Raw genomic sequence first — 72089 nt, 5'->3', positions numbered from 1 at the left:
TATTTCACATTTTAGTCTCTCAAGAATTTAATTTCACAATTTAGCCCTATTTACTCAATTTCACTAAAAATTCCAATACAAAACATATTAATCTATCACATATCTTTCATTTTTCATCATCAACTATCACAAAGTCCAAGCATTCATCAATGGAACATTTCAAAATCATCAACAATTCACAAAATTAAAACATGGGTTTTGAAGAACACAAAGCAACGATCTCAAAAACGTAAAAATTATTAAAAACCGAACAAAGAACTAACCTCAATCAAGCTTTTATATGACCAAATCTAGCTAGGTTTTCTTTCTTTTTCTTTTGTTTACTTTCGGCTAGTGAAGAAAATGATAACCTTGAATTTTTCTTTCTTTTTAATTAACATATATTAGTTTGTTTTATTTATTTACCTTATTAACCTTTAATAAATAATTTATATTTCATATAACATAAGGATATAATTGTCCATAGCCACCCACTATCATTTCAAATGGTCTAATTGACATTTAAGACCCCCATTTTTAAAAGACAACATTAATTAGGTATTTTTAGATTTAATCCCTAAATTTTCATTTTACGCAATTCAACCCTTTTTTATCAAATTGAACATTCAAACGATTAAATTTCCACACGAATTTTTCACACCTATAACTTAACATATAATAGACACTAAAACTATTATTAAAATATTTTTTTGATTCGAATTTGTGGTCCCGAAACCACTATTCCGATTAAGGTCAAAACTGGGTTGTTACAACTCTCCCCCCTTTAGGGATTTTCGTCCCCGAAAATTCTTACCGGTGAATAGGTTTGGATAACGCTCTTTCATCGTATCTTCTGACTCCCAAGTTGCTTCTTCAACTCCGTGTTTATGCCACAATACTTTAACTAACGAAATTTTCTTATTTCGTAATTCTTTGATCTCACGAGCCAGAATGCTAATCGGTTCTTCTTCATATGACATATCAGAGTTAATTTCAATCTCCGTCGGATTAATCACATGTGAAGGATCAGATCGGTATCTACGGAGCATCGAAACATGGAATACATTATGAATCTTTTCTAACTCAGGCGGTAACATCAATCTATAAGCAACCGGTCCAACACGCTCTATAATCTTATACGGTCCAATGAATCTCGGACTCAATTTGCCTTTACGATCGAATCTGAGTATTTTCTTTCACGGTGAGACTTTCAAAAACACTTTATCCCCGATCTGAAATTCTATATCATTTCTTTTCAAATCCGCATAAGATTTCTGACGATCCGATGCTGATTTCAGACTATCCCGAATCACTTTCACTTTTTGTTCAGTCTCTTTAATCAAATCAACCCCGTGTATCTTATTTTCATTGAGCTCGGTCCAATACAATGGTGTACGACATTTACGACCGTACAAAGCCTCGTAAGGTGCCATTTTGATACTAGATTGAAAGTTATTATTATAAGCAAATTCAATCAAAGGTAAGTATCATTCCCACGTACCTTCAAACTCGAGAATGCAACATCTCAACATATCCTCAAGTATCTGAATGATTCGTTCGGATTGACCATCTGTCTGCGGATGGAAAGCTGTGCTAAAATGTAGTTTCGTACCTAAAGCATTTTGTAGTTTCTTCCAAAATCGTTATGTGAATCTCGGATCTCTGTCTGAAACAATAGAAATAGGCACACCATACAATCTCACAATTTGAGAAACATACAATTCAGCAAGTTTATCGAGTGGGAAATCCGTGCGAATCGAAATAAAGTGTGCCATTTTTGTCAACCTATCAACAATAACCCAGATTGCATCTTTCTTGCTCGGTGTCAACGGTAAACCGGATACAAAATCCATCGTAACTCGGTCCCATTTCCATTCAGGTATCATGATCAGCTGAAGCAATCCAGATGGTACTTGATGCTTGGTTTTTACTTGCTGACATATTAAACATTTCGAAACAAAGTTAGAAATGTCTCGTTTCATACCATGCCACCAATAGTGCTGTTTCAGATCGTTATACATTTTCGGGCTACCCGGATGAACAGAAAATCGACTATTATGAGCTTCATTCAAAATTATTTGAATTAACTCTGAATTTTTCGGAACACATAATCAGTTTCTGAATCTCAAACAATCCTCAGCATCAACTAGAAACTCTGAATCAACATTTAAGTCACACTGAGCTCGTTTTGCAATTAAATCATCATCGACTTTCTGAGCTTCACAAATCTGTTGAACAATTAACGGTTTTGCTTTCAACTCAGCTACTATCGCACCATCATCAGACATAGCCATATGCGCGTTCATTGCACGCAAAGCAAACAGTGATTTTCGACTTAGGGCATCAGCAACAACATTAGCCTTTCCCAGATGATAGTCAATCACAAGCTCGTAATCTTTTAGCAATTCTAACCATCGGCGCTGTCTCAAATTCAGATCTTTCTGAGTCATCAAATACTTCAGGCTTTTGTGATCTGAATAAACATGACATTTTTCACCAAACAGATAGTGGCGCCATATTTTCAACGCTAAAACAATAGCGGCCAATTCCAGATCGTGTGTTGGATAGTTCTTTTCGTGCGGCTTTAACTGCCTCGAGGCATAGGCTACAACTTTGCCTTCCTGTATCAAAACACAGCCCAAACCATTTAAGGATGCATCACTATAGATAACAAACTCTTTACTCGATTCTGGCTGAACTAAGACTGGAGCTTCGGTCAAAAGAACTTTCAACTGATCAAAGCTTTCTTGACACTTTTCTAACCACTCAAACTTAACGTCTTTTTGTAATATCTTTGTCATCGGGGTCGCAATCATAGAGAACCCTTTCACGAACCGTCTATAATAACCAGCGAGCCCAAGAAAGCTTTGAACTTCTGAGACATTTTTCGGAGGTTTCCAATCAAGTATAGCTGAAATTTTACTCGGATCAACCCGAATACCCGATGCTGATACAACATGGCCCAGAAAACTGACTTCACGTAACCAGAACTCACATTTACTAAACTTTAGATACAACTGTTTATCTCGCAAAGTTTGTAACACAAGTCTCAGATGTTCGGCATGCTCAGTTTCGTCACGAGAGTAGATCAAAATGTCATCTATAAATACTACCACAAACCGATCCAGATACTGTCTAAAGATCTGATTCATCAAATCCATGAAAACAGCAGGTGCATTAGTAAGTCCAAAAGGCATAACAAGAAACTCATAATGTCTGTACCTTGTTCGAAAAGCAGTCTTTGGCACATCAGAGTCTTTAACTCGTAATTGATAGTAGACTGATCTCAAATCTATCTTCGAGAATACAGTAGCCCCTTTCAACTGATCGAACAAATCATCAATCCAGGGTAACGGATACTTATTCTTTATATTCACCTTATTAAGTTGTCGATAATCAATGCACATTCTCATTGTTCCATCTTTCTTTCTCACAAATAGAACTGGTGTCCCCAAGGAGAGAAACTCGGTCGTGCAAAACCTTTATCAGTCAACTCCTGCAACTGTGCTTTCAATTCTTTTAATTCGGTCGGTGCCATACGGTACGGAGCTATAGAAATTGGAGTCGTCCCCGGTACTAACTCAATACTAAACTCTACTTTTCGAATAGGTGCTAAACCCGGTAATTCTTCAGGGAACACATTTGGATACTCACATACAACAGGTACTGATTCAATCTTCTTTTCTATCACTTTACTATCAAGAACATATGCAAGATAAGCTCCACAACCTTTTCTCACATACTTCTGAGCCAACATAGAGGATATCACTGCCGATAAACCATTCAGATCATTAGATTCAATCCGAATAATCTCGTCATTCAGGCATCTTAAATCAATAGTCTTCCTTTTGCAGTTAATCACAGCATCGTGTAAAGTCAACTAGTCCATACCCAAAATTATATCGAACTCGTCAAATGGCAACAACATCAAATCAGCCATAAAACACAAATCTCGAATCATCAACGGACAATTCTTACACACTTTGTCAACCAACACACACCGGCCCAGAGGATTTGATACTTTAATTACAAACTCAGTAGACTCAACAGGTAGAGTCTTACTGAATACTAAGGTCTCACACACATAAGAATGAGTCGAACCAGGATCAATCAGCGCAATAACATTAGTATCATAAAGAGTGAAAGTACCAGTAATAACATCTGGAGAAGAAGCCTCCTCTCGAGCACGGATGGCATATGCTCTGGCAGGTGCACGAGCCTCAGATCGAATTGCCGTGTCTTTTGTCCCTCTCTGACTGCCACTTACATTACCCAAATGCCTTGGCGGTCTACCTCGTACTAACACATTACTCGGTCTGGTATTCTGCATAGTGTTTTGCTCAGCTACCATCGGACACTCTCGAATGAAATGATCCTTTGAACCACACTTAAAGCAAGACTGATCATGTAATCTACAATCTCCAGGATGCCATTTCCCACAATGCTTGCACTCTGATCTGTTTTGTCGAACACTACCAACGCTAGCAACTGAAGTGGCTCGTGAACTCACAAGGGGTAGATCTCGATCATGCTTAGGAAACCCTGCAATAGCTTTAGATCGGCTATGATCCTCTCTAGATTTCCTTGAAGCCGACTGGAACGATTTACTAAATGATCTTTTACAAGAATCTCGAGCTTCATAGTCAGCTTTTCTCTTCTCTTTCCCGAGCTCCTCGGCTTTACAAGCTCGTTCAACAAGTACTACGAACTCTTTTATCTCAAGTATGCCAACTAACTATTTAATATCTTCATTCAGCCCATCTTCAAATCTTTTACACATAATAGCTTCAGTAGAAACACACTCTCGAGCATATCTACTGAGTCTCACAAATTTCCGCTCATATTCTGTCACTGTCATCTGACCCTGTTTCAATTCAAGAAATTCCTTGCGTTTCTGATCAATGAATCTCTGACTGATGTATTTCTTACGGAACTCAGTCTGAAAGAATTCCCAGGTCACTTGCTCTTTCGGAACCACCGATACTAGTGTATTCCACCAGTGATATGCAGTGTCCCGTAGCAAAGATATGGCACATTTCAAGCACTCATCAGGGGTGCAAGATAACTCATCAAATACTCAATAGTATTATCGAGCCAGAATTCAGCTCGCTCAGCATCATCATCATCAGTAGCTCTGAACTCTTCGGCCCCGTGTTTTCGAATTTTATCAACAGGAGGTTTAAGTAATCTTATCGGATCACTTACTTGAGGTATAACAGGAACCAAAGATGGATTAGTCGGGGGTGGAGGTTGTTGTGCAACAGGATTAGTTCAGACATATTGAGTAAACCAATCATTCATCATTTGGTAAAAGGCTTGTTTAGCCTCTCCCTCCTGACTACTCGAGGTCAGTCGAGAGTCCACCGGTTCTGTCCCTTGCACGGGAGCAAGCGCTATACTCTCAACATCATCAGCTACGGCTCGTTCTGGATCCATTACTATATGAAAACAAATTTTTAGATGTCTGCAGTCATCACACTATCTCAGTATAAAAATATGGCATGTATAGCTAGACTCATACACGCTACGTTAGTCCGAGAATCGACTAAACCGTAGCTCTGATACTAATAAAATGTAACACCCCGACCCGAGTCCATCGCCGAATTAGAGTTACGAGGCATTACCAATCAAAATCTGACCCAAAATTATTATTACCAAAATTAGTCAACAATTTATTTACAAAATTGGACCAGATATTAAAACATTAATAGACGCAACAATGCCACTTTTGGACAGCAATAATCCTCCTCCTAACGGCAACATTTAACAACTAAAATACAATAAGTGTCTTAAATCGGACAACCAATGATTCACATCACAACCTTAGCATATTAATTATCTAAATCCCATAATTATGCCCTAATTTGGACAGTCAATGCTTCATAATATAACAACAGCATATTAATTAGCTAATAACTTGTCTTAAGTTCAACTTTATCTCCCTCATGCAGTACAAACTGAACAGCATGTAAGTTAACTTCAATTTTTTTTATATATACATCGAAAGCAATAATGAATGAACATCAAACTAAATAAAATTTTAAAGTATGGAGTTCAGCAAATTAAATAACACTTACTTATCTATCATAGCTTATACTATAATCAAATATGTATAATTAAAATCTCCATTTTAATGACCTTTAAAACTATATGCATAGATCCCAAAATTAAACATATTAACTAGACTATACATGCCATAGGTTCGAATTCAAAGTATATAAAATACCAAAGACGGTCGATAGTGTGATAGACTATGCTGACGATCCCCGAGCTCGTAACGTGACTTCAAAATCTATAAAACAGAGGTAAACAAATACAACACACATTAAGCTATTTAAGCTTAGTAAATCATGAGCAAAAATTCATATATATATATACTTATACTTATTCCATCATTAAGTTAAAATAAACCAAAATCATTTATATATTTATATATATATCAAATGCATATAATCACCTAATTTAACATATTCAGATCACCGGCACTTAGCCTGCTAGGTTTATAACCTGATTCATATCACCGGCATTTAGCCTACTAGGCTTATAGCCTGATTCAGATCACCGGCACTTAGCCTGCTAGGCTTATAGCCTGATTCAGATCACCGGCACTTAGCCTGCTAGGCTTATAGCCTGATTCAGATCACCGATTCCAAACTTGATAATTCAATGATTCAACCGAATACATTTATATATATATATATATATCTTTATATTATAGATTCAACTACTAACATCATAATATTTAACTTCCATTATACTTAAATAATATATATTTCACATTCGAACATATTAAAATAATCTAAGCTAATAACTTCGTTCCTTTGATTCAGATCACCGGCACTTAGCCTGCTAAGCTTATAGCCTGATTCAGATCACCGGCACTTAGCCTGCTAGGCTTATAGCCTGATTCAGATCACAAATTTCAATTTCACATATACAAAATATTTCCTCAAATAATTCTTTATAACAAACACATGTTCATTGTAGTTCATGTCCAATCAATTAAAAGTTTATAAATCATGTCTTCAATTCAATTCAAACACTTATAAATTTATAAACACACATATATATTTATATATTATTACTTAACTAAATTCAATACAAGAACTTAACATATATATATATCCACCTATTCGAAAATAACTTTTACATGTATATTCGTACATATGCAGTACTACCCATATATATATTTATCATTTACACCTTGAAATATGTTCAAAACCTATTCAAACATATATACGTATATGTTTCAACTCACACATATATATATACTTATTCGAAATTATCTATGCAAATGCAATATACATACTTTTAATCAAACTCAAAGATTATACATGAATGTACATATATATTCGAATTTTGTGTTTACATTTATAATCCTCATATCATCAAATATTTTCAATAACATAAACATATTGATACATGTTTAATATTCAAACAATGTATATATATTTTTCTATATACCATTCGTACTTACAATTAATTCAAAGACTTATATAGGCATATATTCATATACTCGAATATGGTATATACATATATACCATTTATATTTCAAACTTATTCAATCAAATTATTTTTAATTATAGATCAACAAAAATAAAATAGATATACATACATATATACTGATTTAAATACGTTAAATAACTAGTAGACTTACTTCGGACGATGGAAAATCGAAGTCGGACGATTATTCGACTAATTTGGCTTTTCCCCGATCTAACTCCGATTTCTTTGGTTCTCGATCTAAATATATTAAAAATAAGATAATTTATTTATTAACACATTCAATTTAGTCCAAAAACACATAATTTGGCAAATTAATATTTTGCCCCTAATATTTACACTTTTTGCAATTTACTCCTTGTTGCATAAAACACAATTTACACAAAATTTGCCCATACCACACAAGGGCCGAATATTCATGGTTCTCATACGAGTCCAAACATTGCATTTATTTCACATTTTAGTCCCTCAAGAATTTAATTTCACAATTTAGCCCTATTTACTCAATTTCACTAAAAATTCCAATACAAAACATATTAATCTATCACATATCTTTCATTTTTCATCATCAACTATCACAAAGTCCAAGAATTCATCAATGGCACATTTCAAAATCATCAACAATTCACAAAATTAAAACATGGGTTTTGAAGAACACAAAGCAACGATCTCAAAAACGTAAAAATTATTAAAAACCGAACAAAGAACTAACCTCAATCAAGCTTTTATATGACCGAATCTAGCTAGGTTTTCTTTCTTTTTCTTTTGTTTACTTTCGGCTAGTGAAGAAGATGATAACCTTGAATTTTTCTTTCTTTTTAATTAACATATATTAGTTTGTTTTATTTATTTACCTTATTAACCTTTAATAAATAATTTATATTTCATATAACATAAGGACATAATTGTCCATAGCCACCCACTATCATTTCAAATGGTCTAATTGACATTTAAGACCCCCATTTTTAAAAGACAACATCAATTAGGTATTTTTAGATTTAACCCCTAAATTTTCATTTTACGCAATTCAACCCTTTTTATCAAATTGAATATTCAAACGATTAAATTTCCACACGAATTTTTTACACCTATAACTTAACATATAATAGACACTAAAAATAATATTAAAATATTTTTTTGATTCGGATTTGTGGTCCCGAAACCACTATTCCGATTAGGGTCAAAATCGGGTTGTTACAAGACCAAAAGTTTAAACTGCAGTCCCCTATTCTTGGCTATGGGGGTTTCAATTTTTGAGTGGAAAAAGATAAAGAAGATGGCCTATTTGGCTTTTGTTTTTACTTTAATTCTTTTATTTATTTAATTACTCTTTTACCCTTTATTATTAACTTAATAATAACTAAATCATGTCCATGTTTGTCCACTAACAATTCATATGGTATATTTACTATTTAAGTTCACCTAATTATCCTTCCATAATCATTTAGCTATAAATTCTAACTTCGACAACCTTTACAATTTAATCCTTCTTAAATAATTAGCTATCTAATCGTCAGGATTTCCTAACCAAATTTTTAATACAATTTTCATATGACCCTATAATCATTAAATAAATAATAAAATTCTGACTTGTTTGACGAAAATGGGATCCCAAAACCATACTTTTTGACTCCACTGAAAACGAGATGTTATAGATATCTGCTTACCCAAGTCTGAAGGAGGACTAGGATTGAAATGTCTTCAGGAATGGAACCAAGCTTGTATATTACAGCTAGTTCATTCATTGCTTTAGAAGGGTCTCTTTGGGTTGCTTGGGTTTAAAATTATGTTTTAAGAGGAAGTTCTTTTTGGTTAGCTGAGCCAAATTTAGCCAGTAGATGGAATTGGAAAAGGATTTTAAGTTTTAAGAAGCTTGCAGTAGCCTCTGTTAGGAGCCTCCCTATAGGGATTGTTGTGTCTTCTAGGATGTTTTGGGAGAATATAAGGAAGGAGGCAACTAAGGTTTCATGGCACAAATTGTTGTGGTTCCCCCTTCATGTGCCAAAACATTCAATAATTTCCTAGATGGCTATTCTGAATAGATTGCCAACACGTGATAGGTTGTTCTCTCATGTGGTTATTTATAAAAGAAATTGTCTGTTGTGCTCCTCTGTCTTGAATCTTGGAACCATATTTACTTTGAATGTGAATATTCTCAACTAATTCTAAAATTGTGTACCATTGGGAGAATGGTTGGTTCGTGGGATCAAGAACTATGCTGGGCAATAACTCATCTTAAGGGTAAGTCCCTTATCTCATATCTTCTTAAGTTGGCTTGGAATGCTTATGTGCGTTCCATCTGGTGCGAAAAAAATGGTAGATTATTTGGTAGACCTGCAAATTCTGTGGATCATTTGTTAGCAAAATTCGGGAAGTGGTCCGATGCCATCTTTCTGGAAGGTTTATTAATTCTTTGGATCATTGTAATAGGCAGCTTTATTTGAACTAGAATTTGCTGAATTGATTTTTGTTTTTCTTTGATTCTTTGATTAGTTGTACAGAACATTGTTGTTCTTAATTCTTTGTAGTAGGTTTACTGTTTCTTGGATAAAATACAAATACTTATCCAAAAAATAAGAATAATAAATAAAAATTAAATCAATTGATTTTTATTATAAAATAAAAATAAAAATAATCAAATATAGTTCTTGAATTAAACTTACATTGAATCACCGGTAATTAAAGATGAAATTAATTTTATCAATATTTTAGCAAGGTTTTTCTTGAATTAAAATTATTTTTTGTAATTATTTTAATTGTAAGACTAAAATTAAGAATAACCATTTTTATTTAAAAATATGAAGTTAATATATGTAGGCATAGGAGAACAGGAACAAAATAGGCAGCCTCGGGATGCTTCATTGCGAAAGCTAATGTTTTAGGAATAATTTACAATATTCGTCCAAAAATATATATAGGATAACGGGAAGAGAATATTTCGAGTTTATCAGAATGGAACCATTCTTTCTTTATTTGAAAGCATAAACACTTTTCGTTTTTTAATTTTTAAATTATTTTAGTTATTTAGTTAAATTTTTTGTTTTCTTTTATTTTTAATTTTTTTGAATTTTTTGTAGAAAGAGATTTGACTAATAAAAAAATTCTCAACGCGACCCGATATTTTCTTTTTCTAAATCACCTCAAAATAAATGAGAAGTTAATATTTTTTAACTTTGCTGACATTGAATATATGTGGACTGTCACGTGGATGATTTGTTTAATTAGTTTTTTTAATTTTAAAAATTAAAATATATAAACTATTTTTAAAAACTAAAAATCATTAAATTATTAATATTTTAATATTTTTAATATTTAAAAAATTAATTAAATGTTTCATCTACATAACAATCCACGTGTATGTCATATCAGTAAAGTCAACAAGCGATAAATTTTCTATCAATTTGGGGTAATTTGACAAAAATGTAAATTCAAATACCACAAGAGACGAAAATTAAATGGAAGGCTAAAATTTTTTTTTTTATAAAGTTAGAGGGCCAAAAAATCATTACACATGAAAAAAAATTACTCGTGTTAATTTCTATGGAAATTTCAATTAATTTTCTAGTTTTAAATTTGGTAGAATTTTGGTTTTCAATTTAAGAGAGAGAAATAAAATAGTTCATAGGAAGAAATTAAAAAGAATTGTGAATTTTATGATGAACCATAAAATAGAATGATTTTAATTAAAGTTTAATTTGATGATCTGATTTTTCTATATAAATAGATAGATAGATACAGATACCAACCATGGCAGATCGAGGTTGAGATCTCATTTCGGCAACTTGAATCGGACCAACGTCTAATCTGACAATTCAACTTCCTAACGCATTCTCCATTTTTTTTCCCTTTATTTTATTTTTAAAATATTAAATGTGCAATATTTGTTTGAGAGGAGAAAACCATTCTATATTGATTTTGGTAGAGCATGGGCATGGGTGACACTGCATAGATATTTGTACATATAATATAAGGTAGCAAATATCAACGTCTACAGCTTATTGCTCTTTTTTATTATTTTGTAAAGTATATTGTTCTACACGTAGCCGGATAGCTCTAGAAAACGAACATTTGAGGTGTGGTAAGCAAGCAAGACGAAAGTTGAATTGAGTCCACCGTAATAACTACTTTCTTAGTCACTTAATTTTTTAGATTTTTTTATTTTAATTATTTTAAAAAAAGCTTTAGTTTAAAGATCTAACGTTTAAATAATTAAAATTATATTTTTTTACAACAATAACTCGATTAAAAAGATATTTTTTTGAATAATCAAGATAAAAACCCCCAATTAGGTTGTGTACCTAATAACAATAATAATATTCCACTTATACAGATTGTGAAAAGAACCGATGGTGTTTGGTCAAAATCCCAAAAAGAAGGAAGGTGATGGATAGATGGATGGATGAGTTTACGTGGGCGGCGTAATTTGGCATGGGGGTTTTCACACTTTGTAAGTCCATCATCAAATTAAAATGATGAGCTTCCAAGAAATTAGAGTCTGGCAGTCGGGTGAAACACACGCAAGAAACGATCCATTTGCCATGCAACTGTTGATGATGATGCTGATTTTATTTTTAATTATTATTCGAAAGTAGTAAGTTTCCACGACAACCAACTCTGACAATGTCAAATGATATATCTATCCCCTACCACCAAAGCTTAGCGACCAACTCCTCCACTGACTGCTGTCCTTTATTCGTTTTTGGTCGGCAAATTTGAGAGGGGGTCCCTCAACATGGCTTGATTGCCTTCTTTTTTACTTTCCTTTCTACACTTGCCTCTCCTCTATTATTCTTTTTCTATGGTCGGTTCAATTTATTGCAATTGTGCCATTTAGATTTTAGGTTTTTTTTTTTCACTTATTTTTTCAAACAAAAAAACTCTCGAGCATTATTTGGTAATGCCTCAAAGTCTTCAATTCAGTACTGTCATAGATATTAGAGATTAATATGTTTAAAATTTTGTAAAAGTACCACAAAACTCCCTATATTATATCACAAATTGTATTTTAGTTCTTCTATTAAAAAAAAAAGGTAAATTAATTCTTGTACGTAAACAAAACAATCATTCTTTTAAAATTGCACCTAAATGTTTATTTTGATATTTATATATAAAATATAATAACAAATTTAGCCCTTAACATTTATACATATTCACCAATTTTTAAATTCCATTTTTTTAACAATATATTAGTATTCCAAATCTTCCTGTTGTGCATTTTTCAATTATTTCGTATATTATTTCAAGTACAAAGCTATTTTCATGTCAGTTAATATCTTTTAAATTGAATATCCATATCATTAGAAAACTTTGAAAACGCAAATTGAATCCATAACCAAAAGGAAAACTGGAAAAGTGCATTCAACTAGAAATTTTCAGAATCAGACCGGTGATTGAATCGGTTAGATCATCGATTCGATTAAATAAATTATTAAAAATTTTATAAAAATAAAAATTATTAAAAATTCAATTCAATCGATTTTTACCGAGTTCCTATAGATTCTGAGTCAACCTATTTAAAACCCATCACTAGAACAATACTTTAATCAATTTTCAATCCAATCAATTCAACCGATCAGTTCAATCTGATTCAGACAACCTTATCGAACGGAATGCATTACAGTGCAGCAATGCCAATTTTTTGAAACGAAGTGCTGCTCTCCCATGGAGAGTTGATGCCAGGGCCCACGCAGCTCATATTTCGAATAGAATGTATCAAATTGGTCACTGAAAAATTGGTGGTGCAAAATAAAAATGAAGAAATATTGAAGAAGATAAAAACAATTGTAGATGTTAAAATCACAGAAACTTCAATTGGAGTATTTTATTAGTTTTCAACTTAAATTTTTTAATAAAAATTATAGAAATTTTAAAATTTTAATGACTTTTTTAAATATTTTTTAAATTTTAAAGAGTTTTCTTTTATTTTTAAAATTTGTTACTGGGCTTTTTTTTCACTTTAGCCTTATTAGTTTTAAAATTTTCTAATTTATTTCTAATAAAAAAGTAAGGGTTAAATTAAATAAATATATAAATGTTAATGGCTAAATTTGTTATTACATCTCATGTACAATTTTAACAGAGAGATTATTTTCCTCACTCATCTAACATACAAAAACTAATTTACTATTTTTCTTAATAGAAAAACTAAAAAGCAATCCACGTAAAATACAAATGATTTTGTGATACTTTTTTTTATCAAATATTTATAATTCTAAACTTTATATCACAAATAACATATTTACACATATCATTATAACAGAGTGTAACTTAGGCTAGGTTGATATTAAAATATTACCTTTTAGATATCCAATAAAAAAATTTATTTCATTTTTTAGAGTGTCATAAAAAAATATAATAATTATACTATTATTTAATTTCTGATTGAGTATGTCACTAGTTAAAGTGGCACTAATCCAATTAAAAAAATATTATTTTGTATTTAAAATAATTTATATTATTCGAATGTATTTTAGTTTTTTTATTTTTTTAAATACAATAAAAATGCATATTATGGGATTAAACTCACACCAATTGCATACATAAAACTAAGTTTACCATTCAACCAAAGCTCTATTTTGATTTTTTTATATACATTTTAATTTTATTATGCACACTTTATTATCTCCATTATTTGTATACTTATACTATTATTTAAGTCATTGATTGAGTTGGTGTCACGAGTTAATCGGGCACCAACTTGATTAGTGAAATTACAAAAATATCCTTTCGTACATGTTTATTCTAATTTTTTATTTTAATATTTTATATATATTTCATGTGTTATTATTAAATAATTACAAACCATACGTTTCATTATTTATTGTATATTATTTTTAAACATGGTATTCATCTAGTATTCTTAATCTGATGTATTAATGTGTTTAAATTTCGTTTTACTCACAATATAATCTAATTGTTCTATTTTAATATCGTACATATTTTATGTGTTCTTATGATTAATTAATTCCAACCCAAAGATTTCATTGTTTACCTTATGTTTTTTAAAACACATGACTACATCCTAAATCCGTGGTATCCACATGCATATGTCACAAGCCGAAAATCAAAGCCTGTGACAAATGCACATAAATCGTCTCATGGAGGTTAATTGATTAAATGGGGCTCATTTGACCGACTAGAATTTGTTTGATTCGTGAAACCCATGGAGAAGCCCATCTTCTTGAAGTCTTGGTGGCCCAGAAAAATATTCTAGTAAAACTATAGCTACCATGGTTAATTTAAATTCTAAGGGATAAGATTGGATAGAGTTTAAACCCCTTAAGACTCTAATCTTGTAGATAGGCACTAGGATCAATTGTTGATGTAATTCAATTTGCACCGTTAGATCTAGGGAAGCTCAACTATAAATAGAGGTCTTCCCCTCATTTGTAATCACTTCATCCCATTGTACATTATTCTTGAGTTGAATAATATGTTTTAGAGCATTTACTCAAACACTTGGTGTTAATTGCTTTCTTGTGACTTTTTTTAGTTCTTTCATTGCTCATTCGCTTTTAAGTTTGCTTCCATTTTATTTCAATGCCTTAGAGAACTTCTAGAAAAATTCTCATCTTTCGAGAGTAAGTCTGACTTAAGTATATTTGAAACAAAAAAATTGCCTAAGGTCATACAATTTGCCATACTAAAGTTTTAACCTCGTGACACATACGCATATGATAAAATTTCTAATATTCATAAATACCCTAACCAAAACTTTAAGTCCAAAAGCCAATTTTAAACCTTAAATCCTATTTTAGAACTTAATCCTAAACCTTAAAATCCAAATCCTAACCTCTAAATCTTAAATCTAACCTTAAACCTTAAAATCTTTACTCTTGTCCAAAAATCTAAATCTTAGTTCACTATTGCTATAGGTTATTTTTTATTTAATTAATTATTATAAAATTTTCCTTAAATATTATTATAAAAATTTAAGATGATTGTAGTGAAAATATTATTTAGAAAAATTAATAATTAGAGGCGATAAACAAAATCATATTTGGTTATTCTCAAATTTAGATTATTTTAAGTTTAGATTTTTTGGGTTTGGGTTTTTCAAGGTTCAAACCTTTTAAGATTCAAATTTTTTCAAGCTCGCAATATCTTGAATTTAGACTAATTCAAATTGGATGTGCTTATACAAATTCAAATGATTTTGAAGTTTTATAAATTATAAAAAAAAATCATTTTTGAAAGTATTAATTAATGTTACTTTTATATAATGATAACACAATCCAAATTCAGCTCATAAAAATTTATATATATTCTATTAAAATAGAGGTCTTTTATATAATATAACTAAAAAGTGCTTGTTATATGTAATATTTATGATTATATAATATCTCTATAAATTTTATATATTTGAATATCTATAATATATAAAAGTGAGAAAATAAATTATCTTATTTATTATAATATTATATTGAAATTTGAATATTTTTATTTATATTGTTAAAAATTAAATATTATAAACCTATATTCTAAGGTTAACCCAAACTCATATTCTAAACTATTTATACCCAAGCCCAACATAAACTCACTATCCCAAATTTGAAGCCCAAATATATATAAAAGAAATTGATGCCCAAGTATAAAAAGTAAAAATTTAGAACTCAATGCAGAATTTAGTTTAACAAAAATAAAATTGTAAACAAATTAAAACATTAAGAATTTGTATACATGTTTAGTAATACAATAAATGACACATACCTATTAATACTATAGCATGTACATTATATTATGTATACTATATACCATAATTATGTTATATATTTGTTGAAATGTCTTGTCAAAATATTAAAAAGAGAGATTGTTGAGGCCTTAGCTACTTTCGGTTTCGTTGTTGTATGACTTGTTCGAACATCACTTAAAACAATAAAATTGGACAATTAAAGTGTAGTGAATTTTGCTGGCATTTTTTACTTGGATAATTTTAGCTAGTTTTCTATTAACAAATTATCTTTGGTTCGGGTTGAAATTATTTTTATTTTTGTTGGAAGATTTATTTTTATATGGAAGAAGGAAGAGGAGTAGTTTATTAGCAACAAACTTAGTGATGAAGCTGATTTGAAATTGCTTGGAAGTGAAGGCTTTATTTTAAAATTTGAAAAGGGAGATTTTGTTGTTTGAAATGTCTATTTATCTTATCAAAATTATTTGGATAACTAATCGTTCATAGCATATAAAATATAAATGGGCGGCCTTGATGTTGGTTGGTGGCGTTGTGTGAGTGCTTTGTTCTTCAGCTATCTTTATTGCTTTTATATTGTATTAGTTGTGTATTGATTGCACTTCGACTTATTCATGGGCCGGATCGGATTGGATTTTGTCAAAATTTTAGGTCATTTGTTAGGTTTGAGCTCCGCTCAATTTGGTATGATCAAATTATTTTTTATATAAAAATTTAAAAAATATAATACTTTAAAATTACTAAAAATATTAAAATAAATATTTTCTAACAAATTAAAAATAAATTAAAAAAATATTTATACTTAAATAGCACTAAGATGTGTGTAACTTAACAAGAAAATACCTCTAAAATAATAACAAAATTAACAATAAAACAAGAGTTATACAATAACAATAAAATAGTAATAACATAATAGTGAAAAGGTAGCAAAATAGTGAGAAAACAACAAGAAAATAATAGTAAAACAACAAAAAAATAGCAAGAAAATAGCAATTTTTTTTATCTTTGTTAGAGTTGTGTGACCCAAATTCTAAGAGATTGCTTGGAAGTCAAGTTAAACAAAAATATATTTTCTTTCTAGAAGATTTAGTATTTATTAGTATAATATATTTAGCATTTATTAGTATAGTTTATTTGACTTACTAATTTAGCCTATAAATAGACTCGTTTACAATCTTAGAAACACACACTCATTAGATTAGAACTCATAACACATTCAGAGAATTTTGTGTTTACGTTTTGAGGGTTCTTTATTTTTTGGGTTTTCGGGTTTAGTTTTTATCTTCATCTTTTGTACTCTTCATTTTTTTGCCATTATAGTAAAATTATCTTTACCCGTGGTTTTTTATCCTCTTTGGAGGGGTTTTTCCACGTTAAATTTGTGTGTTCATCTTCTCAATTTCTTCTGCAATTTTTACTTGTTTGTTGCTTAATCGGGACAATCCTAACAAGTAGTATCAGAGCTAGTTCAATTTTCATAAATCAGCCCGTTCAGATATGGCAGCAACAAGGTTTTGAAATTGATATGTTCGATGGTGAGACAAATTTCAATCTATGGCAAGTTCAGATGATGGCAATTTTAGTTCAAAATGGCTTGAAAAAGGTTGTTACAGAGAAAAAGCCTGAGAATCTAAATCAAACAGAATGGGAAGAGCTTGATGAAAAGGCCTTGTCTACAATCCAGTTGTGCCTCGCGAATGTGATAGCCCGAAATAGGGCCTAATCAGAATAGTGGTTTCGTAACCACAAATCCGAAGTGAAATATTTTAATTTTATAAATTTTTATTAGTTACTGATTGATTGAAATATTGTGTGAAAATATGGATAGAAAATTTTAATGATTTAGTGCCTAATTGAATTTTTAGGACTAAATCGAGAAAAATGCAAAGTGTGTCCAATTAGTGATTAAATGACTTAATTGAATTATTGCATGAAATTGGAAGTGTTTATGTGGCAATTAGACCATAAATTAGTGATATGGACACAAAAGGGTAATTCTAGAAAAATATCTAAGTAATGGGTCAAGGGCATTTTTGTCAAAAGTGAATAAAAGACAAAATAAAGTGAAAATAAGTGTCCATCTTCTTCAAAATCAGACGTTTGCTGCCAAAAAAATTCATGTCACCATAGCTAGGGTTCTTGATCTTCCTAAGCTCAATTGTAAGTGATTTCTTGCCCCGTTTTTTATTATTTTCGTATTTTTATACTTATTGAAGCTTGAATTTCATGTTTCTACCATTTAATTTAAATGAAATTGAAGTTTAAAAATTGACCCATTTATGATATAATTGTAAATTGATTAGTGATGTTAGATAATGAATGTTTGAAGTGTTAATTTCAAGTTTTACTAGATGAATTTCAATGAAAATGTTGAAAAAGGGCTAAATTGTGAAAGATGGTAAAGTGTGCATAAAGTTGTGATTTTGTGAAATTGAGGGCTGTCATGAGCATGAAATATGATTTAGTGAAGTTTGAAATTTAAAAATTTAGTGAATTTTATTTTTACGAGCTTAGGGACAAAAGTGGAATTTTTGAAAAGTTTTGGGGAAAAATGTAAATTTGCCAAAATGTTGTGTATGAATTGTATTTGAATGAAATGTTGATAAAATGTATTAAATTGTGTTAATATAGATCAAGAAAGAAGAAATAGTGGAAATGATCGAGGAAAAGAGAAAGTTATCGACTAAATTATAAAAATAGTCGTTTTGCATCCGAGGTAAGTTATATGTAAATAATAGTTATATTTGTATAAATTGTGAATTGTATTTGATATGTGAATTAATATTGAATGTGGAAGGAAAATTGTTCATGAATTATTCAAGTGATAAAGTGTTGAAAATAAAGTGTTAAGTGTAAATTCCCGGTTGAACTTAGGAATAGAATTGGATACAAGTGACATGTCACTAGAGATCAGTGTTACAGTGTTACAGTGAGTCCCGGGTGCTGGGTGATCTAGCATGTGTTGCAGACACCTGACAGCTTGTGTGAGCAGGCCCGTGGACATTTCCAGTGTTATTGATCAGTAGTAGCTTCGGCTACGTTTCAGTGGTAGCTTCGGCTACATAACAGTGGTAGCTTCGGCTACATATCAGTGTTGCACTTATGTGCTAAATCTCTACGTATCTGTGTATATTCCGAGTGTTCAACGGGATTAATGATGGGTTAAAGTGAATATGAAATGAAGTGTGTATGCAAGTACAATTGAAAGAATTGAGCATATGTGATAAATGTTAAGTGTGAAAATGTATATGCAAGTGAATTGGTAAGATTGTGCATGTGTAAGTGATTGAAATTGCTAAGAAATGTTTTGATTAGTTATATATTAAAAGTGTTAATTATTAAATGAGTAATTATTGTTTACATGTAACTTACTAAGCTATTTATAGCTTACACCTTTCTTTCTTTCCATTGTTTTATAGTGTTTTGAGCTTGCTCGAATTGGGGATCGTCGGAGCTCGTATCACACTATCACAGCCATCTCGGTATTATGTGTTTTCAAAATGTTTAAAGTTATGGCATGTATAGAGTCTTAATCATTTTCAGTATGTTCATATGATATGACTAAGATTAGCTATGGAAATGGTTAGTAAAAAATTATGTTTTGAGTGTTATGTATGTGTAAATGGTAACTAATACAAAGAAGCAGTTTCTTTGACGGCAGCAGTGACGTGAATGTGAAAAATCACCATAAATAGTAAAAATGGAATTAGAGAGTGAATTATATATGGAATTAAATCTTATCAAGTCTATTTTTACATAAAAGAAACGGTGTAGGCAAAGGAATTCTATATTTTGAGATATTTGAATTTTAGTGAGACAGGGTCAGAATGGTTTTTGAAGTCCCCTGTTCTAACTTTAGAAAATCATTATAAATTGTACAGAAAGAATTATAGGTCATAATTTATATTTATAGATTCCTTAGTGAGTCTATTTTCAAAAGAAATAAATGGTAACCTTATATGAATTCTGTAAAATGAGATAATTGATTTTTAGTGCCAAGAGGTCAGAACTGTTAAGTTGTGAAACAGGGGAGACTTCAATGAATAAACTGTACTAATTGGCTAAACTAAAAATTCTGAAAATTTTATGTTAAGTAGGAATATGAGTCTAGTTTCAGGAAAAATTTATGGATTTAAATTTTGAGTTTCGTAACTCAAGTTATAATTAAATTAGTGACAGTCGCGCAGGTGGACAGTTTTGTTGTGAACAATGAATTTAATTTTAAAAGTAAATTTTTATGCTCCGAATCGGTAAGTTAAATTGGATGACATCTCGTACTCGATTCCGGTGATGGTCTCGGGTAAGAGGTGTTACAGCGAATACAGTATTGCAGGAGGTATTGATGGAGAAGACCTCATCCGCCTTGTGGAAAAGGTTAGAAACTCTTTATGCGACTAAGTCTCTGGCTAACCGTTTAGTGTTGAAACAACATCATTTACGTTTCGCATGAACGAATGTGAGCTTCTTAGAGATCACATCAGTCAATTCATTACTCTTTTAAATGATTTAAAGAACGTTGAGGTTCATATTAACGATGAAGATCAAGCTATGCTATTATTGTACTCTTTACCCTCTTCCTACAAGTCTTTCAGGGAGACCCTGATTTATGGCAAAGACAAACTCTCGTTCGAAGATGTGAATGGTCATTTGTTAAGTAGAGACAAACTCGACAATGAGTTTGGTTTGAATAGTAAAGCAGATAGACAAGCTTCCGTTTCGGTAGCATCAAAGAAACGAGACAAAGGGTGTCGCTATTGTAAAAAGTTAGGTCACGTCAAAGCAGATTGTTATAAACTGTGAAATAAAAGAGCTGCTGAGAGTAACGAGGAAGATGTAGCTGGTGCTAATTTGGTTGATGAAGGCGGTGATGATTTATTGTTAGTGTCAACGAGCGATAACTCCAAACTTACGTTTGAGTGGATCCTAGATGCAAGATGTTCTTTTCACATGTGTCCCAATAGAGAATGGTTCTCCACATACAGTTCAATTGAAGGTGAAGTTGTGCACATGGGAAACGATTCATCTAGTAAAATAATCGGTATTGGTACTGTTAAAATTAGGATACATGATGGGACGATTAGGACACTCTCAGATGTCAGGTATGTACCTGATTTACGAAAGAATCTCATCTCCTTGAGTATTTTAGACTTGAAAGGATGCAGAATCAACATCGAGTCGAGTGACATTAAAGTATCTCGTGTAGCTCTCGTTTTGTTAAAAGGTAAAAAAACTGGCAGTCTTTATATTTTGGAAGGTTCTACAGTGACCGGTGAAATCGGACGTCCCTCGTCCGTTACGGAGTCAAAGTCAACTTGTTTGGAGCGGAGGCAACTTGGTCATAGGAGGGAAAATGTATGACCTTTTCGTTGAAGAGAGGTTCTCTTTTGGATGCAGGTTTTGAAAAGTTAGGGCACTGTGTTCGTGAAAATCATACCCGGGTTAGTTTTGATTTGACAGTGCACAAGTCGAAGGCTAGAAGTCTTCCAGCTTCTAAGCATAGGTTCGACTCAGTTAATTCCCTGCATAGTTCAAGATAGGCCTATGGCGGGTTTTGGCAAAGATGGCGTTGAAAGAATTCGTGTCAAGGTGGAGATTGTTAGAGTTGTGTGACCCAAATTCTAAGAGATTGCTTGCAAGTCAAGTTAAACAAAAATATTTTCTTTTCTAGAAGATTTAGTATTTATTAGTATAACATATTTAGCATTTATTAGTATAGTTTATTTGACTTACTAATTTAGCCTATAAATAGGCCCTTTTACAATCTTAGAAACACACACTCATTAGATTAGAACTCATAACACATTCAGAGAACTTTGTGTTTACGTTTTGAGGGTTCTTTGTTTTTTGGGTTTAGTTTTTATCTTCATCTTTTGTACTCTTCATTCTTTTGCCATTATAGTAAAATTATCTTTGCCTGTGGTATTTTATCCTCTTTGGAGGGGTTTTTCCACGTTAAATTTGTGTGTTCATCTTCTCAATTTCTTCTGCTATTTTTACTTGTTTGTTGCTTAATCGGGACAATCCTAACAGTCTTTTTGCTAAATCAAGCCGGCTCGGCCCAAAAAGCCATACTCGAGGCCTGGTTCATTTTTTAAACAGATTTTATTTTTTTGCCCAAACCCATTTTTTAGGCCTATATTTTGCCCAAACCCTCTCACTTTTCGAACTCGACCTAACTCATGGACAAGTCTAATTGCACTCTAGTTTTCAGGGCTTCTTTTAAAAGTAAATATTGTTGTAAATGAGGTTGCTTGGGATGAGTGATTATAACATTGGAGTTCTTTATTAGGGCTAAAATTATCCCATGGCGTAAAGGTAGATTAAGCCTTAGCAATAGAGTTTCTAATCCATTATTGAATAAAATTATTTCCTCAATAAGGCTTCATAGAGTAGGATTGTTAACCAAATTGCGTTAACAAATCTTTTGTGCCATTTGTTTATTTGATTTACTCACTTTCAATCTGCCTATTAATCTATGTAGTTCCAGGCTATTTTGGAACATTAGTTGGGATGTCAAGATAGAACATACAATAAACTAATTCCTTTTTTTACTCTCAAATAGTATCGTACTCTGCGATATAGTGTAATAAAATTTTTTATATTTGCATAACCAATATCTACCACATAATATTTTTTTTTAAAAATATAATAATTTGAATAATTAATAAGAAAAATAAAATAATTAACAAGAAGGTGATAATAATATTAGTGGATTACTAGATGCAATTTTAACCTATTTTGGAATCTTTTCTAAACAACATTTTGTAGCAATTTGGAATTTGAGGCGCAACCCAACTTTGTAATCATTTGGTTATAATAGCTTTTATAAACCTAATATGTGTTTGACTTGTATCAGGATATCCAGTAACACACCAACTTCATAACCCTTTTTATAAAAATTTGATTGTGTTAGAGTTGTGTGACCCAAATTCCTGTTAAAGAAATAAAATACAGTGGCACAAGTGGAATTCGTATAGAAATATACTTCTTCTATTTGATATTTATTAGAATAAGGTGTTTCAACCTTACTACACTATTTCTATTTGATGTTGATTAGAACAAGGTTTTTCAACCTATAAATAGATGTAGTCAAAACTCCTCTTGTATCATTTGAATTCAACATTAATGAATTTTCTTCTCCTCTGCCCGTGGTTTTTTCCCGAAAGGGTTTTCATGTAAAATCTGTGTGTTCTTATTTTTCTCTTTCTTTTTGCTTTGCGGTCGTTCTATGTTGTTATTATCGGCGTTCAGGTAAAAAAATAATATAAACATTATAATATAACCTTTATAACAAAAAGGTATATTAAGTCTTCAATAGGTTTTATAAAACTTATAATAGGGTTCCATGTAAGAATAATATAAAACTTAGGTTAAATTTTACTATTAGTTCTTGAACTTTGTAAAAGTTGTGGATTTAGTCCTTATATTTTAATTTGATCAATTTTAGTCATTGTATTTTTTGAATTGGTCATTTTTAGTCTTTGTACTTTTTGAATTTTGACTTTTGGTCTTGACTCAGATAGTAGCAATTAAATTCGTTTGTTTAAATTCGATTGCTAGTCCTATATTATGCCTACAATTGTAGGTTTAGTTTACATTCTCCAATTGGATCATTCAAAGTTTCTATACTTTTCGAATTATGAAATTTTAGTCGTCTTGACACAAATAACAATTGTTAATCTATTAATTGAATTTCTAGTGAGTAATACATGGAAATAACAAGCTAACATGGAATTACACATATAGTAATATGTTTGCCACGTTAGATTCTGGAAATATTAAAACTTAACTTAATGAATTTAATAGTTATTATTTAGTGAGGATTGAAATTTAAAATTTGAAAAGTATAAGGACTAAAAAGACAAAATTAAAATATAAGAACTAAATCCACAATATTTACAAAGTTTAAGGACTAATGGTAGAATTTAACTTAGAATTTATAATGTAGCATTTAGAAACCTAATTTGTTGTTAAGCCAAAAATTGCGTGAAACACTTGAAGTTAGATGTGTTCAATGGCAAAGTTTCTTTTATTATTATTATTATTATTATCTAATAATAAATATATGTACAAAAATTAAAATTATTTATTATTATGGTATGCAAATAACTTTTATAAACTTGTATGAAAATAAATTTCAAACTTAAAATAATTGACATGTGTTAGAAAAATCATAAGGTAATTGATAATTACCTCAATTCTTAATTTCTCTCTAACATTTTATTTGGACATTACATAGTAATTAATTGAAAGTGTAATTAGTAGGGTAGTAATCATATTCATTTGTAATTACAAAGAATTATAATTTTCTAAATGTGTTTTGTTGATAGGGTGTAATTACATTATAATTCCTCATGTCATGTTAGGTAGTGCAAATTGTAATTGTACAGTTACATATTTTATATATTTTTAAAAAAATATTAATTATTATAAAAAATATTAGCATGATAAAAAAAATTTCTAAACAAACAACAAACAACAAACAACAAAAATCAAAATCAAATCATCATATGTATCGTGTTAATAAAAAAGTAGTTAATAATACAATTACTAATAAAAATAAAAATAAACATCATATAAAATTTGAAAATAACTTACATAAGGACGATCCTAAAAAATAAGGTTTTTAGGCACCAATAAAATTTTGCCACATCATCAAATTTTAAAGACATGAAATTATTATTATATACTCATCTATAGATAAATTATTTTATGGACTCTTCCAACCATATTATTCATGGTCCATTCTCAATTATTTAATTACATTTCAACATTTTTTTTCATGTCATTGACAAATGATTTTGATATTTTTTTTAACCCTGAACCCTAAATTTAGAATCTCAACCCCTAAACCCAAAATATAGAATCCAAAATTTAAAACCACAAAACTTTGAACCTTGAACCCGAACCATGAATCATAAACTCGTAACCTCGAACCTTTAAACCTTAAACTCAAACCCTAAACATCAAATCCTTAAACACTGAACTTAAACCTTGAACCCCGAACCCAAAACCCAAACTTGGACTCAAAATCTTAAATCCTAAATCCAACCCTAAACCTCAGGATTTGGGATTCAAGGTTTGAGGTTCTGGGTAGAATAATTACCAAAATTATGTGTCAATGACATTGAAAAATTGCACAAAAGTTTTTTTTTTTTTAAAATTAGTTGCACAAAAATAAAAAATATTAACTTATGAAGAAATGATTAAAATTTGTAAAAAAGAAGAAGAAGAAAAGGTGTTTGTTTATAATTTTAAAAATTAATTATTTTAAATAATTTAATTAAAGTTAAATTAAATTGGAGAAGATATTAGATATAGATGAGTGTATAATAATACTTTGTTATCTTTAAAATTTAATGACGTGGCACTATTTTATTGGTGTTTAAAAACTATACTTTTTAGGATGATCCTAATATAATTTATTCTCATAAAATTTTATCTAAATTGTTCCAGTGTTTCATATTTGTTGGGTTATTTCCTCTTTAATATAAGCTCATTTTCATCAAATGTTGGTTTTTGACCGAGTTCATTATCTATCATCTGAATTTGTATCATTGTGATTATCAAGATCTCTTTTTTCCTTGTATGTTTCGAAGTATAGATCATCCCAAATATACCTATGAATGAAGGTATGAAGTATGCAATATGCTAATATGATCAGATATTATTATTTTTATGTTATACTAAGTGATGTTGATATGAGAAATTTTTTTAAAATAACAAATGTCCTCTCAACCACATTTCGAAGCCTTAAACGTCTCAAATTAAAGAATTCTTGAGTCGTCTTTTGTGCTTGTGTCTAGTTCCATTCTCTCAAATCGTATCATACCCCACGATATGGTGCATGAATATTTTTTACATTTGCATAATTAACATCTACCAAATAAAATTTGGGTTCACAGTGCAAATAGTTTGTAACTTTAATAATAAAAACTCATATAAACTTAATTTTAAAAAAAGAATTATGTTATATTATAAATTTTTTTATATAATATACAAATTAAGTAAAAAAAATATAATAATTATAATATATTAACCTTTATAATTTTTTTATAGTGTGCTATAATTTTCATAACATTTCTTATAAATAATATAATTTTTTGCCATAATTTTATAAAATTATAACATTCTTTTTTACAAAAAAACATATTATTTTTATAATATATAACATCGACACATAAATAGTTTATATTCATGTTTTTTATCATAATTTTTTATAAATAAATATAATATACACTTATATAATCTTAGATTATTTTTTATAATAAATTTTATTGTTCTAACTTTAAAAAAATTAAGACTTAAGCAATATAATTTTTATTATAACTTTATAAAATACACATAAATTATGTTATAATATAAGATTTATAACATAATAAATCTTTGATCATAACCATCTTGAACACTTATACATGTTTATGCTTATAATATAAAAATTTATAACTTAAACTTGTACTCTAATTACACCAAATTTTCAATGAGATCCAGAAATTACAAGTAATTACACCCAAATTCAATTATTAAATAATTTTTCAAACACTACCTAAGAATTAAAAAGAGTAATTCAAATAATCAAATTAACAACTACGATGATCACCAAAACATACCGCACTTACTGACAAATCCAATTACCGGTGCTTTTCAAATACTACAATTTTTGAAAAAATAGATGAGAAAGATTTTTTTTACCAAGATGGATCAAAGCATAAATGATTTCGGGCCAACATAGAAATAGAAGGTCTAGCCCATACAAAAGCCGACTCGATAGCATGTTCAAGAAGTTTCCCTATAAATTATTTTCGCTATCGCCCAAACGAAGTTTCTTTGTTTATTTGCTCTTCTTTTCTCCGATTAGGGTTCCTTCATTATTCTCTTTAGGAAATTTTAATTTTCAACTTGTTTTCGTTTATTCTCTTCGATTTTGGGTTAAACCCTAGAAGGCTCCTCGCGAAAGTGTCAGATGGTTAGTTTTCTTTTCTCTAATTACTCTATTTTTTTTCTCCTGGAATTTTAGCACTTTTCATTCGATAAAATAATTGCATCTAACTGTCTGTTCTTTTACTTGGTTATAATTTTCAGGCAACTTTAGCTGATTCATTCCTTGCGGACCTTGATGAATTATCAGACAACGAAGCCGATGTTCTGGTGAGTTGAAACTATACTTACCTTTTCTGTTTTGAGTTTCAGCCTCTTTTTTTTTTATTCGACACTTAATCTGAATCGTAATGTTCATATCATTCTTTCAGGAGGAAGAAAATAATGATGTTGCAAACATGGAAGAAGATATTGATGGTGACCTCGCGGATATCGAAACGCTTAACTACGATGATCTGGACAGTGTTTCCAAATTGCAAAAAAGTCAGAGATACATTGATATAATGCAGAAAGTGGAAGATGCGCTCGAGAAGGGTTCTGATATATCAAATCAGGGCTTGGTACTGGAAGATGATCCTGAGTATCAGCTGATTGTGGACTGTAATGGACTATCAGTTGATATCGAGAATGAGATTGTTATTATCCATAATTTTATACGTGATAAGTACCGATTGAAGTTTCCTGAGCTTGAATCGCTTGTACATCATCCAATTGATTATGCTCGTGTGGTGAAAAAGATTGGCAATGAGATGGATTTAACCCTTGTGGATTTGGAAGGGCTTTTGCCTTCAGCTATCATTATGGTTGTTTCAGTTACAGCATCAACTACCAGTGGCAAGCCACTTCCTGAAGATGTTCTCCAGAAAACTATTGATGCGTGTGATCGTGCTCTGGCTCTGGATACTGCAAAGAAGAATGTTCTTGATTTTGTAGAAAGTAGAATGGGATATATTGCACCAAATCTTTCTACTATTGTTGGAAGTGCTGTTGCTGCTAAACTTATGGGTACTGCTGGTGGCCTTTCCGCATTAGCTAAGATGCCTGCTTGTAATGTTCAGCTGCTTGGTGCGAAGAAGAAGACCCTTGCAGGGTTTTCCACTGCAACGTCACAGTTTCGTGTTGGGTATATTGAACAGACAGAGATTTTTCAAACTACACCCCCTGCTTTGAGGAGTCGTGCTTGTCGTCTCTTGGCTTCTAAAGCAACTCTTGCAGCACGTATAGACTCCACTAGAGGGGATCCTTTGGGGAATGCTGGAAAAACCTTAAAGGAAGAAATTCATAAGAAAATTGAAAAATGGCAAGAACCACCTCCTGCAAAGCAGCCTAAACCACTTCCTGTTCCTGATTCTGAACCTAAGAAAAAGAGGGGTGGTCGTCGCTTAAGGAAGATGAAAGAAAGGTAGTTCTGTTATTTTGATTACTATTGAAATCTTTATTTTTCCTTTTAAAATTTTTTTCCAGCAATTTGTTTGTGCATTCTGCATTTTGCTTATATCTATATATGTTATTTTCAGGTATGCTATAACAGACATGAGGAAGCTAGCGAACAGGATGCAATTTGGAGTACCTGAGGAAAGCTCTTTAGGTGAACTTAGATTTTTCTAATTTCCGAAGAATCATTTTTAGTTTTTTTTTTCTTTAATGATGCTTGAACTCAAAAACCATGTTTTGGGTCTTCAATAGGCTTGTAGCCTCTGATTTGTCAAATACGATAATGCTTAACTACCTTCTTTAAGAAATGTCTAGTTCTGTATATTCTCTTGAGGAGTTACTTTCATGGAGCAGTTTCTAGAATCTATTTATCAACTAAGAAGAACATAACCTATTTCCCACAGTTTTCTGACTGTTCATTTCCCTTTTGATATTAGGTGATGGACTAGGTGAAGGTTATGGAATGCTTGGTCAGGCTGGGAGTGGCAAACTGCGTGTTTCAATTGGTCAGAGCAAACTTGCAGCCAAAGTTGCTAAGAAGTAGGTTCTCCTGTTCTTTTTTCCCCCTTCAATCGGTTAGCTTAATTTAGTATTTTTGCTGTTTTTCTCTCAAATTCAACCTTGCATGTTGATCTCCTGGGTGATACTCTTTTTCCTTCACTTCAGGTTCAAGGAAAAGAATTACGGAAGCAGTGGTGCCACCTCTGGGCTGACTTCAAGTTTGGCATTCACACCTGTGCAGGTATTTATGGCTTCTTCTAATTTGACCATGAGCTGAAGGGATGTCAGTAAATGTTGTTTTTATTATGACATATTTGACATATGAAAGATTTGAGAAGTTTGCGTACATGGCTTTTATTAGGTGCAAGAAAGGGTTTTTAACCTAGGAGTCTAAACAGTGTAAAGTTTAGGTTATTACTATTTCTTTTGGTTGGCAATTTTGCATTGTCGACTTAAATTATAAGAAAGAGTTCTGGAGATGTGGAAGACTGAGGGAACAAGGTCAGGTATCTGGTTATGAATGCACATGACATATTTTTAATTTTTAGGTGGTAGCATGTGTGCATGTGTGCGAGGTTTAACAAACTTTAGAGGGTTAACTTCTGATATGTGGCTGATTGGCTTTATGTTTATATGTAACATTGATCATTCTAAAATTTAGGACTGTAATTTGTGATGATTGTTTTCTCTATTTTCTATGTAGAATAGGAGAGGGTTGGCCAAAGTCCTAGTTTGAACTTCTTTTTACATGGATCAAACAGACATTATATTTTTGTTTGTGTGGGTAATGATTGGCATTTTTTGTTCATCAGGGGATTGAGCTCACAAATCCTCAAGCTCATGCACATCAGCTTGGCAGTGGAACTCAAAGTACTTACTTCTCAGAGACGGGAACATTTTCAAAGATCAAGAGGACATAGAAAGGGAAGAAGCTCACCTAATTAGATGACATTTGGTTATGCTGTAATTACGCATTTGATAAGAGTTTTATAGACTAAAGCACAAGTTTTGTTAGCTTAGCTGGCTATAGTTGTCCCTTCTTTGTAAGCTACCAGTCACTGTTTCCCTGTTATCTTCCAGAATCCCCTGTTTTTAAAGAAGAACTGATGAAGGCAGCAATCAGCAGGTGAAAGATTGAAGAGAACCATCAGCAGCAACCAGTGTCATAGGGTCATGACTCTTCTCTTCTCAAAGGACATGTATGATAAGGTATGATAGGATGTATAATGCATCCAGACTTATCCTGTTTTTATCCAAAGTGGGACTAATGCAATTTGTCTACTACTTTTAGAACACTTGGCTAGATATTGGAACTGGGCTGAAAAATTATGCCGGAAAAGGAATGATGCATAACATGACTTTTAAAATACATGTCCTAACCTTGAATGAAAACCTACTGATTTGAGGCTTGAATATTAGGCAGATTTTCAACATAATTGCCTTTGATGTGAAGGAGTGTTGTGCTAAATAGTAACTTTTAAAATTATACATTATTAGTTTTTTTAGGAGATATTTCATATTACGTTTACAATGATTTTCATATTTTACTTTTTTTAGCTATTATATAGTCCAAATTTTCCTATTCCACAATTTTCAGTCATTAATGAAAATTTAATTTTAAAATAAGAAATCATCCAATTATGTTAAGTTCCTTTTTTCTGTCGCTTAACTTTTAAAACTTTCAAAATGGTAATTTAATCATGTTTGGTTATTCTTTTGTCCATTTTTATCGTTTAAGTGTTTGACAAAAGGGTGAGATTGTAGTTTAAAGAATTGGTATAATAATAAATTTAGCTTTTAAATTTTTACGTATTGTGTTAAAAATATATAGGTCTTGTTCGACATTCGGCAAGTAGTTTTTTTTTATATATTTTATATTTTATATTTTAGTTAGGATATATATTTTGAGTTATTTTTTTTGTGTCTATCAGGATATCCATTTGAGTTTATTATAGCTAATGAATTTTATTGAAGGAATTGGAATGTGATTATATTTGATGTGAAGAATAGAGCATCGAGTCTATTTTGCTGCGTTTATAATTTCATTTGAGTTTATTATAGCTATTTTGATTTATGATTAAAATTTGTTAAGGATTAAGTTGATTGAATTTGTAAATGTAGACTAAATTTGTTGACTTATTTAGAATTATGGCCAAATTGAGGATTTAAATGTGTTATTATACCAATTAAAAAAAGAGAGGAAGTGGTGAGTGATGAAAGTTTTTGTAGTCTGGGAAGTATGAAAATTAGATGGTTTATGATCAGAATAGAATATGGATTAGAGTTCGTAAGTGGTAAAAACTAAAGAAGAGATTGTGAGTAGTGATGTCCTTTTGAGGGCCCATTTTCAACATTTATTTTTTGAAGGTATCTCAGTTTTATAAAAATGGTCGTTAGACTTTGTTCACCATTACTTTTTAAAAACATCTCCGGGTTGGAGCCATGGGTAGAAGGCACGAAAAGAAAAATATACAAGTTATAATTTGTACATTTTTTTTTTTGGTTCGGAGGACTAGAGGTTGCTGTTTTTAACTTTTATATATAATTTATTGTTTTTTCTTTTAAAATTGGTTCCAAATATACAACATATATTTTGAATTTGTAAACAATCTATATTAAGCTTAATATAATATATTAAAATATTAAAGATGAGAAACAATAAATCATTTTTGTATAGTTATTTAGTTCGCAATGTCATTTCTGGAATGGGTATTTTAAATTAAAATTTAAGGTCAAAATTTTGCTATGTGAATTTGGTTATTGTAATTAGGTTAAATTTTACTATTAGTGTCAAATATATTAACTTAAATAACATGATCTTTTTGTATGTATTATATGAAAATATAATGAATATATATATAGGAATTAAATTTAGAATTTGATTGAAATTTTAAATCGAACTTTTAGAAATAGTTCTTTCCAAAGGGACCTTGATTGTCTGAGGATAAAAATGAAATCAAATATATTAGAAAAATTGTAATAACTATGTATATTAAGATTTGATACAGAAATCACGGTATTTTTTACTGTTTAAAAGAGATGAGTTTTAGGTGGCTTCAATTTAATTAAACAATAATAAAACAGAGACGACATGATTCCCCCACAACACTTGTGTGTACATGAATATTATATTACCCACCTAAGCTTCGCATTGGTTTAATTAAAATTTTTTGCATCAAATTATAGAGTAAGATACGCTTTACGTTTTTAATTTCTTTATGCATTTTAATTTAGTACCTATACTTTTGTATTGGAAAAAATCAGTTTCTCTTTTTTTTTTAAATTTAAAATTTAGGTCCAATTTTAAACTTTGTCTAGCAAATTTGCTGATATTTTGAAATTAAAAAAAAAAACGTGAAAGTGTTAACAATTCATAAAATTACATATCAATGATTTCTCTAGAATAAAATATTTTGATTAAGTAATGACATTATAAAAATCAAAGTATCAAATTACGTTGCAAGTGAAGTATAGAGATTAAATATCATAATGGCAAAAAATGAAATTTGACTATTATCACCTATTCTATTAATAAAATCCTTAATTGAGTTGGTGTCACAGGTTACCTGGATATTAATTCGATTAGGAAATGACTAATATATCTTCGTATTAAATGATTACTTTGATGGTCTATTTGTATTTTTATACTTTTATGTAGTCTTTAAATAAAATAACTAAAATTTAACATATTTAGATTCTAAAGACTGAATTCGCATTTAATGGATTTATAAACAATTTTTTTTACCGTTACACTAATAATAATTTTTGAATAAACTTAGAAATATAACTTTTAACTTAAAATGGTATGTTGCTGTTATTATTATTATTATTATTATTATTAGTTTTAGATCTTACATTTCATTGTTTGTTGTATTTTATTTTTAAGTACACATTTATGTTTTAAATATGCGGTTACCACACATGTATGTCATGGGTTCTACAAAGGAGCCCGCAACTCAGTCGCACATTTTAAGCTCTTTATGTTTCCTTGGGGTCACTTGGAGAAGACTCAATGTCCATTTACTTGGTTCCTAGGTAAATTGTAAACTTTCCAATAACTTGTATTTTTACTTAGATAATTATTATAATTCCTAAATGATAAAAATGTACTGAGTTTAAATCTCTTAGGACTGTCATCTTGTCTATAGATACTAATCTTTGCCATTGATGTAATTCGGTCTGTATTGTTGGAAGTGGAGGATCTCAAACACCTTTTTGCTTTCTTGTGACCTTTTGGTTTGTTTTGTTTTTCTTTATCTTTTGAGTTTGCTTCTGCTTTGTTTCGATGCTTTAGAGAAGTTCTTTTGTAAACTTTCACTTTCGAGAGTAAGATTAACTTAGGCGGATTTGAAACAAAAAAATCGTCTAAGATAGACTAAAGTTCTAATCCTATAACATATGCGCGTGTGATAGAATTTATAATATAAATAAAAAAAAGAATGGTGTTAATATTTCTTTTTCAAAGTCACAATTCCTTCTATATAATAATTTAATTTGTTAAATTGTGACTGAAAAAAAATCCTATATATTCACTTATTTCAATAAGTAGAATTTCTTGTCAAATACTAATTTAAAGTCGAAAGGAAATTTTGATTTACTTTAAAAAAAATATGAATGATATTTAGAACCATTTTTGGGGTTTACATTAGAACCGATTTTGTGATTTCAAGCTTGTAAAAGAAAATTGCATTAAGAACTCAACCCACAACTTTATTCACTACAAATTCCTCTTCACGCAAAAATATTATAAAACAAATTCAACTTTACAAAGTATGGTTTATAGATAAGGCAGGACATGCAGAACATGGTCCATCTACCCCATTCATTCCATTCCACCTGTCTCATATTTAAATTAAATTTTTTTTATTTAATTTTCATTTTATTATTTCTAAATAAAAATATTGATATTGTATAAAATAAATTTCCGCTCAGCCCGGTTCATAAATACTTCTAAAATAGTAAGCTATATACATATATATTTGATAGAACAATATATAATATTTTGGAACTATATACATACCTTTAGTTATTCGTAGTTTTAGGTATTATATCAAAAAGATCAGAATTTATAATGAGATTGTTAAAAAGAAAATACATGATCAATTACTTTCATTTATTTAATAATATATTTTTATTTTATGACATATAAAATATTAGTTATCAAGTCTTCATTAAATTAGTAAGTAATAATTAATCTAATCTAATTTTTTTATATTTATTCATTAGTTGATATTATTTTTAATTTTTATTAATAAAAAATTAATATTAAAATAATACTTTGAATCCAACACTCTATTATATAATAAATAAAAACATAATTAATATGATTTTATTTAATATTATTTAACTCGATTGTATAGTTAAATGAATAAAAAAATTTGTTAAATTTATCATATTATTTCATACGACTTTAACTATTATTAGTTATAAATTAATATTAATATTAAAATAAAAATAAAATCATTTTTTAAATTTATCTATTATTATTCAACATAGTTTAAATGTATAAAAACTCTATTATTATATTTATAAAACATTATTCATGCTAAGTAACTTAATATTTCATATATTAATATTATTTTAGTTATTATTACTAATAATTAGTATTACAATAATACGTTAAATGCAAAATTATATTATGTAAAAAAAATTAAAATAAAATTTATTTTGAATGTCAAATTAATAATATAATAGATAAAATAAAATATTTTCATATGTTCAAAAGTTTCTTCAAACTTGTGTTTTTATTTAAAATGCTCCATATTTAAAATATATATTAAATTAAGAAAATTATTCAAAGTAAAATAGTAATATTTTAAGTTGTGTTAATTAATTTTTAGTTTGGTTTAAGAGGGTATTAGATTAATTATCCAATGGACTGCCACGTAGGACTGCCGTTAGGGAGATAACAGAGTTTAACAGTAAAGTGACCACTTCGTAATAAAATGATAATGTAAGTGACTAAAACATAACATTTCAAACATAAGTGACTATTTTTGTAGTTTACCCAATCCAATTCAGACTTACAAAAACATTCAGATTCGACTAATATACAAAATTTTCCTTGTAATTCATCCAAATTATTTTCGAAAATTATTGCAATTATCTTATGCTCAACGCATTTCACATTCCCATTATGAGGCTATTTTACCCAAATGACCCAAAAAAATAATGAATTATGTAAATAACCCTGGTTCAAAAACAATCACCCAAATAACCTAAAATGAACAGTAAACTTGGGTTGGGGGTAGTAAATGGCCGGCATTAGATAAACTTCTAACACAATCATTGTCAGGTGATAAAAAATAATTTTTTTGGTGCCAGGGACTAGATGGCCGGCACCCTGGTATTTTTTTACCTTGTATATACCAGTATTCAAAAAAAAAATTTGGGGTGTTAGCACATTGATGGTCGACACTCCTTTATTAGATTAAAAAATATCTTTTTTGGGTGTTAGGACATTGATGGTCTGCACCCTTATACCAGATTAAAAGAAAAATTGGGTGTTGGGACACTGATGTCGACACCCCAGTACCAGGTTTAAAAAAAATTAGTGCTAGGACATTGATGGCCGACACTCTTGTACCAGATTTAAAAATAAATTGGATGCTGGGACACTGATGGCTGGCACCCCAGTACCAGATTAAAAAAAATTAGGTGTTGGAACACTGATGGTTGGCACCTTTATACCAAATTTAAAAAAACAATTTTTTTAGGGTGCTGGGACACTAATGACTGGCACCTCAATACCAAATTTTTTTAAAAAATATTTTTTGGGGGTGTTGGGACACTGATGGCCAACACCCTTTTAGTGGTATTGTAATTAGATGGGGAAAAGATTGTTGAGATTACCAGCAAATGAGAGTGTTTGGGTGTGTACCATCAAATGAGGATACCGTATTTGAGAATGTACCATCAAATAGGTGTGATGTAATGGATTGCAAATGGGAGTGTTTGAGAGTGTACAACCGAATTTCGAGGTTGAATTATATATTGTCATGTTTTAATAGAGTTGAATTGTTTACTGTTGCGGTATAAGCACATCAGTACTGCAAAACCCCAACTATAATTCCCGACTTAGGCCAGTTCTTCCAGTAAGGGGAGGTACATGATGTGGACTTTATTCTGATTTACGTCTGGCATCAATACCCCACCTATGAGTTGCAGAATAAACACTTTTGCAGCGTAGATAATGTCCATTTGCGTTGGGTGTCTCGGTATATGTTTGAAGTTATTTCTTAACCACATGAATTTTAACTTGGTTAATTTTCCTTCCTTATCATTGAGGGGCACTCTTCCTAGTAATCGTTCGCAAGTGCCCTACGGATCGAGCATTTTTTCCAGCCTGATCACTGCTTCTCCGTTAATAGACAGCCTCAGTTGGACTGCTACATCTTGAAGTGTTATTGTTGCCTTCCCACACGAGAGGTGGAACGTGTGTGTCTCCGGGCACCATCATTCAACTAGGGCTGATATTAAATCGGCTTGTAGTCAACAATCTCAATGTACGCGGCTACCCCAAACCCTGTGGCATTCAAAAACGGCAGAACCCTCTGATCGGGAAAATATTCTGAATCATAGAGTCAAGGTCTCACAACCTGGTACCGTTCCTACAAAAATAGTAAAAATCATATTATAACACCCCTAACCTATCTTTGTTGTCAGATTAAGGTTACAAAGCATTACTGTACAAAGCAAAACGTTTAACTTCAATACAGAATAATAATTCAACCTACAAAGTAAATAACAAATACACAATTTAATCATGGCAATAATACTCATTTGGGCTTTAAACCGAGCATTCAAGGCTCTAAAAATGATTTAAAAATAATTGGGGATTGATTTGAATAAATCAAAAAAATTTGAAAAAAACATGAAAAATTGTGAAAATAAGGGTCACACGACTGTATGGCCAGGTCGTAGCCCAGACCGTGTGACTCCAGAAATGGCAGTGTGGCTACTCCACACGCCTGTGTGACTACTCCACACGCTCGTGTGCATAGACCGTGTAACTCTTTGTGACTGTGTGGCTTAGGGTCACACGACCATGTTGCCAGGTCATGTAACTCTCTATGCCCGTGTGAACCAACATGCACTAAAATTTTTAAGACACACGGCCGTGTGTGGCACAAGGCCGTGTGACAGCCTTGCCTAACAAGCTATTTCAAGCCGCGTGCTCCATAATTAGCCCCTAAAACAAGTTATTTCAAAATCAAACCTTGCCCAACAAGCCACTCTATTTGTACATACATTTAATGGACCTAAACACACTTCAAACATTCATAAACATACCAATTCAATTAACATAAATCTTATAACCAATATGTCATTCCAAGACACCTCATTTAATACCATAATAAAATTAATTAAGAACAAAACTATAATGCCACATCTCAAACACAAAATATAGGTAAAATAGGTACCTATTTAAAACAATTGTCAATCCATTTCACCATTCAAATTAAGCATACCAAAATGACCATATTCATATAGCTTTTAACATGTACAAGTCAACTATTCCATATATGCACATAACCATTTACAAAAGTAACCAAAACACAACAAAAGTATAAATGACATTAAACCCTATACATACCATTTATAACTATAGATCAAAATAACCCAAAACTACCAAAGTGATCGCGGGATAGTGTGATAGGACTCCGACTAAGTTCCAATAGATTGAGCTTCCGATGATCTACATAAAAAAGGAAAAACAACCACATAAGCATTTAATGCTTAGTAAGTTCGTAAAAGGTAAACTTCAACTTACCGAACATCAATTAACAATCCATACAACCATGCCCATTTCATCATTTAACATTAAACTTTCGTATGCACCATAATTCATATGGTTAGTAAAAATCATTAAAACATAACATCTCATATTCTAGGAAATAAATTCCATACATTTCTTTTTCATTACATAACAACTTCTCATTCGTTACATTTTATGAATTCATACCCATTTTACCTTTTCAAATGAACATTAGCAATAATAGGTTCTTATACATGCCTTTCATTAATCCTTTTCTTACTCGTTGAACCGTACAGAATAGCATCGAATACTCAGGAACACCTTTTCATATAACGTAACCTTCTCAATATTGCTTGTAACACCCTAATTCCGATCTAAAGGTTATGACTGAATCTGGCGATGTTACATTGTAACACCCCTTACCCATATTCGACGCAGGAATAGGGTACGAGGCATTACCAGAACACATACACTTATAAACATGTTAAACCGAGTTATAAAATTTCATTCAAATTTAAACTCTTCAAATTTTTAACATGCTTTTATAAATCTTCACGTTATAACTTCAAAATACTATATTTGTAACAAATAGGGCTTCTGAGACGCAATACATACTCATGCAATTCAATACTTCATTTCCATTTCATTTAATTCACGATTCTCATTTTCACGATTCAATTCAATTTCTCAATCCAATATACATTTCAATACCACAATAATTCATTTAATTCAAATCATATCATTTACAATTTCCATTTAATTCACGTACAATTCAATTTCATTAAGTTCAATACTAATATATATTTATCGTTTAACTTAACGTCCCCTTTTTGCATCATTTTACACTTCAAGCATGAACCTAGTATTTCATTTCCTTTCCACTCCCGTTTCCTATGCATATCACACAAGATATAAACATTACACTCAACCATAGTCGCAAGCTAATCTTTTTGAAGACTAACCACATGATAAAGCATTTTAATAAAGATTACAAACTTTAAACCTTACCACCCTTTTATGATCACAAGCATATTTTCATCTAGACATTTACCATCTCAATGATCACAAGCATATTTTCATCTAGACATTTACCATCTCAATACATACTTTTATAAATTTAATGTGGCGTAATTCAGCCACAACTTGGCCAAAGCCTAAGCATACACACCAAACATGCTAGCCAAATAAACATATAGTATAAGCATTATAAGCATGGATAAGCACCACATTTATTTATGTATCAAACTTATCAACATGAGTTAATTCATAAACCATTTCTGACATTGCTACATACCAAATCATATACCAAGTATACCACATACACATACTATGAAACTTTATTTTCTCACATGAACTTTAATTATAACTAATAATGAACAATTATAAACATAATTTCTTTTCAATCGTTTATCGATTATAATCAAGCATATGGCCAATTATACACAAATCATTCATATGTTCTTCCAATTTTCCTCCTCCTCTCTCTATTCCACACCCTTAATGTGTATAACACACTTAAACAACATTAACTACAATTTCACTATTCACTCACATGTATATTCAAAGCTGTTTATTCGAGTCAGAGTCACTAAATTATTTTTACCTGGAGCTAAAGAACTCAAAATTAAGATCCATAAATTTTCCCCAAAACTAGATTCACATATCTTCTTACCATAAAATTTTCAGAATTTTTTGTTTAGCCAAATAGTACAGTTTATTCTTTAAAGTTTCCCCTATTTTACTGCTCGATAGTTTTGACCTCTCTTTACTAAAAATTAATTATCTCATTGTACAGAATTCAAATATTGTTTCTATTTGTTTCTATTGAAAATAGATTCACTTAGGATTCTAAAAATATAAAATTTATCCCATAATTATTTTTTTTACAATTTTTGAAAATTTTTCAAATTCAGAACAGGGGATTCCAAACTCATTCTGACTCTGCCTAACTAAACTTCAAATATCTCAAAATATACAACTCTTTTGCTTGCTCTATTTCTTTAATGTGAAAATAGACTCATTCACCTTCAATTTCATATATTATTAGGCCTCTAATTCAATCTCCACCATTTTTGGTGATTTTTCAAAGTTACACAACTGTTGCTGCCTAAACTGTTTTATTGCTAAATGTACTATTTCATAATTCCACTCTTTCACTTTCAATCACAATTCAATTCAAAATTCAATTTTCCATTTCTAAGTCGATATTCAATTCAATTCTACACCTATATTCATTATTCAATTACACTTAGTCAATTTCCCGATGAACACTTCGGAATAATAACAGATACTCGGTGGATTCAGCACATAGCAAGCACCTCATTAATCAATGATGTCCGGTGGAATCAACACATAGCAACCACCTTACTAATCAATGATGTTCGGTTCACATAGTAGCCTACACATAGTATTACACATGTGACCGTTACCATTCGATACACGTAGTAGTCTGCACATAGTACTACACACGTGATCGAAACTATCCGGTACGCATAGTAGCCTGCACATAGTACTACACATGTGACCTATCATTCCGGTACAAGTAGTAGCCTTCACATAGTACTACACACATGACCATCACTTTCACTTTTACATAGTGGCCTACACACAATCCGTGCCACACATGTGATCATTTCTGTCACTTCATTCGTATCCCTTTTTATTCCAAAGGTTCATTCGGGAATTTTTCACTTTTTCTCACTTTTCTTTTTATCGATCAATTTCAATTTATCGTCTTTCTTGATTTATAACAATACATTTAACTTATATAACCTTCACACTATTCATTCCAGTCCAAAAATCATACTTTGGAAAAATTATGTTTTTGCCCCTAGGCTCGTAAAATAATTTTTATTCAATTTCCTTGCATTTTAGGCCTAGATGAACCATTTTCATAACTATAACAGTCCACAATACTCACTTATTCACACACTTGTGCCATATTTTATAACTTTTACAAATTAATCCTTTTAGGCATTTTCATCGAAAATTACTCGGTACAAATCATTTATCACACTCCAAACATTTATATTCTTCCATAAAACATCAAAATACATGCATATCATTCATGGGAAAATTTTTAAACACAAACCCTAGTTCAAAACAATGGTAAAAATAGGTAAATCTTGTTACGAAGATTTCAAAAACGTAAAAATCATTAAAAACGGGGATAGAACGGACTTACAATCGAGATCGGAAGCTTGAAAAACCCTAGCCATGGTTTCTTCATGCAATTTTCGGCCTAGGGGTTGAAGGTGGACAAAAATTGGCTTTTAATTTTGTTATTAATTCATTTTAATAACTAAATGACCAAAATGCCCTTAATGAAAAACTTTGGAAACATACCTAACCATACCCATTTTTGTCCACCAACTTAACCAATGGTCTAATTACCATATAAAGACCTTCAATTTAAAATTTCATAACAATTGGACACCTCTAACATATAGAACTCAATTTTTGCACTTTTTACAATTTAGTCCTTTTGACTAAATTGAGTGCCCAAATATCAAAATTTTCAAACAAAATTTTCACAAAATCATTTTGTGAAATCATAGACCATAAAAATATAATGAAAATAAATTTTTTTCTCGTCAAATTTGTGGTCCCGAAACCACTATTCTGACTAGCCCCAATTTCGGGTTGTTACATTGCTCACACGAGCTGTGAGATGGGCCTACTCACACGAGGTGTGGGTCAAAATGTTAGCTATACGATGCTGCTCATACGAGATGTGGAGAATTCGCAACAAGTGTAGGACCTTAACCATCGGTAGGACATTCAAGACCAACACTCGAAACATATAATCCCTAATGACATGTCATTTGTATCCTAAGTATTCTCTAGGTTCATACGGGACTTTTAAGCTGTCAAGTACTTCATTATCGTATTGTTACTGAAATAATTAACATATCGTATTCTCTAGGTTCATTATCGTATTGTTTCTGAAATAATCAATCAAACAATACATAATAAGCATAAAATTCATACGATTTACAAAACGTAGGACTGTCGTTAGGGAGATAACAGAGTTTAACGGTAAAGTGACCACTTTGTAACAAAACAATAACATAAGTGACTAAAATGTAACATTTTAAACATAAGTGACTATTTTTTGTAGTTTACCCAATCCAATTCAGACTTTCAAAAATATTCAGATTCGATTAATATACAAAAATTTCCTTGTAATTAATCCAAATTATTTTCAAAAATTATTGCAATTATCTGATGCTCAACGCATTTTACATTCCCATTATGAGGCTATTTTCACCCAAATGAACCGAAAAAATAATTAATTATGTAAATAACTCTGGTTCAAAAACAATCACCCAAATAACCTAAAATGAACAGTAAACTTGGGTTGGGGGTAGTAAATGGCCGGCGTTAGATAAATTTCTGACACAATCTTTGTCAGCTGGTAAAACAATAAATTTTGGGGTGCTAGGGACTAGATGGTTGGCACCCTTGTATTTTTTTTGACCTCGTATCATACTGGTATACGATTATACCAGTATTCAAAAAAAAATTAGGGGTGCTGGCACACTGATGGCCGACACCCTTTTATCAGATTAAAAAAATATTTTTTTGGGGTGTTGGGACTGATGGCCAACACCCTTGTACCAGATTTTAAAAAAAATTGGGGTACTGGGACACTGTTCATTTTAAATTATTTGAGTGATTATTTTTTAACCAGGATCATTTACATAATTAATTATTTTTTAGGTCATTTGGGTAAAATAGCCCATTAAAACAATAATTGTTTTCCACTTTAAATTTATTTTCATTTCTTTCCCTCTAATAAAAATATTTTTCTTAAAAAAAGATGAAGAAAATTTCCTCCTATAATCTACTTATTTATTAGATTTTCTTTTTCTTGTTTCTTCTTCTTCTAATGGAAATTGACCTTGGCATAATTGATGATTCGTTATAGCTTCTACTTTTATGAAAGTTTATATATAAAAAGAATTGGTTTACTTTTTAACATGAAAACATTGAGTTTGATTAGATTTTATCATTTTAGGCTCGTTTTTTAGGCATGGTTCTTGTCTGACCTATAAAATAGATCTAAAATTCTATTTAAACCCGACCCTGCCTGCTCGTATTAATTATTTTTAGAATTTTTTATATAAGACAAAGTTAAAAAATAGAATACATCAAGTATACTAAAAATATTAAAATAAATGTTTCCCAAATCCCAACAAATTTGAAATACATCAAAAAAAGAGTCTTTATACTTACGAAGATAGTTGCAACTTAACAAGCAGATGCCTCTAAAATAATAGCAAAATTAACAATAAAACAAGAGTTATACAATATTTAAATAATAATAAAATGACAAGAAAATGACAAAAAAATTAGGGTGATTCAGGTAGGGCCCGAGCAAAAAATTCTACTTGAGGTCCGATCCATTTATAAAATGAGGCTTCTTTTTTGTCAAAGCTCATTTTTTTGCCTAAACTCTTCTACTTTTCGGACGAATCTTTAGACGTTAATAGTCATGATTAAAAAAACTTAGAAGTTGGAATAAAAATTACTATTTATTCCGAAATATTAAGTAATGGAATTATAAAAGTTGAAGTTAATACTTGTCAAATAATAAGACGTCAATTTTAATGTATTACGTTTGTTGATGTGGAGCTTTGATATGTTTATTATTTATTTTAATGGATAAATATATAAAATTATAACATGTTATACATATTTTTAATTCAAATTTAATATAACGGGCTTTAGCGTTGAAAAACCAATGTCTACAATTACAACTTCAGGACTATTTTTAAAAATTATTTTATTCGGTTAAATTTAATTATTTGTTTATAAAATTTTTTAAAATAATATGTCATCATTTTTTTTATTTTAAAACTTACTGGAAACTTTATTTTATACTTAATTAATTTTTAGAATAATAGTGGAAGTATAATCTATGTAGTAATACACATCAAATTAAAATAAATGTAATAAAAATTATAACGAAAATGTAAAAGTTTAAGCATAAATTAACTAAAATATTGTGATAATTAATTTATTTATTTCTTAAAAAAACATATTTATTTATATCCAATTTAAAAACACTTATCCAAAAAATTAAAAGAAATGGGAATAGTCGTAGTCATAGTCGACGACGCCACACGCAGTAAAGCAAATCTGGTTTTCAACGGAGAAAAAAAGCGCCACTTTTGTGGAGATTTGTATCCCTAATTTTTGGATTTTAATCAAAGAAATCACACCACCCTTTCACTCCACGTGGCACTAATTTAGTTGCTTAGAAATGTCACCCAACTACTTTGATCTTCCTCACCTTCCGCCTACTTAAATCCAATTCCCCGTTTGATTTCTATGTTATCAAATAGTTCAGCGAAAACGTAACCACATCGTTTCTTAGATAATCGAGGATGGCGGCTAGGAGGATTTCTTCATTGCTTTCCTGCTCATTGTCTTATTCTTCCCTCCTTCCTAAAGGTATTTGTATTTGAATTGATTACTTCATTGTTTTGTGAATGTTTTTTCTGTTCTTTTGAAAAACGAAATGTGAATATTGATGAAGATTGATTAGATCAATTTTTGTATCTTATTATAATGCTTCACGTTGATTGAAAATTTCTCGCAAAACAATAGAAAAATTAAAATTTGATTTTAACGAAATAGAGATGGTGATTAGAATTGATTAGATCAATTTTTATAATGTATTTTAACGCATTTTGTTATGTATAATAAAAGAATCAAAATGTGAATGAGAGATTATTCAAATTTGAAACATGTCAAAAAAGAATTTAACATCAATTTTACTTTTCGGTTCTAGAATCGTAATAATATAAATAATACGTATGTGTTATGCCCTGTAAATGTTTTTTCTGGTCGCTCAAAGCTTTTCTTCGTAGTCATAATTCATTAACACTTTGCTAAAGCCGAGCCTACAACGAAAGCGATTGAAAGAGGCATTTGCTGTTTTTTTTTCAAAGGAAAAAGTGCCTTTTTTTCTGTTGGTAAACAATAAACATGTTTTGAGTTTATTCAATTATGATATCGTAATAAAATAAATGTAATTTTAGAATTAAATAATTTTTATTATTTTTAAAGTAAATCCGAAATTTGTTTTTTAATAAGTTTTCAAAATAAATTACCCTTGCATATTTACTTATATTTTTAATACTGCTAATCTATTCCATTGTTGTTAAAATAATTTAGTAAGCATAATTTTTAACATGATGTGATTTCTCAATATTCTTTTTTATAACATTTTTCACAATAATATGAAACACTAAAAAAAATTCAATTTCATGATTTTTACAACACTTGTTCACAATTTTATCAGCAGTGACAACTTTTCTCAGCTATGTCTAAATATCAAAATCATTGCAAATAAGGTAGTGGCCAACTTCTCTTATGAGCCATTGACAACCAAGTGAAACCCCTCCTCTCCCAACGCAACTTTGAAAATACCCAAAAAATATATATACAAAAAGATATCCATGTTTTTCTTTTTCTTTTCTTTTTTTAAAACTGAAAATTAATGCATTTATGGCAACTCAAGAGTGGCACCTAGAAATATGGAGAAAAATAAAACAATCATGATATAGTCTACCCATTTCCTTGTAGTCTTTTTATGTTTTTGCAAATAATTTATTGGGTACTTTTATTCATCGAAAGGTATGTGAACGTTTGAGAGCCGAAAATCTTGGTGGGAGTTGGCTACTTACTTTTGTTATTTCCTCTTTATTAATGCCGATATTTGTTTTTAGCCTTAATTGTTGAACTTAACTTTTGCTTCCAGGGAGGTTCTGTGGAGTGGGCAGAGTGGTTTCTGGTTACAGCACTTCTGCTGGTATTGAGAACCCGATCAATCCTTCCATCAAAGTGCACTGCACTCAGCTTTTGATTAATGGGAACTTTGTTGATTCAGCATCAGGTGAGCTTTTTGTTCCTTATATTAACGTACCAATTGTACATTGTTGTTGATGTGCTTATAAATGTGTCACATAGGCATGTTATGATAATCATTCTTTGGCTACTTGTTTACTAAATCTCCTAATCTAAAACAGGTAAAACTTTTCCAACATATGACCCCAGGACAGGGGATGTGATTGCTCATGTTGCTGAAGGTGATGCAGAAGATATTGATCGAGCTGTTTGTGCTGCTCGCAAGGCATTTGATGAAGGACCTTGGCCAAAGATGACTGCTTATGTAACTTCATAGTTATTATTATTTCTTCTATCTTATTAAATAATTTTCTACCTGTTAAACTTTGTCTATTGTATTCCAGGAAAGATCAAAGGTATTGTTTCGATTTGCTGATCTCCTTGACAAGCATATCGAGGAACTTGCAACGCTTGAGACTTGGGATAATGGAAAACCGTATGAACAGTCTGCTAAGATTGAACTACCAATGATCTCACGAATAATTCGGTACTATGCTGGTTAGTAAAGTCACTGAAAATCACACTCAATTGGTGTTTTGAACTACCAAAGATCATTTCCTAATATTTTGTTTGATATCTGACAATATTCTTTGGCTTATTCAGGTTGGGCAGACAAGATTCATGGTCTTACAATTCCAGCTGATGGTCCACACCTTGTGCAAACCATACATGAACCAATTGGTGTTGCTGGTCAAATTATTCCGTGGAATTTTCCTCTTCTCATGTTTGCTTGGAAGGTTGGGCCTGCCCTAGCATGTGGCTGTACAATCGTTCTTAAGTCAGCAGAGCAGACACCTTTGTCAGCTCTTTATGCTGCCAAGCTACTTCATGAGGTAATTTCTTGACTATATTCCTTATTTACTTATTTCAAATGTACACTCACTTTTATTAATAGATTGAATCATCAGCGTAGAGCCGGCTTCTAGTTTTCCTTTGCTTTCTTCTTTTAATAAATTTATAACTGAATTTAAATACATTGAATTCAGATACTTTATGGTGGTAAATCTGCAAGTCTTTTGTTATTATATTATTAAGAATGTAAGCTTAGTTTTTTTTCCTTCATGTGTATATGGTTTGGTAACTTTATCATTGAAATCCTAAGTTGTGCTTGATTTATTCTTAAAATATTTAAACTTCATCTTTTAGTCATTCTGAGTGGGAATTGTTTCCACAGGCTGGACTTCCTCCAGGTGTTCTAAATGTGGTTTCAGGTTTTGGTCCAACTGCTGGTGCTGCTCTTGCCAGTCACATGGATGTGGATAAGGTACTTTAAATTCTTAAAAGAAATAGTCAGTTCCATTCAACATTTATTAGCGTTTTTTTTCCTGCTTATCACTTCATCTTTTCTGAGTTCCCAGACTAATGTCTGGCACTGGCATTGTTTCCTTATATTATCAATCAACCTTGCACTAAAGCTTCTTTATATTCTGTTAGATAGAATGGAATACAAGTAATCCATGAAATTTATATTTCATCGCATGACTCTTTTAAATACCTTTGAGACTCAGATAAATGACAACCATTTTACAGCTTGCATTCACTGGATCTAGTGAAACTGGAAAAATTGTCCTTGAGTTAGCTTCAAAAAGCAATCTTAAGCCCGTAATATTGGAGCTTGGAGGAAAGTCTCCTTTCATCGTATGCAAGGATGCTGATGTGGACAAAGCCGTTGAGCTGGCTCACTTTGCTTTGTTCTTTAATCAGGTAAAAATGCTTTTGTAACACCAAAATTAGTTTCTATATTGGGATTCTTTCGATGAGTTGTAGTTATAAACCATTTGCAGGGGCAATGCTGCTCTGCCGGCTCTCGTACATATGTACACGAGGATGTGCATGATGAGTTTATAGAGAAGGCAAAGGCACGTGCACTGAAACGTAGCGTTGGTGATCCATTCAAGGCAGGAGTTGAACAGGGTCCCCAGGTAAATAATGGTCAGCCACTTCTTCATGTAGTAGTTACTATGTCATACATACTAATAACAATGAAAATCAGCGTACGTTGTTATAATCTGGGGTTCTCTCCTGTACTCTTCCAAACTGATACCAATGCATACTTAAATCAGATTGATTCGGAACAATTTGAAAAGATATTGAGGTACATTAGATCAGGTATCGAAAGTGGAGCAATTCTTATAACTGGAGGAGATAGATTAGGGAGCAAGGGCTTCTATATTCAGCCCACTGTTTTCACCAACGTAAAGGTATTACATTTACAACTTCAACTGGCAAGAATGGTATACCTCTGGTAATATAGGTAACTGATTAAACTTTCACCAGGAAGATATGTTGATTGCACAGGATGAGATATTTGGTCCAGTTCAATCAATCCTTAAATTCAGGTGAGCAAATCAACCTTGCCTTGTGCATCCTCATCGTGATTACACATGACTTTAAAGCTCAAGTGATGTAATAATGTTTGCTTAAAGGGACATGGATGAAGTTATTCGGAGGGCAAATAGTACGAGATACGGGCTGGCTGCTGGTGTATTTACAAATGACTTGGACACTGCTAACACCTTGAGCCGGGCATTGAAAGTTGGAACCGTATGGATAAACTGCTATGATGTATTTGACGCAGCCATCCCATTTGGTGGGTACAAGATGAGTGGACAAGGAAGAGAAAAGGGTGTTCACTGTCTCAGCAATTACTTGCAAGTCAAGGCTATTGTGGCTCCTTTGAAGAACCCAGCTTGGATATAGACCCCTTTCACTAGCTTTTAGTTTCTTTTGCTTTCTCTGGTCCATTTGGTTAAGCGGGTAATAAAACAAAAAACACCCAGGGGATTCTGGATCTGTTGTATTGTATAAAATATAAACTCAACCCATAAAAGGCACGGATTATTTGTGAAACCATCAAAGATGATTCTAATACTAAATTTGTAAAGAAACCAACATTGAACCCTCATCTGCTTCGGTGTGATAAGGATTAGAAACAACACTACACTTGTCTTTTGCAGCTCTGCCACATTGTTTGCCTGCAGCTGCATTTTTGTGAATGGTTAGAGGGACTATTTTGACTTGGAACAAAGATAGGGTGACCAAGCATGCTTAGATCTATTTGAAGGAATTGAGGGCTAGAGAGTAAGCAGCCCCAAGAGTAAAATCTCTGTTAGCCCAAAGCATCATCCATCATGGCAATCATCAAGATTAGAAAAAGGCATTAAAGTTCTGGTATAAGATTTAGTCACAATATTAAAAAATCAATATGATAACAACAATTAATTTATATTAACATAAATAATTTTGACACGATTATAACATACAAATAGGTGGGAATCTACATTCTCTTAATCTAACAATAATGATGATGCCAATTAAATTAAAACTCAATTAGTATTTATTTCTTATCTTTTTAAATAGAAAAAAATTAAATAAAAAATAAAAAATATTCTATTCAAATGTTACTCGGAAAAAGAAAAACACATTCAATTGAAATCTACTCTTCTTTCTACTCTGATTATTTTTATAAACTTCTCATTATTATCCTCTTTTTTCTCTTTTCATCTTGCCAGATTTATATATCCGTCATCTTTTATAGGAATAATTTTTTCATCATTCGTCTTATTTTTGTTCATGCTGAGATTTGTTGGAATGAAATTAGTTAAATGAATAACAAAGTATCAGGAATTACCAATGTTGTGATTTTTTTCTTTGATTTGTTTTTATTGTTGTTAGCTAATATTATACTTAAAAAAGGTTGGAACTGTGTGGAATAAAATCATCGGTTACGACTCTTTTTCCTTTCTTTCTCTACTTGTGTATGCATCAATAGTATTAGAATGTGGATCGACTCGGTTAACCCAAAAAAAAAAAGTTTTGATTTGTCTCATTTTTGTCACCTATTACCTTAAAGAGTAGCTTTGTTCAAGTAATCATTCCTCGTATTGATGGTGACCTATGACCAGTGAAGCATGCTGGTGGAGAATTTCCTCAGAACTTAGGCATAGGGATTTCCTTCAAGAATTTCCACGATCCCTTTTATAATTTCTGCTTTCAAATTGGCTTATTGTTAGTATCATAAAAATATAGTTGAAAATAACGTGGGTTGTTTGCCTCAGGTGTCAATGATGGAATATCATGATATGCTGGAAAGGTATAAATACTGTGTTCCTTGAAAATGCATATTCCTTATCCCAGTGAACTCCAAATAATGAGAATACTTTTGAAATGGTAAAGCTTCATCTGATTGAAAATTAAAAAGATTATATCATTCATCTGGAATGAATTGTTGCTAATTCTTCTTTCCATTACCAATATAAGAACTCGTGTCTCGTACTGAAATCGTTTAGCACTACAAAACGTGCAAGGATATTTTTGTACAAGTTATTTTCTATTTTAAGTCTCATCAGCAAAAAATTTAGATATTGGCTAAAATATTCTGAGTTTCTATGTCTCTTATGAAGTAGATAAAGTTGCACATAATCGGACAATTCTTCTTATATTTCTTTATGCAAACTGATTTTGTTGGCTTTTCAGCACTTTTAGTCGCTTTAACATAATTGTAAGTTGTATGAATTGCACAAATAATTCTTGTATTTTTCCCAAATTATATTTATAGTTCAAAACTTTAGATCCTTAACGATTTATTTGTGTGCTAAATTAAGGTAAATGTATCATCAAATTAGTTCCTCTATTATTAAATAGGTCAATTTAATTTTTATAATATTAAAACGAATCAAATGGGACCAAATTGAGAGGTTTAATAAACTTAACATTTTACTGTATAAAAAATATATTGAAAATTATTTTTTAATTGCAATTTAATTTCAAAAAAAATATTTCATTTGCAAAATCATAAAAACTTTAATAATATTAAATATGTTAAACAACAATTGATATTTTTTAAACCATAAATGTTAACTCTATTATAATTTAAACTTATTTATTTCTTCTTAATAGTATAAAGGCTAAATTAATCCATTTAATAATAGAAAGCCTAACTTGATCTTGTCTTTATAATACAAGGATCTCCCATATGTACTCTAGCTACTAAGGGCTAGTTTAGTATCACTTTTGAAAAGTTCTTTTGAGGAGTTTGGTTTAAGATTTGAGTGTTTAGTATTGCCGTCAAAAAATATTTTTGAGAAATAAAATGTCCATTTTAGACATGATATTATCAAGTAACAAATATGTATTTAAATAATGTTCAAATTAGTTAATATTATTATATTTTAGTAAGAATATAAAAAATAATTTATTATAACTTGTTGTTAATATTTTGATGTTTCAATTTAAATAATTAAGTATAACCATTAAATATTTGTTGTTAACACCATTTGTATTATTTAAAAATTTTTTATTTTTAATTAATAATTTTAACACATTTGTAATTAAGCACAAAAAAAAATACCATATTATTGAAGAGGTAAAAAAATAATTAAGCGCATTTTTGGCAGAGAAAAAGTTTCTCCTTTCAAAAAATGGATGTTATGTGTCAATTGCAAGATATGAAATTTAGATTTTATATAAAGAAGTATGAAATTTCTTAACGAGATTTCTCTAACCTCAATAACTAATTTTTGAAGTATGATTCTCTAAAGATTCGGATCAATTAAAACACAGTAACGGAATTTTTCAGAAAAAATGAAATGATGAATAAATTTGAAAATTTTATACAGATCTAGAGATCCAAATCATTGATCTGTAATGGTTCTCCATGGAAGAAAAACATGGGGAAACAGGGTAAGTGTTGGCGGCCCATTAGAAAAAGTTCCCCTCTTTCTCTTCATTACAACTAAAAGTTGGAGCAAAGAGAGGCGATTAACATTAAGAATTGGATTAAGAGATTTCAAAATTAAGACCAAATTGATAGAATCTGTAATTATTAGAGGGTTAATTTAGTTATCGTTAATGCCACGTCAGTATTTCGTTAATGATTTAATAGTGGATTGAACAAAAAATCAATTGACAATAGCATTAATGACTAAATTAGAATTTTTTTTGAACCTAGACGATCAAAATAGAAACATACTAATAATTAAGTCAAACACATATTTATGATCACCCTCATGATGCGAGTAAGAAATTATTCAACAAATATATTTATAAAAATTGATGATAATAATAAAACCAAATTTTATTTAAAACGATAAAGTTGATATATTGAAAATCATAATGTTTTAAGTTTAAATTTTATTATTGTGTATATTTTTAGATTATATATAAAAATATAAAAAGACATAAACACCTTTATAATATCATTTTTTATTTTATAAAAATAAGAAATTTTTTATAATTTTATAACTAAATTAAGGTATGATTGATGAGTGTCATTGCCACCAACTCAATACATTTAAATAATAATATAAATAATAAAATAATTCTAAATACAATAGTGTTAATAATGGTGCAATTTTTTAATGATAATAATTGGTGTAATTAGGTTCACAATAATTCATTACCAAGTCCAAATTTTTTTAAAAAATAAAAATAATAAAAAAGGGCTAAATGATTTATTTTAGCTTAATTCACGTTATATTAGCCATCCCATGCGGCTCCCTCTCATCACGTACCTTCGTACCGTATTTTACGACCACGTGCCACCTCACCATTTGCTTATCCACTGCTCGAAACTATCTACGAAGTAGCCTTTCTCATCTGCACGTGCCATGTACAGCCAAAGTTATTACACGTGTCCAAGCCGACATCTCCCAAGTCCCTTTCTCCTTCCTTTTATATATAGCGGACGCCTGAAGCCAAAAGCAGAAACTCAAAAATCTAAACGCCAAAGTCAAAATCAAACTTTTTGTTTCCATCTCCTTTGTTTTTGTTTTTTTGAAATATCTGGTAAATGATCCAAAAATCGAGTGGGTCGGGTCGCCGGATTCTGACATACCCGGCAATACATCCTTGCGATTCCATTTCTCCTTCAACTCTTCTAAACTCGCTGATCGATCTTGGTGGAGACATTTGCAGTTACAAATCCAAGGTTTTCTCCGTCAACCAGAGAAATGCGCGGGAAACGTTTCGTCAAATTGCGAACCTTCTTCTTTTCCTCCAGGAGATCCGAGATACGACGCCGGATCTACCTCACCCGGTCATCCTCAGCTTTTCCGAGCTCCATTTGACTTTCCAGAAAATTCGATGCCTTCTGGAAGACTGCACAAGCGACGGGACTCGAGCGTGGATGCTAGTGAATTCGGATCGGGCTGCGAACCAATTCCGGATCGTGATCCGGGGTCTGGCGACGGGTCTGGATGTTTTCCCTCTTTCAACCGTTGACATGTCAAATGAAGCCAAGGATTTGGTTGAGTTAATCATAAGGCAAGCTAGGAAAGCTTCTTTCGAGCCCGACCCGGATGATAAAAAGGCCGTGAAAGATCTCATGCGGATCCTGAACCATTTCGAGGAAGGAATCGCACCGGATCCGATTGAAATCAGACGGATCTTGGACTATCTGGGGATTCATAAATGGAGCAGTTGTAACAAGGAAGTGAAATTCTTGGATTCAGAAATCGGAACCGAGTTTTCCAATGGAGAAAACATAACAAAATTAGAGCTTCTGTGTAGCTTAATGGGATTCATGAGCTATTGCAGATGCGTAATATTTGACACCGTTGACTTCGAAAGTCAGCATCTCAATGGCCAGTGTAGCAACATCAGCAAAGATCTTAAAGGAATCAACGTTGATGATCTCAAGTGTCCGATCTCGTTAGAAATGATGTCGGATCCAGTAACTTTATCATCGGGCCACACCTACGACCGTTGTTCGATTTTAAAATGGTTCAGGTCGGGGAATGCCACTTGTCCCAAGACGGGCGAGAAGCTTACCAGTACGGAACTGGTTCCCAATCTTGTCTTGAAAGGGATGATCCAACAATATTGTGCTGAAAACGGCATCCCAGTCGTAGTTTCCAGGGGAAAGAATCGTGATATTTCGAGGACAGTAATGGCGGGGAGTTCAGCCGGTGAAGGTGCAATGAAGATGTTGGCTGGTTTTCTCATTAACAAACTTGTTAATGGAAGTCGTGAAGAGATGAACAAGGCGGCATTTGAGATTCGGGTTCTTACTAAAACAAGCATTTTTAACAGGTCTTGTTTGGTTGAATCCGGCACGATCCCACATTTATTGAAGCTGTTGTTATCTGAAGATTCCAACACCCAAGAAAATTCCATTGCTGCTCTCTTGAATCTTTCCAAGCATTCAAAAGGCAAATGTGTTATAGTGGAGAATGAAGGGTTGGATCTGATCGTCCATGTTTTAAGAAAGGGACTCAAAATTGAAGCTCAACAACATGCGGCTGCTACGTTGTTTTATCTTGCTTCAGATGAGGAGAACAGGGTTCTGATCGGTGAAAATCCAGAGGCTATTCCAGGATTAGTGGAGTTGGTAAAGAATGAAAACCATCACTGCAAGAGGAATGCATTGGTTGCTATTTTTGGGCTTCTAGTGCATCCCGAGAACCATTGGAGGGTTCTTGCATCTGGGGTTGTTCCTTTGTTGCTCAATCTTTTAAGAGATTCAGAAAGAGAAGATCTCGTAACTGATTCTCTAGCTATTTTAGCTACTCTAGCAGAGAAAATTGATGGCACAGTCGCAATTTTACGCCGTGGTGCCTTGCAATTGTTAGTAGGGATCTTAAATACCTCCACTTCAAGAACAGGGAAGGAGTACTGCGTTTCCATGCTGTTGGCTCTGTGTGTCAATGGCGGACTAGATGTGGTTGCTCGTTTGGTGAAGATTCCTTCTCTTATGGGATCCTTGTATTCCCAACTTAGTGAAGGTACATCTCGAGCTAGCAAAAAGGCCAGTGCAATCATCAAGATTCTGCACCAGTTTTATGAAAACAATAGCTCCTCAGCTTCAGTGACTCCAGCTCTTCCCCGAGAACAATTCGTTCACGTATGGTAATCCGTAATCCGTAATCCAATTTATTCCTGAAATATTTCCATGTAAATACAGATAAGTGTGTACATTGCTTGTTTCCTTTATTAGCTCGGTTTTTTGAAGAGCTAATCCACTCAGCTTCTGCCTTTTTTTATGAAGCTGAGTGAAAAACAACAGTAATTTAGCATTTCAAATTTTTTTTAGGGTTTGTTCATAATAAGGTCGCAAGACTGTAATACAATGATGTAAAACACATTCCATTCGTTGTATTGTAGTATCATGTGTAAACTTCTTCAACCATGTTGTACGTGTCCTTTTTCCATGTTAGTAATAAGATTATGCTACTACAGTTTATCTAAAACAATCTCTACAAACATGAAGACTTATGTCTCTTGTATCTCCTCTTTAGAGCTCTAGTATATGATTTTTCCACGGGATGCAACTGGCTTTGCTTGTATTGAGATATTAAGTGCTTTTTGTAGTCTTAACACCACCTGCTCCATGGATGGCCTTTCCTGCTTTATCCCTATGCATGACAAAGCTAGCTTGAGCACAAGGTCGAAAGCTTCTAACGAGTATTCCCCATTAAGTTTCGGGTCTGCAAACTTGGTTGTGTCCCCGTCCCTAGTGAGTACTTTTGCCTGAGAAGTAAAAGAAAAATGTATTTGGGATCTTAGTAATAGGAAGGATGGACATCTATTATATAAACTTGATAGAGATTGTTGTTACCATTTTACTTAGAGGCAATGGTCTGTGAAGATTCATATTAAGCACCCTCTGCCCTGACAAAAGTTGAAGAAGTACTATACCAAAACTGTAAACATCCCCGGAGACATTCACACGGTGGTTTCTACGGTACTCGGGATCAACATAACCAAACGTTCCTCTCACTTCTGAGCTCACATGGGATTGGCCTATGTCCATAACTTTAGACAAACCGAAATCTGCTAGTTTTGCTTGAAATTTATCATTGATTAGGATATTTGTTGGCTGACAAAACATGAAAACACCATCATATACCGTGATCAGAGAAGACTAATGACAGATTAGATTCCTTTGTCTTGAATGTAACTTGATATCACGATGAACAATGCTGCCTTCTGGGTAAGTGTGGAGAAACCAGAGTCCCCTTGCACTGTCAATTGCAATCTTTAGTCTTTGAATCCATGAAAGACCTTTATCCTTCCCTGTTCAATATCTTTGTGTGAGTGGTTTCTATGTAACAAAAGCGGTAAATCACATTGATTCCACATACCATATAGCCACTCTGATAGGTTCCCATGATGGCACAGTTCATAGACTAGGAAGCATTCATCTTCATTCTCACAATAGCCAACCAAAGCTACAAGATTCGGATGCTTGATATGAGATAGGCTTCTGACCTCCCTCACGAAGGTTTCTATCTGTCCATCATTGATGATGTGCTTAATCGCAACGTACTGACCATTTGAGAGAAGACCCTTGTATACTTTTCCTGGTCATAACTGAATGAGATCAGGATCCAAGATTGGCATCTGAAGGAACTAAAAGTAAAAGGCTCTTGTGCTTATTTTCTATGTCAAACATTAGGATTCTAAGAATTTTGTCCCAGGACTTCGTACGTATCCATAAAATGGTGTTCTTAGGTGCAATACACAAATACAACAATGGCTTCTCAATGTTAATCAGCATCAACCCTGTTTTACACTTTTAGTGTCAATGCGTCTGTGGTTGTTCTTTGAAAACATTGTTTACCGTTCAAAAAACAATCCTTTTTCATGCTTTTCGAACTCAATTTAGATTCCTAAATACTGAATATTAGTTAGGGTCTAACCAGCTATGCCTTGGCCAATGAAGTTTGATGCATTGAAATAGTTTGTTGCTGAATAAAGTTCTTTGATTGAAATCTTCTGAGAGCCAGCATTCTTGGAGAAATCCGATTCTGTAGAATAAGAAGACGACGATGAGCAATGTCGATTAGTAATCTGTTCTTAGGCAGATTGAATAATTTTGCAGAAAAGCTACCTTTTCCCAGGCTTTGTTCTTTCCTTTTTCTGTAGCAGATCCATGTAGCAATGACTACTATTATCAATGCTCCTGCTAATCCACCAATTAAAACCCAAAAACCTATTATGACCAACAAAATTATACACATCCGATTAATAATTATGTTAAAACATCGACACTTGAAACTCAGACTGCTGATGGTTGTTGTTGAGATTACCTCTTTTATGGATATTACCGTTAGCTGTGCCTTCATGTTCATCTGCAAGTCACAAGGAAGGAGATTCATAAAATAATAAGTGAACTGAATCATGAAGTGAGCACATATGCATAGTTATATTGATCTATTGCAATTTACATTGAAAAATGTGATTACCCAAGGAAAAAGCACTTCCTCTGAGGCATTGAAAGACTGCATAGACCCAGTTCTCATCCTCAACCCTATTGCTTATCATGGATACCAATGCTGCAAATCTACATATATCATCATCATCCTCACTAGCAGGTTGCTGTTTATAGTCTGATGATCCATTAATCTCTTCCCATCTTCTCAAACATGAATTGCACAAATGTTCCACTCCGCGACCGGTGCCTAACACCTTACAATCTTCTTGAAAGTTTCGGAATCTATCTCCTAGCTTATCAATAACATCGGTGATGGTATAGTCCGAACAGCTGCTGGCTCCACTTGTTAGCTTCTGAATACCACAGCCGTATACATCTTTCTCGAAGCTCGCCATTGCTGTTAAGCAGTTGCTTTGTTGCGTGGAATTCAAGTAAATGGCATTTGTAAGGCTTGCTCGCCGCCCAAGTGCAAGAAGGTATTGTTCAAAGGCTCCTCCACAGCAACTGCTATTGATGAACCCACCCCAATTGCCTAATTCGCAATTTGGCTCGGTGGTGGGGGAAGGGTTTTTAATATCAAGAATGCAATTACCTACTGAACCCAGAGAAAAAGCAAAATCAAGTGTGGCAAACAAAACAAAGACATTCATGAAGGGAAATGCTAAATCCATGCCCATTTGAACTGAAAATAAGGATGAATTAAAATACTGATATGCCCACAGTTATTAAAGAAAAGACCAAATCTTTTTTCACTTGGAATAAATGTTGAGGTGAAACTGGAATCTGTGTGTCACAGGGAAACCAAAGAGATGATATTGGAATCATAAATGTGAATAAAATTTGTATAATAATATTGAACTGTAGTTGAATGGTTTATACAAGAGTATTGGAATGAGTAGAGCAATGGATGTACACAAGGTGCCAAATGTCTTGGAAGAAATGGAATTTGATTAACAGACATTTCCAGTATCATTTTTATTTTATTTTATAATATGCTGATTTTCGAAGAAGGGTTAACACATTGTCCAAATAAAGTTTAATTCAACACCATAATTTATGATTAAAGAAATGGTGGTGGTAGCCGGCTTGGATTACAATGGAAATGGATGAACACACATTTTTCGTTGTCATTTTATAGTTTTGTCTTCCAAGTTATTGACCCAATTACAAAACTTTGATACCAGATGTCCATAATGGAATATTTTATTATCTTTAAAAATAGTAAATTGAACCGGTTCGGGTCCTGCTTGGTTAAGATAAGAGAGTTGGAAAAAATATTGAAAGAGAATGAGAAGTGAATGTTGTTTCTCTTCAACGAGTTGACCCAAAGCTTGATTACAAAGGATTGAGTCAGAGGGTGTTTTGTTAAGTGATGCCAAAATGCCAATCTGGAAACGGCATAAGTTCAGTTTATCCAGCTATTAATCACTGTTGAATTGAGACTGCTTGACTCGATAGAGACTGAAAAAATGAAAACCTATTTCACTCGAATTCTAATTCAGGTTGATTAATTGCATCTGTTACAGTTTTTAATTTCAGAAATTGCTATTGGGTCCTTGTTTTAGCTCATCGAGACTGTATATTCTCATTTCCCAAGTTGCTGATTGCTTAACAAAAAGTACATTCTTCAATAAATCAATCATTAGATTTAACATACAAGTATATCTCAATTCTGATCATGGTAGAGTAGAGATGGGAAAACGGACGTTTAAGAAAAAAGCCACCTTAAGTAGTGGAACATGAATCATCTGTGGTAGCCAAAATGGAAGAGAGTAATGTCAATACTGCTCTTCATTGAGAGCGGTCAAAAAACAGTTCGAAAGCAGCAGAAGAAAAAAGAAAAAGGGTTAATATTGACTAATATTGTGCTTAGAAGTAATACAAACTCAACAAGCCTATTCCCTAGTTCAATCTACATTTAGTTCTTCAAATACCAGAGGGCCTAAAAGAAAAGATATCGATGACTTCCCCCGACGGTGACTAATAACCATGCAATCAAAATCTCAGTCCTGCACCAACACAGGGACCCACGGCGTCACAAGAATGTTAGATCAGGATCTCGACCGCAAAGCCAGGCCAGTTTCTACTTTTTTAATCTCAAATATCAGCATCCTCCACATCTTAAGCACAAACATCTCCGCTTCTTCATCTAATATAGACTGCAGCAGCTCCAGCATTTGGGAAGCCTTAACATGTTCCTGAGTACCCGACACAATGTAATCAACCAGAGTTTTCTCTTCTTCTCCCAAAAACTCCGTAATTTTCTTTGAGATCCAGGGTCTCATTCTCTCATGCAATGCATGCTGTACAAATGCACCAAAACAAAAGAGTACCATCTCAGAATTACAGTCTAGGAAATATAGATACAGACTAATTACAATTTTCTACATTGAAAAGACCAGACAATTCTGCATCACAGAATTCTGAAAATCCTTTAAGACAAAACATTCTATTTCTCATTATTTTGATCAAGATGATAACTTAATTACAAAACTATAGTTTTGGAACACCATATAATTTGCATGTACAATGAACTGACTATAAGTAAAATTATAAGGTGAAGAGAGCTGCCCAGAGATAATTATTTCCAACAAATGCAGGAGAGAAATATAGATACAGCAATATTCACGTTAGTTTTGTGTATGCCAAGGACTAAGAACATGTGGAATGCATTTGGGTGTTGAATTGATTATACTGCTATAATCAAGTTAACATTAGGCACTATGTTAACCAGTTAATTCTGACCAGAGGATAGATGTTTCTCAAAACTAACAGTTTGAAAAAGGACATGTGAAAAGATGATTACCTGATCATACACATTCCAGTTTATCTCGTATGAAAATAGTTCCTCCTTGGTCTTTGGAATCATATCAATTAGTTGTTTGGCATCCAAAAGCTTCTGGTTATCTGTTGTTTTCACCTTATCCTGTCCATGTTCCCTGTCTCTATCCCGATCAGGGATCTTCTCTTTGCTCTCATCTCTGTTGCGACTGTCCTCATTATTACGATCTTTATCCCTACTAGATTTATCATAAAAATGTCTGCTTCGCTCTCTTTCTGCATCAGACTTTTCCTCTTTAGTGTTAACATTTGATATTCGCTTTGCAAATTCAGCAGCTGCAACCAGATTTGGTGCTGGTGCGCCAGGTTGGACAGCCTGCAGTTCCTCAGTAGAGTAATCAATGGGAACCAGGGGCCTCATTTTCTTCTCCTTCTGTGCATCATCATCTTCCTCCTCATGGAAAACAGATGGGACAGTAGTCCGCTTTCCAGATCCAACAAGACCAAAACCTAACTTCCTCGGTGCATTCCCACTCTGCCGTGTATCTGATGCAGAAACAAAGGCCACATTTGATTCATCAACTGAACCATTTTGCATATTCCCATCTCCTATCATATACAAACGTAGTTCATTTCAGAAAAATAAATAAAATGAGATGAACACTACAAATAAATTAAGGGGAGAAATGAACAAATACCAGATATCTGGTTTTCATGACTTGATTCGCGCTCATAATGCTGTTCAACTGCCTTATCTTTGCTTTCAGTGCTAGGTTCTTCAGCCAACACGTTCTTTGCAGCTCCATTTGCAAAGCGACCAGACAAAAGCTTTAACGCATCTCGTTGCTGCTGCAATTGCAACTGCTCCTCCTCTGCCCTTTTCTTGGCCTCAGCAATTTCTTTCTCTTCTTTGAGTCTATCAGCCAAGTCATCCTCCTTCTCCCGCAATCTCTTCCTCCTCTTTTCCTCCAAAACACTCCTACGCAGCCTTTTTCTTGAATCTTCATCGTCATCATCTTCTTCATCATAGCGAATCTCCTTCTTTCGTTTGCGCTCCCTCTCTTTCTCCCTCTCCTTCTCATACTGTCTCTGCTTCTCCTTATCCTTTTCTCTTTGCTCCCAGTCTCTAAGAAATTTTTCATACTCACGCTCTGCCTCCTCAATCTTCCTTCTCTGTTCCCTCTCTTTTCTCATCCTTTCACGCTCTGTTTCTCTTTCTAATCTTTCAATTTCACGCTCCTTGTCCCTCTTAAGATCTTGCTCTCTGTCTCTACTCCTATCATATCTACGATCAGGTGAGCTTGTCTCAGGTCGATCATTTTCAGTTGTCGCTTTGCTCTCACTGGTAGTCTCATCATCATTTTTACCTTCAGCTCCATCTGCAAAATTATGTACTCAATATCAAAATCTCCTATCTTTGAAAAATAATTAGTATCACTATTTCCTCCACTGTGATTCTCCTTACAATTTAAGGACTTCCATATATATTTTTTGTTGACATGGCATGGTAAAGACAACAAAGAGATCAACAAAACCACAAAGATGCAGCTGCAAAAACTCACCATTTCTCATTAAATCAATATCAGAGTTCCCATCCCTTGATTTAGCAGGCAAATCTGAATTTGATTTCCCAGAACCATCAGGAGCAGTTTGTGGAGGAGGTGGTGGGAGAGGATTGGTCTTTAACCTCTCCTCAATCATGCCAGCAAGCTTCTCTGAAGCATCTCGATCAGCCTCACGGTCTTCATCAGTGACAATGCCAGAGTTGGCAATGTCCATAATATTTTCTCTGTTGCCACTGTCACTGTTCTTCTTTGGATCCTCAACAGAAGTTGATGAAGATTCATTCTTCACATCACCTACTGCATTTTCACCTTCCTTCTCAGACTCTGCAGATGGAGGTTCATTTAGTTTCTTTGCGTTTTCAGTTTTCTTTTCAACATACTTCTCCAGATATTCCTTTGTTGCTTGACTAACGTTTACCTGTTAACCATAAAATTAAGTGCAAAATCAAATCATTGAAACAAGATAAGAAAGACAACAGTAACCACAGGCAGAACTAAATCATTCAAACAGAAGCATCAGCTCACAGACTGAATAATATTACTTAAAGACTCCCACTTAACTCATCTGTTCACCTACCATATCTCCATAGAACATTTAACCAACCTAAAACAAGTTATTTTCGGGTAAAAAAAAGCATAAAACTTCCATTTACTGACATTTATGTACTTAAAAATGCCTATCTCCTCCTTATCTTCTCCAAACCTCTAAAGTGACCATTGGAAACAATTTTAAAGTGAAAAAAAAACATCAAAGAGCATTCAGAAATGGAGTTAGGCAATATACTGCGAGTATAGATCATAATGAAACATATGCACCAGAAAAGCTCAAATCTATCTTACACCTTAATGTTATTGACAATTATTTTCTACCATGTTCAAATATCATCCATCATACTTCAATTTTATATTTTGCGTTTTATACATAATTCAGGTTATAAGATACACTTATTTTAAAGTACAGTAAAAGATAGTAGTTCAATTACATTCAATTTCTAAATTTCCAAAATAAACTCAACAGTTTGTCACATAAATGAAATGCAATAATAGTTTAACCTTCATGATTTTAAATCATAGTGAATTAAGACTTGAACCTGATCACATTTTAGAACAGAAAAAAATTTTCAAGACAATCATGGGGGATCAAAAAGGATAATAAAGAGTACTCACCACTAGTTCTTGTCCGTCAATATTAAATTTGCTAAGTAGGCGCACTGCACGAAGAACCCCTTCAGCAGACTCAAAATCACAAAGCCCAAATGCTTTTGGTGTCCCATTAGAGGGGCGTTTCCAACTCTTGACAGGTCCACAAAGCTTCAAGAAGGTGTAATAATAACATTATATAAAGCCAAAACTCGCAGATAAACATAAACAAAGCTACTTAAAAAATGAAAAAAAGAAAGCACATAATAATAATAACCCACACGAAGGAGAGAAAGCATGAAGTCGTTGTCCACTGTTGGTGCTATCTTGCCAATATAAACTGTTGTTTGTGGTTTCTCTGTTGGAGTAACATTAGGAACAGCTGGTCTAATGACAGGAGGAATAATTGGGCGAGCACCAGGAACAGGAGGCCGTGAAACTGTTGGCATCACACCAATAGCTCCAGGTGGGCGTGGAGGGAATGCAGGCCGAATCATTGCTGGGTAAGGAGAGGGATAGCGAAGAAGTCCTGCATAAACAGAAAACAAATATCTATGCAACCATATCAGAGCAAGTTAACAGAATAAACACAGATAAATGTTTTCAATGTAACTAAGCACTCTTACAAGGAAAAAAGCTTCTAAAAGAATAATTAAATGATTTTACCACACATTAAAACTATAAAGAGATGGCACCACAGGCATGGCAACTATCACCAGCTGAATAGCAAACCTGAAGGAAACATCAAGAGAATAGCATCGAATTCATAATCATGACTGTGTAGAGTGCACTTACCTTAGACATCCATTCGTTAATAGCCTTATCCCATGCACCAATTGCACAAATTTGTAGATTGGATAACATGAGACTTCCAGCATCTCATGCTTGCAAATGAATTATTTAACACAAAATTCTAGTTTCATATTTCACCATTTAGATTTATCTCAACTGTTAGAGCCCAAGTGCCACAGGAAAAAACACAAAGAGGAGAGAATGAGAAAGAAAAAATGTAACTGGGAGGATTGTGATACCTTAGAATACAAAGCCAAGGAGCACTCAGTTGTTAACATGGTCTGCTGCTGGCAATTCATAAACCCATGAATGGGAAATTATCCTTATAACTACCAGAAAGTATACAGCCTACTAAAAATGAACACGACAGAGTGCGATATGATTTAGAACAAAATGGCACAATTATGAAGCTATCAAATTCGTCTGCACCTTTTTTCACACATGACCATTAAAATTCTAGGTGGTTTTAAACTTGAAAATGATATTTAAAATCTACATTTCTTTTCTAACTCCAAATGCAATTAAGGCATACCAAATAGAAGTGGGTCTCTCTAAGCAATTTTGAATTGAAGCCTTTCCAACATTTCTCACCCGTACTCAATCAAAGACACTGCAGGACAAAACATCTCATCTGTGCCCCTTTTTTCTATATCACTCCCAAAATTCCTCATTACTCAATCCCTCACTTAAGGCATATTATCAGCACATTCATAACAATTGCACCAGGAAAAAAACAATACAGCAAAGAAATGAACACATGTACATACATATGAATAATCAATAATCAACTTAATGGTACAAATAATCAGATTAAAGAACAACCCTTGAATTGAATTCACAATTATGCACCCACTTAAAAAAAGGAAGGAATAACCCACCCGGAGGAGGCATGGTGCCCGGAGGAACAGCTCCCGGTAGCGCTGCATATCCATTTGGAATCGGAGCAAACGGTCTAAGAGCAGGATTCGGAACCTGACCCGCAGGCACCTGGTACTGCATCAACGGCGGCGGAATAGAACCAGGAGCCGAACTCACGCCGGGCGGCTGCAAGCCAGGAGGTTGAAAATTCGGTAACGGTGAAAACTGCGGGACCGGACGGAACGAAGGAGGCGCCGGGGGGACGGCTGTGGCAGCTCCGGAGATCGGCGGTGGAGGAGTCGAGTAGGAAGGAACGGCGGGAGGAGGTTGAGGAGATACCAGGGGGGCGCTAGGGTTAGGGTTTGGTTGGAGCTGTGTTGATACGGTAGAGGAAGGAGATGGATCGGGTTGGGTTGGTAGTGGATTAGGATTATCGGAGTCGGGTTTAGATTGGGAATTGGTTGTGTCTAGGGCGGCTGGAGACGAGGGAGATTCGGCCATTGAACTAGGAAGAGATCGAAGCGATGAATTCAGTAAAGGTTTTCAAAGAATTTTATTACTTCTAAAATAATTTTCTTAGATTTTTTTTTATTTTATTATAGAACTTCAAATCAAAATCCAATGCTCAGTTAATGTAATCTATGTGCCCTAAACCTATATATACAACATTAGAGAAAGAAATGGAGGAAGCGCGTGAACGTTAAGGGACAAAATTTCCTGCTTGCGGTAGCATGATTATAGTTTCGGTTCGCGCATTTTCATTGGGAAAAAAATCTGTACATGCATTTTTATTTTTTAACTCAAATTTAATTTGGTAATTTTCATATTATTGTTACCATATATTTATGAATATGTCTATTTTTTAATTTACTTTGTTTAATTTAAAAATAATACTATTATTAATACGAATCATAAAAAAATATAAATACATTACACATAATACAAACGGTAACTAAAATATATATATGTTATGTCTACGATTATAAAATAAAATGCTTTAATATTTTTATTTAAAATAATATTAAGAATCATATACGAAAACCACAAAGTTAGAACACAAAATGTATTCAAAAATAATATATAATAAATAATGAAACGTATGGTTTGAAACCAATTAATAACTAGAAATCCTATCACACACGAATGCATGTGGAAACCACGAACTTAGAACACAATGATATGTTCAAAAATGACATACAATAAATAATGGAACGTATGGTTTGAAACTAATTAATAATAACACATGAAATATGTACTATATTAAAATGAAAAAAATAGATTAAAACGAAATTTAAACACATAAATACATTAAGTTGAGAATACTAAATGAATGCAATTGTTTATCATGGTGTTGTCATTGAGTGTGATATGGTTCTGACATTTTATAAATTTCCCTAATTGAGTTGGTGTTTGATTGACTCATGACACCAATTTAGTAAATGACTAACAATATAGATATAAAATTGATAGAGGGTAATAAAATATACATAATATGATTAAGATGTAAATTTTATGGTAGATTAGTTGTAATAACCCGTTTTTTAGTGGTGTCTGAAACAGTAGTTTTGGGGTCATCAAATCTGACGAGTAAGTTCGTAAATATTATGTTTAATATTTACGAGTTAATTGTGATTTTAAAAAGGTTTTTGATATAGTGAATTTTGTTTTATAAGCGATTTATTAAGTTTAAGTGGTTTTAGAAAATGAGGTATCAGGACCTCGTTTCTATAAATTGAACCGTAAATACTTTTATAAATATTTACGGAGTGTCATTAAGGTGGTATTAAAATTTCGTTCAAAATTTTTAACATTTCTATAGTTAATTAATTAAAATGGACTAAATCGCGTAAAATGTAAAAGGTAGGTTCTAATAGCTAAAGGTATTAAATAGCTATAGAACTTTAAAGTGGAAGTCCTTATATGGTAATTAGACCATTAGTGTTAGTGGACGATAGTGGCTTGGCAATTTTGTAATTTTTAAGTATTATAAAAGTTATATTAGTAAAAAGAGTAATTAAAGGTATATTAAATAAAACAAAATTATAGCATCTTCCATTATTATTTTCTTTTCAACCGAATGTTAAATAACAGGAAGCTATTGTTGAAGCTTCATTCGGTCAATCTTATTCCTTCAAATTAGATTAAGGTGGAGTGAAAAATCGATGTGAATAGAAAATTATCAAAATATTCATGTATTTTGACATTTCTGAAAATTAACATTTGTATTAATTGGTGTTTGATATTATATATATGTTCTATTGTTGGAAATATATTATCGAATTTAATACTCAGTTTGAATTGAATGCGGGATTTGAGTATATTCGTGATTTGGTGTATGACGGGGGTTTGGAGTGGAGATGGTACTGGAGGGAAATATCAACATTTTACCCAAGTAAACCGGGGTTCAGCATTTGTTGCGAACTCTCGCATTTTACTTTCTGTTTGGCGTAATTCGGGTGGACCAGTTCTTACGAGCTTCTGTTCAACTCTTATGAACTTCTGTTGGCGTGTTTTGGTGGACCAACTCTATGAGCTTTTGTTGATGATATACTCTTATCTGTAAGTCGTTCTTCGAATGAAAAATCTCAATAAAGTAACCTATTTAATGAATTTTGAAAAATTTGTTATTTATTGAATATTTATCTAAACATAAATGAATTCAATAATTGAGATTTTGGATGATGCTTAGGTTTATACTAAGCTTATGGTTACATTATATCATGTTTAATATTAATTATATATAATGAAATGGTAAATGACAAAAGTGGGAATATGCTTATGTTCATGAAAAGCTGGTATGATTCAAAAGGTAAAATTTCTTATAAAATGGTTTATCATGTGATTGACTCCAAATGAGTTGTATACTTAAATGCACTAACTTATGTATTGAAATGGTGATTAAGCTTATGTCAAGCTTGAGATCATGATTGATGTTTATGCTTATATCTGGTATTATATGTAACAACCCGATTTTAACCCTAATCGGAACAGTGGTTTTGGGACCACAAATCCGAGTCTAAAAATTATTTTAATATTACTTTATATGTTTATTATGTGTGAATTTACTTGTGTGAAAATTTCGTGTGAAAATTTTATCGTTTGTGTGCTCGATTTTATAAAAGGACTTAATCGCGTAAAATGCAAAAGTGGCTAGCAATTTGTTAAAGTGCTATATTGCCATGGATTTTATAATGTGGGGTCCTTATGTTGATATTATACCATTGAAATTTTCAGTGGACTTTTATGGACATGGTTAGTTAATTATTAAAGTAAAAATCATTAAGGTTAGTTTTGTAAATTAGTTAAATATGTTAATATAATAAAACATAAAATAAAAGCCATGCATGTTATTCATTTTTTTGGCCGAATGTGAGAATAAAAGAAAGTCATTTACCTTGTTAAGGGTTCGGCACTTTCAAGTTTGGATTAAGGTATGGATTTAGTTCGATTTTTGATAATTTTTATGTTTTTGAGATCGTTGCTTTGAATACTTCAAAACCCATGTCTTAATTTTGTGAATTGTTGATGATATTGAAATGTGCCATTGATGAATGCTTGAACATTGTGATAGTTGATGATGAAAAATGAAAGAAATGTGATAGATTAACATATTTTGTCTTTGAATTTTTAGTGAATTTGAGAAATTAGAGCTAAATTGTGAAAATGAATTCTTGAGGGATTAAAATTGAAATAAATGAAATGTGTGGACTTGTATGAAGACAAGGAATATTCGGCCCTAGCTTAGTGTGGGCAAATTTTGTGTATTTTGTGTTTTGTACAAAAAGGATTAAATTGCAAAAAGTGTAAAATGTTAGGGGCAAAATGGTAATTTGCCCATTTATGTATTTTTGGAATTAATTGAATTTTTGATGAATAAAAAGGTTAAATTTGATTATGTTTAGATCAAGAAACGAAGAAAACGGATTTGGATCGGGGGAAAACGAAAGTAATTGAATAGTCGATCTTGTCCGCTGATATCCGAGGTAAGTCTAATAGCAAATAAACATCATTACATTAGTATATATATGTTCTATAAGCAAAAATATAATGGTATGAATTGTATAAAAATGTTAGCCGAATGTATATAAATGTTTTGAATTTTATAAGTTCAAATAAAATGTATGAATTGTATATATATATGTGTTAGTCAATGTATATTTGAGTTTTATAAGTTAAAATAAATTACAGAAATTCTATATATATTTAGCCGAATATATATATGTTGGGTTTTGTAAGTTGAATGAAATTTAATGAATTACATATATGTTAGCTGAATGTATATATATGTTTTGAATTTTATAAGTTAAAATAAAATGTATGAATTGTATATATATATATGTGCGTGTGTTAGTCAATGTATATTTGAGTTTATAAGATAAAATAAATTGCATAAATTCTATATATATTTAGCCGAATATATATATGCTGAGTTTTGTAAGTTGAATGAAATTTAATGAATTACATATATGTTAGCCGAATGTATGTATTGAATTTGATAGGTTGAAATTAATCATATGAATTATATGTATGTTAGCCAATGTATGCTTTGAGTTCTATAATTTGAAGCTTATTGTATAAAATATATATATATAATAATCAAATGCATGTATTGAGTTCTATGAGCTGAATTTAATGATATGAACTATAGATATGTTATTCGAATGTATGTTTGCTATGAATATTGGAATATAATTCAATTTTTGCTGAGATACGATTATTGAAAAGATTTATATGAGATATAAAGAATATCTAGATTTTCTTATAAAGAATTTTGTGAAAGACCAATTTCATATCCGTGGTATTCAGGCTCGATGCCTAGCAGGTTTAATACCGGTGAATTATTTCAGACTTTATGTCTAGCAGGCTTAATGCCGGTGAATTATTTCAGACTTTATGTCTAGCAGGCTTAATGCCGGTGAATTATTTCAGACTTTATGTCTAGCAGGCTTAAGGCCGGTGAAATGATTCAGACTTTATGTCTAGCAGGCTTAAGGCCGGTGAAATGATTCAGACTTTAAGTCCAGCAGGCTAACTGCCGGTAATCTGAATCAGGTTATAAACCTAGCAGGCTAAGTGCCGGTGATCTGAATCAGGATATAAGCCTAGCAGGCTAAGTGCCGGTGGATATGTTAAATTAAGTGATTATATGCATTTGATATATATAAATATATAATGATTTTGGGTTATATATAATGGATAAGTATATGAACATTTATTTATATGTATTTGATGAGCATATAATGTTTGGATCTATGTGTTTAGTGAATAGGCACATTTATTTGTTGTTATGAAAATTGTTGAATATACATGTATGCATTCGGCACATGTGGGTTAGAAGTATAAATGTGCATTTGGTTCATGTAGTTGATAAATAAAAATATAAGCTTTTGACATATGTATTTGAAAGATCTTAGATATGCATTCGATGAAATGCAAATGATAAGTATATTAGGAATTAGTATATGCAATTAATGATTATGTCAGTAACTTGATTATAAGCATATAATGTTTATACATATGTTCGTTTATATGTATTTTAAATATGCTATAAACTTACTAAGCTATAAAAGCTTAGTTTGATTGTTTTTGTCCATTTTTTTATAGATAAAAACCAAGCTGCAGACTCGGGGATCGTTAGCGAAGATCATCACTCTATCTACTATCTCGGTATTAAAACGTTTAAATTTTAACTTATGGCATGTATAGGCTAAATAATATTTTGGGAGTCGTACTTTAATGTACTGTATATATATAATTAATAGCCATATGAAACTAGCTTATTTTTCTTATGGTTTAACTAAACTGAAATGTTATGTTTTGTTATAAAAGATTAAAGTAAAAAATTTATAATTATACTTACTTCATATTTTACTAATTTAACATAAATGTAAAATTCTTGAATTCTACTGAATGTCTGTGTTAAGTTGCGTTTTATCTTGTAACGCTTTGTAACCCTAATTTATCGACGTATACGGGTTAGGAGTGTTACATTATACAAATGAAACGGGTAAGAAAAGGTAATGAAACAGTAAGTTCTTTAGTGAAGTGTGATATGACAAAAAAGGATTGATGAATTGAAAGATGTACTTATATATAAGAAATTACGTATGTTATGGATGAACTTACCTATGATGCGAATAAATACACTAATCAGTGAGTTGATGTTGTTATTTAAGTTTATGCTTACTAAGTGGAATGGAAGTAAAGGAAGTAATTCATAGTTCTATGAAAAGGTTAATGATGGTGTATAATGTTTATAAAATCCTATTAAGTTAGGAATGAAAAATATACATGATGTTGATAGACTTACTCATTTATAAGTTGATGGTTATGTAGTTGACAAATCTTGAAGCATTGGTATAGGTTTAAATTTAATCTATAAAGTTCATTGATGAAATGGAATGTTATGTTTAAAGTTTATACGAGCTTACTAAGTATTCATTGCTTACGTAGTTGTTTTTCCCTTACTTTACATATTATCGAAAGCTCGATCGGGTTGGAAGCTTGTCAGAGCTATATCACACTATCCATTGGTTCTATCGGTACTTTCAGATGTTTTGATTTTGGTTATAATGGCATGTATAGGTATTCTAGTTAATGTTGGCCTATATGTAATATGTTGAGATTAGCCACTTAATTTGGCTTGTTTTGGATGCCTAATCATGGCTTGTTGATATGCATAATGTTGATTGTAGGTTGACACCAAATTGTGTGAGAAATATGGCTTGTAAAATGGCCTATTTCCGTCCACACGATAGAGACACGGGCGTGTGTCTCTACCGTGTGTGACACATGGCCAGGTGACACGACCGTGTGACCCCTGCAGTGTTGATAATTTTAAATGTTTTCGAAAATTTTTTGAGTTCCTGATTTAGTCCCGATTTGTTTCTAATGCGTAATTTGGGCCTTGAGGGCTCGTATAAGGGACAATATGTATGATTTTGATTGGTTTTTGACATGAATGCTATATGATATGAAATGTTTTCATTTTCTGTCTGTTTGATTTGTAAACTCCGGTAATGCTCCGTAACCCTGTTCCAGCGACAGATTCGGGTTAGGGGTGTTACATTAGAGCTTTGACATAGTGATAAATATTTTGTTAATATAAACAACATGGGTTCTAATCCAATCACATTCATTTTTTTTGGGTTTTTTTAAATAAAAAGATTAAAATACTCTCAAATAACTTATTTTAATTATGGAAAGATATTTTCGTAATTTCCATAATCGAGTTGATGCCCGGTTGATTCATGACACCAACTCGGTCAAGGGCTTAAATAATGTTATAGATAAAAAAAACTAAAACACCCTCGAATGATATAACTTATTTTAATTATGGAAATATATTTTTGTAATTTTCCTAATCGAGTTGGTGCTCGGTTGGCTCATGATACTAACTCGATCAGGGGCTTAAATAATAATATAAATACATAAACATATAAAAATGTATATAACAAAAATATTTATTAAAGTTTCATATAAGAATAAAAAAATTGCTTTAATTCAAATAGTAAATGAAATAGTTTTATATACATGGTATCTTTGATTCAAATATCATGGATAAATTTTTTTATTTGTTTATAAAAATATAAAAAGACAAAAACACCCACATAATCATATAACTTAATAAATAAAATAGTTTTTTGGTAATTCCTTAACTGAGTTGAGATCTGGTTGATAAGTACCACCAACTCAGTATAAGGCTTAATAATGATAAGAAGTGTATAGATATACAATTCATAGAGGTAATAAATTGTAATAAAATTATTAAAATAAAAATTTGATTTAGTGGTAAAATCAAGGTTTTGCTAACTCAATTAAGTTGAGTTCAAATCCTATCATATGCATATTTTTATTGGCTTTTTAATAAAAAAAACTAAAGTACCCTTAAGTAATATAATCTATTTTAGAGTAAACTACATAGATATTCACCCAACTATCAAAAATATTCATTTTAGGCACCCAAAATAAAAAGTTTACAATTTAAACACTCATGTCACATAGTTCGGTCATTTTGGTCACTCACGTTAAAATCACAAACCACAACCTGACATGACAGTTAAAAAATCGGTATAATAATAAATTTAGCTATAAACTTTTACATATTATATCAATTTAGTTATAATTATTAAAAATTTT

At 31.8% G+C, this 72089-nt stretch overlaps 5 protein-coding genes and 1 long non-coding RNA gene across 11 annotated transcripts; 3 read left to right on the top strand and 3 right to left on the bottom strand.

The window, feature by feature from the left end:
• Window positions 1-6205: 6205 nt before the first annotated feature.
• LOC107908253 (uncharacterized) lies at window positions 6206-8265 on the bottom strand. Its single transcript, XR_001686941.2, has 3 exons — window positions 8195-8265; window positions 7637-7722; window positions 6206-6271 (listed from the first exon to the last, which is right to left on the bottom strand). It is a non-coding gene; the product is annotated as an uncharacterized lncRNA (long non-coding RNA).
• An 18672-nt stretch (window positions 8266-26937) lies between these two features.
• LOC107909635 (U4/U6 small nuclear ribonucleoprotein Prp31 homolog) lies at window positions 26938-30397 on the top strand. 2 transcript variants are annotated; one of them, XR_001687301.2, is made up of 8 exons: window positions 26979-27137; window positions 27254-27319; window positions 27421-28451; window positions 28567-28637; window positions 28921-29023; window positions 29150-29225; window positions 29797-30193; window positions 30276-30397. XR_001687301.2 is itself a non-coding variant. In XM_016837245.2 (7 exons), the coding sequence occupies exons 1-7, from the start codon at window positions 27135-27137 to the stop codon at window positions 29902-29904; spliced, it is 1458 nt and encodes a 485-aa protein (XP_016692734.2). In that variant the 5' UTR covers window positions 26938-27134; the 3' UTR covers window positions 29905-30397. The 2 variants fall into 2 exon arrangements, 1 of the variants encoding a protein (XP_016692734.2); XM_016837245.2 differs by having other exon boundaries at window positions 26938-27137; window positions 29797-30397.
• A 13440-nt stretch (window positions 30398-43837) lies between these two features.
• On the top strand, window positions 43838-48564 carry LOC107909633 (benzaldehyde dehydrogenase, mitochondrial). 2 transcript variants are annotated; one of them, XM_016837244.2, is made up of 11 exons: window positions 43838-44201; window positions 45514-45648; window positions 45782-45924; window positions 46004-46157; window positions 46263-46492; window positions 46834-46923; window positions 47190-47363; window positions 47444-47581; window positions 47723-47860; window positions 47937-47998; window positions 48086-48564. In XM_016837244.2, the coding sequence occupies exons 1-11, from the start codon at window positions 44135-44137 to the stop codon at window positions 48357-48359; spliced, it is 1605 nt and encodes a 534-aa protein (XP_016692733.1). In that variant the 5' UTR covers window positions 43838-44134; the 3' UTR covers window positions 48360-48564. The 2 variants fall into 2 exon arrangements, with proteins under 2 accessions (XP_016692733.1, XP_040944880.1); XM_041088946.1 differs by having other exon boundaries at window positions 43958-44201; window positions 47941-47998; window positions 48086-48173.
• Window positions 48565-52368: 3804 nt separating this feature from the next.
• On the top strand, window positions 52369-54842 carry LOC107909632 (U-box domain-containing protein 18). The gene has a single exon (XM_016837243.2). The coding sequence runs from the start codon at window positions 52450-52452 to the stop codon at window positions 54508-54510; it is 2061 nt and encodes a 686-aa protein (XP_016692732.1). The 5' UTR covers window positions 52369-52449; the 3' UTR covers window positions 54511-54842.
• Window positions 54843-54899: 57 nt separating this feature from the next.
• On the bottom strand, window positions 54900-57747 carry LOC107907851 (probable receptor-like protein kinase At5g18500). Its single transcript, XM_041088349.1, has 7 exons — window positions 56846-57747; window positions 56652-56731; window positions 56300-56450; window positions 55742-55960; window positions 55558-55673; window positions 55216-55476; window positions 54900-55127 (listed from the first exon to the last, which is right to left on the bottom strand). The coding sequence occupies exons 1-7, from the start codon at window positions 57489-57491 to the stop codon at window positions 54900-54902; spliced, it is 1701 nt and encodes a 566-aa protein (XP_040944283.1). The 5' UTR covers window positions 57492-57747.
• Window positions 57748-58587: 840 nt separating this feature from the next.
• Window positions 58588-64713, bottom strand: LOC107909631 (RNA-binding protein 25). Of its 4 annotated transcripts, XM_041088945.1 has the most exons (8): window positions 63971-64209; window positions 63332-63379; window positions 62582-63032; window positions 62328-62471; window positions 61158-61578; window positions 60294-60974; window positions 59621-60204; window positions 58588-59117 (listed from the first exon to the last, which is right to left on the bottom strand). In XM_041088945.1, exons 3-8 carry the CDS (start codon window positions 62795-62797, stop codon window positions 58866-58868), a joined length of 2298 nt encoding a protein of 765 aa, XP_040944879.1. In that variant the 5' UTR covers window positions 62798-63032; window positions 63332-63379; window positions 63971-64209; the 3' UTR covers window positions 58588-58865. The 4 variants fall into 4 exon arrangements, with proteins under 4 accessions (XP_040944879.1, XP_016692727.1, XP_016692728.1 ...); XM_016837238.2 differs by lacking the exon at window positions 63332-63379 and having other exon boundaries at window positions 62582-62829; window positions 63971-64713; XM_016837239.2 differs by having other exon boundaries at window positions 62582-63379.
• Window positions 64714-72089: the final 7376 nt, after the last annotated feature.

This window comes from Gossypium hirsutum, chromosome D02, assembly GCF_007990345.1.
Source record: "Gossypium hirsutum isolate 1008001.06 chromosome D02, Gossypium_hirsutum_v2.1, whole genome shotgun sequence".
Taxonomy (NCBI): Eukaryota; Viridiplantae; Streptophyta; class Magnoliopsida; order Malvales; family Malvaceae; genus Gossypium; species Gossypium hirsutum.
The sequence above is the reverse complement of the archived record's forward strand: the minus strand, read 5'-3'. Positions and strand labels throughout refer to the sequence as shown.

Bases quoted from the DNA above. Each gene is read 5' to 3' on its own strand.
- LOC107909635 (XM_016837245.2), top strand. The intron at 27,320-27,420 runs GTGAGTTGAAAC...TCATTCTTTCAG, and splicing joins ACAACGAAGCCGATGTTCTG to GAGGAAGAAAATAATGATGT. The intron at 28,452-28,566 runs GTAGTTCTGTTA...TGTTATTTTCAG, and splicing joins TTAAGGAAGATGAAAGAAAG to GTATGCTATAACAGACATGA.
- LOC107909633 (XM_016837244.2), top strand. From the start codon at position 44,135: ATGGCGGCTAGGAGGATTTCTTCATTGCTTTCCTGCTCATTGTCTTAT. The intron at 45,649-45,781 runs GTGAGCTTTTTG...AATCTAAAACAG, and splicing joins CTTTGTTGATTCAGCATCAG to GTAAAACTTTTCCAACATAT. The intron at 46,158-46,262 runs GTTAGTAAAGTC...TGGCTTATTCAG, and splicing joins AATAATTCGGTACTATGCTG to GTTGGGCAGACAAGATTCAT.
- LOC107909632 (XM_016837243.2), top strand. From the start codon at position 52,450: ATGATCCAAAAATCGAGTGGGTCGGGTCGCCGGATTCTGACATACCCG.
- LOC107907851 (XM_041088349.1), bottom strand. From the start codon at position 57,491: ATGGGCATGGATTTAGCATTTCCCTTCATGAATGTCTTTGTTTTGTTT. The intron at 55,674-55,741 runs GTATGTGGAATC...GATATTGAACAG, and splicing joins CCTATCAGAGTGGCTATATG to GGAAGGATAAAGGTCTTTCA. The intron at 55,477-55,557 runs TTACATTCAAGA...ATGTTTTGTCAG, and splicing joins TTGTTCATCGTGATATCAAG to CCAACAAATATCCTAATCAA.
- LOC107909631 (XM_016837238.2), bottom strand. From the start codon at position 64,451: ATGGCCGAATCTCCCTCGTCTCCAGCCGCCCTAGACACAACCAATTCC. The intron at 62,472-62,581 runs GTGGGTTATTAT...ACCTTCTTGAAG, and splicing joins TCATGCTTTCTCTCCTTCGT to CTTTGTGGACCTGTCAAGAG. The intron at 60,975-61,157 runs GTGAGTTTTTGC...ATAATTTTGCAG, and splicing joins TATTGATTTAATGAGAAATG to ATGGAGCTGAAGGTAAAAAT.